Consider the following 72,089-nt stretch of genomic DNA (forward strand, 5'->3'; position numbering starts at 1 on the left):
TTCTCCTCCTTTCTTCCCCTGTCTGACTTGGAAGCCCCTCCTACTCCTCATCCAAAGACTGGTCCTCTGAAATCTTTATTCAACATGGGAAGGACATTGCCACAAAGTATCACTTAAACTGATGTCCCCCTCTCCCTCTCCCTCTCCTGCCCCTACTCTGTGTGTGTGTGTGTGTGTGTGTGTGCGCGCGCGCGCCTTGATTCAAGGGTCACTTTTTCATAGGAGTTCACATATGATAAAAGGCATACTGTATTTGTCTATACCCTGTAAGTTTGGCCAACTACATTGTGATTTAATAATCCAATTTAAAACTGGATCTACAAGCCAGACAATTGTTCTGACTCATCAGACAGGAAAGTAAGGAAGTACTTGTTATTCTTTGGCAATTTTTTTCCTATGCAGTTTGAAGCAGGGTCTTGCTGCAGACACTGTCCTTTTAAACACTCGGAAACCTCTGCCACTTCCTGAGGTTGGTGGCTTCTTCCTGTGAGGGAGCAGGTCCTAGGATACAATATGCAAAAGTAGGAGTGACAGCTCTCTTGTCCTTGGTGCCAATGGACTTCCTTTCCCCTTGAGTCATTGACCTTAAACAATACCAGGCTGTGCAGATATGCAACAGAGGCCAAGAATATTTGTGTGTGTGTGTGTGTGTGTGTGTGTGTGTGTGTGTGTGTGTGTGACATGTACAAGACTCCAGGTGCCTAGACAGTTATTTGCCAACTGGTAAAATATTGGAGCCTTTAATATTTTGAGACCTTGATGAAGAATGGTTTTGGCTTTTGGTAGTCAGCACTTTAAAGGTAGGATATTGCTTATGTCCCTACATGTTGCTTATGTTCTTTAATGTTCCTTCTACATAGAAGCCTTCATTAGTTTTTACTGTCAATTTGACACAACTTAGAGTCACCTGCAAAAATGGAAACTCAATTCAAGGGATGCCCAGATTAATTTGGCCTGTCCCTGCCTTGAAGAATTGTCTTGATTGCTGATTGATGTAGGTGCTCCTGGCCCATTGTGGGTGGCACCATCCCTAGGCAGTCATTATGGGGATCTATAAGAAAGCTTAGTAAACACAAATCAAATAGTGAGACAGAGAGTGAACCAGGAAGCAGCATTTCTCCGTGGTTTCTGCCTCAAGATCTTATCTTTAACTTCCTGCCTTCAAGTCCTGCCCCATTTATTTTTTTCTCCTCTAATTGCTTTTGGTTATTGTGTTCATTGCAGTAACAGAAAAGGAAACCAAAAATGATAAGAAATACTAATGTTATCACATAACGTTTCTTTTTTCTTTCTTTCTTTTTAAAAAACATTTTCTTTAATCTTCTTTTGCAGTTCACTCGTATGCCCCTTTCAGTCCGCCCTTCGACAGTTCCTCATTCCATTCCTCTCTTCCCCCAACTCCCCACCCCTGTCTCCAAGAGATTGTTCCCTCCCCTACCCCCACCAGGCCTCAAGTCTCTCAAGGGTTAGGTGTGTCTTCTTTCACTGAGGCTAGACCAGGCAGTCGTCTGCTGTATATTTGTTGGGGACCTCATACCAGTTAATGTATGCTGCCTGGTTGGTGGCTCAGTGTCAGCGATACCAGGGGTCCAGGTTAGTTGAGACCGCTGGTCTACCTATGGGGTCACCCTCTTCCTTAACTTCATCCATCCTTTCCTTCATTCAACCATAGGGGTTCCGACTTCAGTCCATTGGTTGGGTGTAAATATCTACATCGCTCTCAGTCACCTGCTTGTTGGGCCTCTCAGAGGGCAGCCATGCTAGGCTTCTGTCATGCATGTCCTATACGGTCTGAGTTACTTCGCTCAGAACAATATTTTCTAGTTCCATTCATTTGCCTGCAAAACTCACGATGTCCTCATTCTTCATAGCTGAATAATATTCCATTGTGTAAATGTACCACATTTTCTGTATCCATTCTTCCATTGTGGGATATCTGGGTTGTTTCCAGCTTCTGGCTATCACAAATGAGGCTATTCTGAACATAGTGGGACACGTGCCCTTGTGGCATGGTGATGCACTTTTTGGGTATATGCCCAAGAGTGGTATAGATGGTCTTCAGGTAGAGCTATTTCCAATTTTCTGAGGAACCTCCATATTGATTCCCAGAGTGGTTGTATTAGTTTGCAATCCCATCAGCAATGGAGGGGGGTTTGTTTCTCTTCCTCCACATTCTCAACAACATGTGCTGTCACCTGAAACAGTGACATTTCCCAGATTTGCCCCCTTTTACTATATCATTCCAGCTCAACTTATTACAATGTCCTCTTCAGTCTCTGCTCTTTCAGGTTCAGTCTTGGCTCCTTTTGTGCTCTCTTCTAGTCCAGGCTTACTGGTCTCTACTTAAAATGTCCTTTTAATCACAGGGATTTTTGTCAACTGACTTGAAATGCTACAGCTGTTCCTTCCCATCTCTTCTGTAGTGCTTACTGTATATAGCATTCAATGAGCTGTTAACTGCCCTGCTCTGTGAAGCCACCTCAGTGGTAACTATAGCCTGGACTACCATTTGACAGGCTTTCTCCTGGCAGAACCATTACCCTCACAGCAGCAAAATTCCTCAAGCCATTTCGATTTTGTTTTGAGAGAAATAGTTTCAGATTCTTTTTTAGCATGTTCACTCAGTCACATGTAGCTTTGTTTGAAATAAAAATGCTAAGGTTCAGGTGGACATGTAGGGACAGCCATATAGTTAGTAAATTGGGGTGGCTTAGGCAGCATGGTGGCTGGTTTGAAGGCAGCCTGGGTTCTATAATGAGTTCCAGGCTATCCTAAGCTACATAGTGAGGCAATGTCGAGAGAGAGAGAGAGAGAGAGAGAGAGAGAGAGAGAGAGAGAGAGAGAGAGAGAGAGAGAGAGATTTAATTCATTGAATGAACTTTAACTCATGGTTGAATCACAACCTCCATTTTATCAAACACCTAAATCAAACAGGCCTTATAAAGGTGAGTGTGTAGGCAAGAAAGGCCTGGAAGAAGTCTTTATTAAAGGGTGAGTATAGCTTGTTGTGGTGGTAGGATTTGCTGAAGGAGGCAGAGGTAGGAGGCTAGTGAGTTCAAGGCTAGCCTGGGCTACACATTTTCCCCCTTATCTCCACTGCCTTATTAAAAAGAAAAACAAAAGGGGTGGGTGGGGTAATGCCAACATCTGGAAGGAGGTGTATAGCATGAGAGTTAAGAAGAGAAGAAGTTCCATGGTGAGAAGAACTCCCACAGAGGGAAGAAGTGTCCTGGCTATCTTTTAATGGTTTGCAGACTTTCCCCTTGATAGCTAAATTACTCCTTGATAACTAAATTACTCCTTGTGGAGGACTGTTTTTTACCAGGGCATGTGGGGAAAAAATACACATTTATTTCCACTCTAACTTTCCCTGGGCTTTGTTTATTTCCTGTTTTGCTTTTCTGTCATGTGCTGACCTAACTACAGGGCCCATTGAAGTTTTCTCACTAGCAAGGTGTTTCTAAATGTTACATATAGTGAAGCAGGGGCTGGGGAGAGGGCTCAGTGGGGAAAATACCTGCTTGCAAGCATGAGGACCTGGGCTCTGGTTTTAGCACTCACTGACAAAGCTGGGCAGGGCCTGCTATAGTGCCAATGCTTATAAGGGAAGTGGCAGAGACAGGCTGATCTCCAGGCTTGCTGGCCTCTATAGCTCTAGATTCTGTGGGAGACCTTGTCTCAAGAGACTGAGAGAGATACTGAGCAGGTCAATCACAGTCCTTTTCATCCATTTTGTGCATGTTGTGGGTGAGTAAAATCAAACATTCCAAAATGGTGAGCTCTGAGGTCTGAGGTCATAGGAGGAAAACGTCACCACTTGCAAAGGGTAGTAATTATCTTCTCATTGTGGGATGCTAGGACTGTAGTTTTAAGGGGTGGAGAGGCTCTGTAATAAGTAGAAATGGCTGAGTAATTATAGTCCCCAAGTCAGTTTGCCTCAAATGTGCCACTTTGTTTTCCATTGACTTATTATGTAAATGGAGTAGCTTTTATGGTAAAGGTCTTCTTGTTTGTATTATTTAGGTCAATTCTTTTCCCTCGTAGGAGTTCCCTTATTTAATGGCTTCAATGCATCATTTTATTGCTGTAAGGAGAAGGGAATTGTACTGTGGAAAAGCTATCATCAAGCTGCTTTTCAGGTTTCCTGGGGTCACGTGCCAAAAGTAAACAAAGACAGATTAGTTGTAATATGTTTTTGTGTTTATTATTAATAACATAGTATGGGCTTTCTGATGGATATTATCATCATAGTTATATGCTGTAATTTGATAAACTCAGAGCCTTTGCTGTTGTCAGGGACTTGTAAGTACAATGGTTTTAGTTTTTGCAACTCTTTAGGGAAGGTTTTAGTGCTCCTTTATGGATGGGGCAGCCTAGATTCGGAGATGTGCAAAGCTTGCTGAAGTTATTTATTAATAGCAAGAACATGGCACAATTAGCACTTCAACGTGTGTGTGTGTGTGTGTGTGTGTGTGTGTGTGTGTGTGTGTGTGTGTGTGCTTTGCAAGTCTCTGAACCAACCATCCAAACAGTGGCAGGGCTGTGTTCTGAACTCTGTGCTGAGAACTGTGATAGGATCAGGGAAGGAACATGCCTTTGGGTCTGGAATGTCTTAGAAAGTTCTGTGGAGGAGTGAGCATTTGAGGGAGTGCTTGGAGGATGGGGCAGGAGGTTCCTGCAATGACTGACGGAGAAAACCATTCCAGTCATAGGCAGCTTGTGTGCAGAAGCCCAGAGACCTGAGAGATGTGCTGTTGCAGAAGAGTTCTGAAATGTGTAGTGAGAGAGAGGCAAGCTGCAGGAGGTGAGGATGCAAAGGTGTGGGAAGGAAAAAGTTAGGCATTGCCAGTCTCTTCCGAGCTTGCGTTCACTGCAGCCTCTTAGACAGCAGTTGGCAGAACATATCCCCTATTTGCTGATCCTACCCTCATTCATTATGCATTCTCTTTGAACAGAAGTTCCTACACAGGCTTCTCTCCCCCTTCCCTCTCCCACCCCGATCTGCCCCCTCCTTCTTCCTCCTATGATTATTTTGTTCCCTCTTCTAAGTGGGCTTTCCTTCTTGTTTAACTTCTTTTGATCTGTGGGTTGTATCATGGGTATTCTGTACTTTTTGGCTAATCACTTATCAATGAGTACGAAGGAAAGGCCATCCAGTGACCAGCCTAGCATGGCTGTCCTCTATCAGCAGCTGACTGAGACAGAAACAGATACTTACAGCCAACCACTGAGGTTGGGGACGTATGGAAGAGTTAGGGGAAGGATTAAAGGAGCTGAAGGGGATGGCAGCCCAACAGAAGGACCAACATTATCAATTAACCAGGACCCTGTGGGTGTGGCCCTTCCACTTTAATAATTAATTAAGAAAATGCCCTATAGACTTGCCTACAGGCCAATCTTGTGAAGACATTTTTTTTCAATTAAGATTCCCTCTTCCCAGATATGTCTAAGTTTGTCAAATTAACAAAAGCCAACCAGTACAGGGCTCCTGGGTCATCCATGACCAACAACACAGGGGGAAGCATTGAAGTTTTTGCTTTTTGTTTGTTAACCTATGGCTTCTGGGATTAAGATTATTTCCTTTGTAAAGAAACTCCAATTAAACACTCTCTTCTGCCCTCTTACATGCACACACACACACACACACACACACACACACACACCCATGAAATTTATAAAATAGATTTCCAATTATCTTTAGTGTTAGTTCTTCATTTCACCCCCTTCTTTGACCTATGTTCCCATCCCTTTCCCCACCTACACATGACTCATATTCTCTTTCCTCTTTATATTCACTGAGTTCTACTATCCCTGCTCCCTTATGGTCTTTTTCGTCCCTCCCCCCATGAATGGTCCTTTTCTAGATCCCTGTTTCTAGAGGTACTACAAGTTAAACATACAAATCTAAGGATTTAACACTAAGATCGATCTACATATGAGTGAGAACATAGATGCTTACCTTTCTGTGTCTGTGTTACCTCACTGGGTACAATGTTTTTCATCTCTATCCATTTACCTGCAAGTTTTGTTGTTCTTTATAGCTTAATATAATTCCATTATGTAGGCACTATGTTCTCACCATCCGTTCTTCAAGTCATGCACACCTAACTGTTTTCATGTCCTATATACTGTGAACAGAGCAGCTATGAACACGGTCGATCATGTTGTCTCTGTTGTCGGAAATAGAGGCTTTTGGATATATGCCCAGGAGTAGTATAGCTGGGACATATGGCAGATCTGTTTCTAGTTATCCAAGGAACTGCAACACTGATTGACATATTGACTGTACCAATTGCAGCCCCATTAATTACACAAAGACCCCAAAACTCCACAAGGAAACTCCAAGAGCTGGTAAAGTGACAGGATACAAAATTAACATATGAAAATCTGTAGCCTTCCTATGTACTAAAAACAGTCAGACCGAGGGGGTCAGAGGAAGAAACCAGAGAAACAGTCCCATTTACAATAGCCTAAAAAATACGTTTTATTTCAATAAACTTAATCAAGGAAGTGAAAGACCTATACAACAAAAATTTTAAAATTCTGGAGAAAGAAACTGAAGATGATACTACAAGCTGTGGAGACTTCCCATGCACATGGATTGGTAGAGTTAATATTGTCGAAATGGCCATCCTACCAAAGCAATCTGCAGATTCAATGCCTGCAATCTCCATCAAAATGCCAACAAATTCTTCCAGGAAATTATTTAAAAAAATCTTAAAATTCATGTGGAAGCAGAAAATAAGTGTTTCCACACATTTTAAATTTATATAACGGTCTTTCAGTCTCAGATTTCATAACTGTTTAGCTGTTACAAGACTTGTGCTTGTGGGTAACCACAGTACAAGATACATACAAACAGCTCTGCGATGGAGCAGAGATTGACATCGGAGCATGAAGAATGCAGACCTTCTGCACGTAGCAAGTGACCTTGAGTGGAGGGAGGGGAGACTGTGCTCATATGAATTGTGTAAGAAAAGAATAAAAGTTTAGTTTTCCATACAGGAAATCCAGGACTCAATGAGAAGATCAAACCTAAGGGTAACAGGTATAGAAAAGAGTGAAGACTTCCAGCCCAAAGGACCAGTAAATACCTTCAACAAAATCATAGAAGAAAACTTCCCTAACCTAAAGAAAGAGATGCCCATAAGCATACAAGAAGCCTACAGAACTCCAAATAGATTGGACCCAAAAAGAAACTCCTCCCGTCACATAATAGTCAAAACACCAAATGCACAAAATAAAGAAAGAATATTAAAAGCAGTAAGGGAAAAGGTCAAGTAACATATAAAGGCAGACCTATCAGAATCACACCAGACTTCTCGCCAGAGACTATGAAAGCCAGAGGATCCTGGACAGATGGCATACAGACCCTAAGAGAACACAAATGCCAGTCCAGTTTACTGTATCCTGCAAAACTCTCAATTAACATAGATGGAGAAACCAAGATATTCCATGACAAAACCAAATTTACACAATATCTTTCTACAAATCCAGTGCTACAAAGGATAATAAATAGTAAAGCCCAACATAAGGAGGCAAGCTACACCCTAGAAAAAGCAAGAAACTAATCGTTTTGGCAACAAAACAAAGAGAAGAAAAGCACACAAACACAACCTCACATCCAAATATGAATATAACAGGAAGCAATAATCACTATTCATTAATTAATTAATTAATACCTCTCAACATCAATAGCCTCAACTCTCCAATAAAAAGACATAGATTAACAAACTGGATATGCAATTTCTGTAGGCCTGCATTCTGCTCCCTACAGAAAACACACCTCAGAGACAAACACAGACACTACCTCAGAGTGAAAGGCTGGAAAACAACTTTCCAAGCAAATGGTCAGAAGAAGCAAGCTGAAGTAGCCATTCTAATATCAAATAAAATCAATTTTCAACTAAAAGTCATCAAAAAAGATAAGGAAGGACACTTCATATTCATCAAAGGAAAAATCCACCAAGATGAACTCTCAATCCTAAATATCTATGCCCCAAATACAAGGGCACCAACATACATAAAAGAAACCTTACTAAAGCTCAAAACACACATTGCACCTCACACAATAATAGTAGGAGATTTCAACACCCCACTCTCATCAATGGACAGATCATGGAAACAGAAATTAGACAGAGACGTAGACAGACTAAGAGAAGTCATGAATCAAATGGTCTTAACAGATATTTATAGAACATTCTATCCTAAAGCAAAAGGATATACCTTCTTCTCAGCACCTCATGGTACTTTCTCCAAAATTGACCATATAATTGGTCAAAAAACAGGCCTCAACAGATACAGAAAGATAGAAATAATCCCATGCGTCCTATCAGACCACGACGGGCTAAAGCTGGTCTTCAATAAAAATAAGGGAACAATGCTCTCCTCAACGATAACCTGGTCAAGGAAAAAATAAAGAAAGAAATTAAAGACTTCTTAGAATTTAATGAAAATGAAGGTACAACATACCCAAACTTAAGGGACACAATGAAAGCTGTGCTAAGAGGAAAACTCATAGCTCTGAGTTCCTGCAGAAAGAAACAGGAGAGAGCATATGTCACCAGTTTGACAACACACCTAAAAGCTCTAGAAAAAAAAGAAGCAAATACACCCAGAAGGAATAGAAGGCAGGAAATAAACTCAGAGCTGAAATCAACCAAGTAGAAACAAAAAGGACCATACAAAGAATCAACAGAATCAAAAGTTGGTTCTTTGAGAAAATCAACAAGATAGATAAACCCTTAGCCAGACTAACCAGAGGATACAGAGAGTCTGTTCAAATGAACAAAATCAGAAATGAAAAGGGAGACATAACTACATAATCAAAGGAAATTAAACAAATCATCAGATCCTACTACAAAAGCCTATATTCAGCAAAACTTGAAAATCTGCAGGAAATGGACAATTTCCTAGACAGATACCAGGTACCGTAGTTAAATCAGGAACAGATAAACCATTTATACAACCCCATAACTCCTAGCGAAATAGAAGCAGTCATTAAAGGTCTCCCAACCAAAAAGAGCCCAGGTCCAGACGGGTTTAGTGCAGAATTCTATCAAACCTTCATAGAAGACCTCATATCAATATTAGCCAAACTATTCCACAAAATTGAAACAGATGGATCACTACCGAATTCCTTCTATGAAGCCACAATTACTCATACCTAAACCACACAAAGACCCAACAAAGAAAGAGAGCTTCAGACCAATTTCCCTTATGAATATCGACGCAAATATACTCAATAAAATTCTGGCAAACCAAATCTAAGAACACATCAAAACAATAATCCACCATGATCAACTAGGCTTCATCCCAGACATGCAGGGATGGTTTAATATACGGAAAACCATCAACGTGATCCATTATATAAACAAACTGAAAGAACAAAACCACATGATCATTTCATTAGATGCTGAGAAAGCATTTGACAAAATTCAACATCCCTTCATGATAAAAGTCCTGGAAAGAATAGGAATCCAAGGCCCATACCTAAACATAGTAAAAGCCATATACAGCAAACCAGTTGCTAACATTAAACTAAATAGAGAGAAACTTGAAGCAATCCCACTAAAATCAGGGACTAGACAAGGCTGCCCACTCTCTCCCTACTTATTCAATATAGTTCTTGAAGTTCTAGCCAGAGCAATCAGACAACAAAAGGAGATCAAGGGGATACAGATTGGAAAAGAAGAAGTCAAAATATCACTATGTGCAGATGATATGATAGTTTATTTAAGTGATCCCAAAAGTTCCACGAGAGAACTACTAAACCTGATAAACAATCTCAGCAAAGGGGCTGGGTATAAAATTAACTCAAATAAATCAGTAGCCTTCCTCTATACAAAAGAGAAACAAGCCGAGAAAGAAATTAGGGAAACGACACCCTTCACAATAATCCCAAATAATATAAAATGCCTCGGTGTGACTTTAACCAAGCAAGGAAAAGATCTGTACAATAAGAACTTCAAGACTCTGAAGAAAGAAATTGAAGAAGATCTCAGAAGATGGAAAGATCTCCCATGCTCATGGATTGGAAAAATTAATATAGTAAAAATGGCCATTTATCGAAAGTGATCTACAGATTCAATGCAATCCCCATCAAAATACCAATCCAATTCTTCAAAGAGTTAGACAGAACAATTTGCAAATTCATCTGGAATAACAAAAAACCCAGGATAGCCAAAACTATCCTCAACAATAAAAGGACTTCAGGGGGAATCACTATCCCTGAACTCAAGCAGTATTACAGAGCAATAGTGATAGAAACTGCATGGATTGGTACAGAGACAGACAGATAGACCAATGGAATAGAATTGAAGACCCAGAAATGAACCCACATACCTATGGTCACTTGATTTTTGACAAAGGAGCCAAAACCATCAAATGGAAAAAGGATAGCATTTTCAGCAAATGGTGCTGGTTCAACTGGAGGTCAACATGTAGAAGAATGCAGATCGATCCATGCTTATCACCCTGTACAAAGCTTAAGTCCAAGTGGATCAAGGACCTCCACATCAAACCAGATACACTCAAACTAATAGAAGGAAAAGTGGGGAAGAATCTCGAACCCATGGGCACTGGAGAAAATTTCCTGAACAAAACACCAATGGCTTATGCTCTAAGATCAAGAATCGACAAATGGGATCTCATAAAACTGCAAAGCTTCTGTAAGGCAAAGGACACTGTGGTTAGGACAAAACGGCAACCAACAGATTGGGAAAAGATCTTTACCAATCCTACAACAGATAGAGACCTTATATCCAAAATATACAAAGAACTCAAGAAGTTAGACCGCAGGGAAACAAATAACCCTATTAAAAAATGGGGTTCAGAGCTAAGCAAAGAATTCACAGCTGAGGAATGCCGAATGGCTGAGAAACACCTAAAGAAATGTTCAACATCTTTAGTCATAAGGGAAATGCAAATCAAAACAACCCTGAGATTTCACCTCATGCCAGTGAGAATGGCTAAGATCAAAAACTCAGGTGACAGCAGATGCTGGCGAGGATGTGGAGAAAGAGGAGCACTCCTCATTGTTGGTGGGATTGCAGACTGGTACAACCATTCTGGAAATCAGTCTGGAGGTTCCTCAGAAAATTGGACATTGAACTACCTGAGGACCAAGCTATATCTCTCTTGGGATATACCCAAAAGATGCCCCAACATATAAAAAAGACACGTGCTCCACTATGTTCATCGCGGCCTTATTTATAATAGCCAGAAGCTGGAAAGAACCCAGATGCCCTTCAACAGAGGAATGGATACAGAAAATGTGGTACATCTACACAATGGAATATTACTCAGCATTTTTACAACGAGTTTATGAAGTTCATAGGCAAATAGAGGGAACTGGAAAATATCATCCTGAGTGAGCTAACCCAATCACAGAAAAACACACATGGTATGCACTCATTGATAAGTGGCTATTAGGCCAAATGCTTGAATTACCCTAGATGCACAGAACATATGAAACTCAAGACGGATGATCAAAATGTGAGTGCTACACTCCTTCTTTAAAAGGGGAACAAGAATACCCTTGGCAGGGAATAGGGAGACAAAGATAAAAACAGAGGCAGAAGGAACACCCATTCAGAGCCTGCCCCACATGTGGCCCATACATATACAGCCACCCAATTAGACAAGATGGATGAAGCAAAGAAGTGCAGACCGACAGGAACCGGATGTAGATCTCTCCTGAGAGACACAGCCAGAATACAGCAAATACAGAGGCGAATGCCAGCAGCAAACCACTGAACTGAGAATAGCACCCCCGTTGAAGGAATCAGAGAAAGAACTGGAAGAGCTTGAAGGGGCTCGAGACCCCATATGTACAACAATGCCAAGCAACCAGAGCTTCCAGGGACTAAGCCACTACCTAAAGACTATACATGGACTGACCCTGGACTCTGACCCCATAGGTAGCAATGAATATCCTAGTAAGAGCACCAGTGGAAGGGGAAGCCCTGGGTCCTGCTAAGACTGAACCCCCAGTGAACTAGACTATGGGGGGAGGGCGGCAATGGGGGGAGGGTGGGGAGGGGAACACCCATAGAGAAGGGGAGGGGGAGGAGTTAGGGGGATGTTGGCCGGGAAAACGGGAAAGGGAATAACACTCGAAATGTAAATAAGAAATACTCAAGTTAATAAAGAAAAAACGGAAACAAAAAGTTTAGTTTTCCGTTGCTTCCTGTAAGAAAAAATCTCTTCTGCAATCATTCTATCAAAATTAGTCCTGCTCCTGTAACGCCCACCAGAATGAAACCCAGACAGTGGTAATTTGGTGAGTTTGTTTCTTTGTTGTCTGTCACTCTATCCTGAGTCCTGCAAAAGCAATGACCATACATATGTAGCTTGCTCGTTCTTGCACCTTTCCCACTGGTCCCGCAGTGCTTACCCATGAAATGTATAGCCAGCGAAGCCATGAGACCACTGACTGTCATTTGTTGGTGCATCCTATTAGCTTCAGGTGGTTCTTATTGAAGACGTTGATGTGGTGCCAAAAGCAGCTAAAAACAATCCCAGGAAACCACTTGGCTGCTTGTTTGAACTTGTTGTTATTGTTCAGCTTTGGTTTCAGCTGAGGCCGTCCTTTCCCTTACTAATGTGTTTAATGTACAGGGCCTCAAACAATGCATGGTCTGTAGATTCTAAGATAATATGAAATCCCTGGGGGCCACTTTGCAGTATACTCAGTATGGAAAATTTGATGCTGGAGATCCCAAGGGGGACAACTTAGGTTTTACTTTCCTCAGTTGCTTCCTTTTGTGGGTTATACTAATATGGACGCTCTGTAAAGTGTACTTTTTACAGGCAGAGTGTTTAAAAATTGTTCTTCGGTGCAATAAAAACCAGTATGTGGTTTTGTATAAAAAATATCTATGTGTATATGTGTGTGCTTGGGTGAGAAGGAAGACATTCATGGAGGTCAGAGGACAGCATGTGCATGTAGGAGCCTACGGAGGCCAGAAAGACACGTTGGATCCCTTGGAAATGGACCTATAGGTGGCTGTGAGCCACCATGTGAGTGCTGGGAAGAGAAGCAGGGTTCTCTGAAAGAGTACGAGGTGCTCCTAACTACGAAGCCATCCCTTTGGAAATCAATGTGCTTTAAAGCGACCTCTGAGACCACCATAGATTTCTATTTCAGAGGTCACAGAAGATCTGCCTTGGGTGAGAAAGACTTGCATTTTAACATTAATGATATAGTGTTGGCTTGTATTTACTACTCTTTAACAATAGTTTTAAAGTAGCATGCACAGCGTGAATTGCCTTCTGGTACTTTTCACACATATTTCATCTTACTTTCCTGATTCATCAACAGCCTCATTGCTCTCCTCTGCCCCACTACTTTCTGTTCCACATCCTCTTCCTGCCTCATCTTTCTGCCTTCATTTCACATGTATTTCACATCAGTTGGTTCTTGTTCTGTCGGTGAAGAAAGCCAATTGCTGGGCAGACGATATAGGCAGGACTTCTGAGTTCTGGGAGGCAGGTAGGGAGGCATAAGGGAGGAGAAGAGGGTTCGCCATGCTTTGGAGAGAGTAGAACTGGGCAACTATGTGAGATATCAAAACAGAGGGGCCACACAGGCTGTTCTTACAGGCAGTTGGTTAAGGAGCAACTGAGGAATAGGGCAGATATGAGAGATGGAGGTAGAACATTGGTAAGGGCACACTTTTCCAGGCGGGAGATAGTAGCGCGAAGCAATTGTGCCAAAGAGGCAAGCTGAAACCGAACAACTGCATGTCTGTGCCTTTTATGAGAGGATTCAAGGGAAGCTGGGAGGGGGCTGGTAGTGAGATCACCTTCCGGAGTAAAGGTGAGTAGAGTATAAAACTAATGCAAAACCCCAGAAAAACCCTGAAAGACATTTAATACTCACAAAAATCACAAGCTAGAAACACAAAAAAAGTGAAGAAAAGCCAATAGGACACTTCCAAATGATCACAATTTCTGAATATTCAAAAGAAAACAAAAGTTTTGTTTTTGTTTGATTTTTTTTGTTTGCTTTTTAATTTGAAACCGTGCTTTTAGAATGGTCCACAACTTTGCAGAGGACTTATGCTGCTGAATGAAATAAGGAAATTCCCCACTGAAGTTAAGTCAAGAATGGATGACAAAGTCAGCAACATTGGCAACATTGGTGAGATATTAAACAGCATGTCAGAAAATTCTTCAAGAGATTGGGATTCTTGAATGAATGAATAAATAAATGAATGAACGAACAAGCAAGGGATTTGAAATAAAAAACACAATGAAATGCATCACCATTAGACCAGGTCAAACATAAGAAAGGGTTATTAGAATGTAAATCAAGGCTGAAAGGAAATAGTACATTCATACTGCAATAAAAACAAACAACCAAGCATCTTAGTCTCCAAGGAAACGTACATGAAGACTGCATTGAGATTCCATCTCATTTCAACAAGACTGCTACCACCAAGAAAACAAACAAATGTCAGCAAGGGCTCACAAGGATTAGGGTGGGGCTCTACAATTCTGCGAGGATGTGAATTAGTACAGGTACTATGGAAAATATATAGAGGTCCCTAGAGTAAGTAAATAAGGAGCTACTGTGTGATGTAGCCATACTATTTCTGGGAACTTATCCAAAGAACCATAAATTGACTTGCTACAGAGATTCCTGTGTAGCCTGTTCATTGTAGCAGTGCTCAAAGTAGCCAAGTTATGCCATCAGTCTACTTGGTTATCAACAGATAAATCTATGAGGAAATGTGTTATACATCCACGATGGAGCTTTTATTCAGGAATAAAGAAGTGCAATACTATGTCATTTTCTGGTAAGTGGCTGGAACTGGAACTCACCATGTTAAGTTAAACAAGCCAGACTGAGAAAGACAAATACCACGAGATTTCCAAATTATGTGGAGCCTAGATATAGACAATATTTACAAGGAGAGTGGGGTTATTTAGGGAAAGGACTAGGAGGAACAGGAGGAGGTGGTGGAAAAGTGTGAATATAGTCAAAATGTCACATGAAATCCACCTGTCTTGCTTTATTTTCCATAACTGTGATAAGGACCATGACCAAAAGAAACTTGAGGGGGATTGGGTTTATTTGATTTGCTATTCCAGATTACTGTCCATTAAGGAAGCCATGGAAGGAACCTGGAGGCAGGAACTGAAGCAGAAACCTTGGAGGAACAATGCTTACTAGCATGCTCTCCATTGTTTGTTCTGCCTGCTTTCTTATACCATCCAGGACTGACTGCCCAGGAGTGGCACTGCCCACAATGTGGCAGGCTCTCTTACATCAATCATTAATCAAAAAAATGGTTGATAGATTTGCCTACAGGCAATCTGATGGAGTATTTTCTCAATCAAATTTTCTCTCCCCGGCTAACTCTCTAGACTGTATCTAGTTCGTTCTCTCTCTCTCTCTCTCTCTCTCTCTCTCTCTCTCTCTCTCTCATTCTCTCTCTCTCTCTCTCCCCTATCTCTCATACCATCAGTTTATATAATGTATGTATGCTAATAAAAATTTAAAACATAAAGTATACTGGAAAATTTTATGATTCATAAATTTAAAAAAAGCAAACCAAACTTAATCGGTGTAGTCAGTGTTCTCACTTTACAATTTATACAACAGTGCCCTCTGATGGTATAAAAGTTGCCATTTATGTATTTGCTCATAGCCAAGGTTACTTCAGAGTTGCAATGGTTCAAACTTTTTGAAGTCATGGAATTCATTGATTACCTGAGTTATTTAGCAAACTGAAATGCTAGAATCTTCTGATGAAACTGTTAACTGCTGTGTGACCAAATACACTATTTTTGGCTGCTGCAATGTCTTAGGTGTTGCAAGGGTAGGCAACTCTGTTTAATTAGCAGAACAATTAGAACAATTTTCCTTCACAGAATTCTGTCAACTTAGAATGGAACTCTGGGGTTCCAGTCTTTAGTCATAGGGAAGCTCTGTGCACTTCAATAACATGAGAGTTATAGAAGAGTGTTCAAATCCACTACCCAGCAGTTTTGTCAAGTGTGCTACTATTGAATTCACAACCCCATCTCTAGTTTTCCTGGTCATTAGTTGCTAAATTACAGCATATTTATGAACACAGGAGAAGTTTAATATTAATGAGGACCACATTAATGAAAGGTGAAGGAAACAGCCTGTTGGAATGTGTTCATTTTATGTTTATTAATACAGTATCTGTCTTATGTGGGCATTATGGTAGCTCTTTTTATCCTGCCTTTCAAGCTACTTATTTATTATGTAGGATGATGGATCACCACACTTTTTTCAATAGTAGAGTCTCCTATTCTTATTTTCTAAAAATTTACTTATTCATTGATTATCATTTTATTAATTATTATTGTTGTTGTTGTACAAATGCTCTGCTTTAGTGCATGAATACAGCTGCACACCAGAAGAGGGCATCAGATCTCCTTGTAGTTGGTCTTAAGCCACCATGTGGTTGCTGGGAATTGAACTCAGGACCTCAGCAAGAGCAGCCAGTGCTCCTGACCGCTGAACCATCTCTCCAGCCCTTTTCCTATTCTTACATTTATTTTCTTCCTCATTTTGTCAATTTCTCTTTCACAAGTGTTTCTTTGAGTCTCCTCAGATCAGGGACAGGAGAAAGAGAGTACTAGTCTGTATCCTGATGAATCAGGGAGAAAGGATGTGTGAAAAAATAAGGAATCATGACAGGAAGAGATGATTTCAGTTGGAGGGTAACTGAGAAGTGTCCACCTCCCTTGCCCAAGTAGACAAGGGTGTGCAACTTATCACAGAGTTTAGGATCATCATGTTTGAGGTCCTGAGTTCACGTCTCAAAATGCAAACATAATGAAGGCAGCAAGTAAGCAGAGGAAACTAGATTTCTGGGGTTGCTGGTGAAGAGAAGGGAAGGGTGGTTCCTGCTTCTTGGAGACATTTTCCTTTTGTAGCGTTTTGTTATTTCCCCATCACCACCACATGATCATCTTGGGGGTGGTGATTCCTCTGTGGTTGTTTGATCCCTAAAGCTCTCGCATCCATTTAGTATGGGAGAACAAAGGTAAAGGAAGCAAGTTCTTAAAAGGCTTTATAGTAGAAATAAGTGAGAAGCCACATCTCATTGCTTTCTGGTCCTGTTCTAGCTTTGGGGACACCAAAGTATCAATTCTGACTGGAGATGGCCAGGTGTTGGACAGCACTGAGCCGGTGCTCTGTGTTCTTTCTCATCCTCAATGCCCCAAATTGTCACCCACTGTGCTTAATAGATTTTATATTATTTCTGGATGTATACTTCATTCTTGAGCAGTTACAAAATGCACTTATTTATACAACACCATTGTAGATTTTATTTAGAGGATGGTGAAGCAGGAAGCATCTTTTTAATATCTCCCTCCCTCCCTCCCTTCCTCCCTCCGCCCCTCCTTCCCTCCCTGCTCCTCCCTCTCTCTGTGTTCTTCTGTATTTTAGAAAGAACTGCTGTGCATGACCAGAGCGTGCTTTTCTTTTTATCTTCAGGCCATGCCTGTGAGGCTTTGACGACACTATTACCGACTTTAGTTATTTCACTAAGTCAAATTATAGAAATTATTAGAAGTTCCTCCTCTGTAGACCCTGGCCAAGGCATCTGGGACCTTGTGTTCAGCTTGCTTAGAGTAAGCAGATGGCTTCTGTAGCCCTGTCCTGCTGTGATTTCTACACTTGCCACAGGCCTCGGAAAGTGACTTGTGTGTCTCAGTCTGGACAGCAGAGGGCGCACTGTCCCTTGTGTGTCTGACCACTGGGTACTGCAAACTCAGTTCTGTAGCTGGAGTTGATGCTCCAGATGATGGGGCAGAGACAGGAGGATGATGGGAATTCATGTGGTGCAAAGGATATTTCACGGCGCATCTCTAGCTCATTAATACGCAGGTGCTTTAGAGTGTAGGAGCCTTTGATGCTGTGAGAACAACTCCCAAAATTCTCTGAAGAATTCTGTATGAATGCACATTTGTTGAGCGCTTAACATAATCAGGAACTCGATGTTTTCAGTTCACTTTCTCTGTTCTCCAGTGATTCTTTGCATGCCATGCTGTCATCCTAATTCTACATAGGAAGGAAGACACTGGTCTTAAGGGGTTAAGGGACACAGATGGTCTTACGCCAGCAGACATTCAAGTTCATGGCAGGTACTTCAAGCCTCACTTGCTTTCCTTCTAGCAAAGGCACATTTCTTCCTCTTTCCTCTCAAAGTCTCAACAGTTAAGTGTTAATGGTCAGAAGCTGGAGTACTTGGGTGTGGAGAATTTGTTTGTCTACCTGTGGGATTCTAGGTGGGAGATTTTCCTCTGGCAAGAACTTTCCCTGACTTGTATTTATTGTGGCATATAACCACCCCGGCTTTCACATTCGATGCCAGGTAACAGCATCCCCTGTCTCTGGGTGTCCTGCTTCATCCTCAGTCAGCACCTTGATGATTTGGGAGAAGTGCTGGATGAAATTCTGCACTGGTCCCCATTCACTCTGATAGAGGAGCTAAATGCTCCGTGCTGCAACACGGATTCTCCCTGGGTGTTGCATTAACTTTTTAATAAAAATCTCAGCACTTGGCCTAGACAGTTCAGTGCATGCTTGTTGAATGATTGGTTAGGTAAATTAACACACGCAACAGGAAGGTTATCTGTATAGGCATGCATATCATTATTATTGGCGTAGTTTTTGTAAACCCTTATTCTTCTGAGAAGTAGGTAGTTGTTTTCAGAGTGCATGAAGATTGTGTAGAAACCAGGAAGAACGTATAGAGTTGGATGAGAACTAGATGTGTTTGGAATGACCTAAACTGATCTGACCTAGTTTAGATCCTGGGTGGTTTATGTAGCAATGTCAGCTTTCTGAAGTGCTTGACTTTCAGATATGTGCCATTATGTGGGACTTTAAAGCATTTTCTTATTCAGCCAAAATAGTATATGTGTTTAAGGACATTGAATACTCTGTCCACTTTAACACTACTTCAACCCTCTCTAGTTTGTCACTCAAATCTTATCTGTTTAAATGAGGGGCCAGCCCTAAATCATGAATTGCATGTAATTAACGTGTTCTTTAAAATTCATTTAATCTTAAGTAGTTCTTCCCTCATGATAAACTTTTGTCCTGGCTTTGTAAGATACCCCAATTTCACAGTGCATTCAACTCATCCTATATTCTATGTACTTTCTGGAACCTTGCATTAGTTTTAAAGTCTGGATAAGTTAAAAAAAACAATTTTTGCTTTATTAAACTTTTTCATATATTACATACTGACCACAGTTTTTCCTCTCTCCATGCTTCCCAATCCTTCCCAACTTCCCTTTCCCCCAGATCCACTCTTCCTCCATTTCCCATCAGAAAAGGAGACCTCCCAGGGATGTCAACCAAACATGGCATAACAAGCTACAATAAGACTAGGCACATACCTCATATCAGGGCTAGATAAGGCCACCTAGTGGGAGGAAAAGGGTCCCAATAGTGGGCAAAAGAGCCAGTGACGCTTTATTGGTAATTCCCAATTTCAAAGTAAGGGATTGATTTAATAGGTACTTTAAAAATAATCTTGTGCCTTAATGTATTTTCATTAACTTAATATTTAAATCAACTACAATTTATATTGCCTTTATGTTTTACTTGTTTTATGTTCATATTATTAAAATTTTCATCACTGGTAGTTTCTTGTAATTTATTTTTATATCCATTAATGCAAGTTTACTAATTTTTGAGTAGGATTTGCTTCTTTGACAACAATATTTGTAGGCTAATCTTGTAATTTTTGTCCGAGATGGGACAACTGACTTCACTAACAAGTTTTTGTTTCTCTTATTGAGTCTTCTTTTGAGGGGAATAGTATTCGGCATGAAAATCTTGCCACTTAGAATGTCTGTTTGTGGTACAGAGGCAAGGTAATAAGCTAATAAACCTTTTCAATAGTTTATTAGTTCTTGATTTTGACACTGAAAATTTAGGCCATGAAAATTCAGACAGTAGAGGATATCTTCACTTTGAAAACCACTGGTATTTATTCAGAACTGCAAAGAGAATAGATCCTAAGTGTTCTCACCAGGAAAAGTACCGAGTATGTACGGCAATGCTTATGTAATTGGGTCAGTTTGCTAGTCCATAGTGTGAACACATTTCAAAAGGTGCTGTGCATTATAAGTATATAGAAATAATTACTATGATAGTTACTAGGGAGAATAAAACCAAATGATGTTTAAAGTTTCTTTTATTATTATTTTATGATCCAGGTTGATTGCTTTCTTTGAAATATGTCTTGTCTGTTTTGTTTTTTTTTTTAATGTAGGTTGATCATTTTGGATTTTATAATACAAAAACATCTAGTGGCACCTAGTAGCTGATAGGTACTGGAAGACATACAATGATGTGATACTGTTCGACATGGACAATGAAGGGGCCATTACCTGGTTTTCTAATCGTAGAGTATGTGCGCATTTATGATTCTTTCCTTAAACTATTGAACTTTTACTATTATGAGTTGGAGGATCTGTTTTCTGATATAGACCACTAAACTTATTTATTTACTTTTTTGTGGCACCAGGAATAGAACCCAGGGCCATGCATGTGCAGCAGGAAATGCTCTACCCACAAGCTGCATCCTAAGGCTCTTCTCATTTTCAACCTTGAGGTGTGGTCTGACTGAGCCACCCAGGCTTGCTTTGGCCTCACTGTAATCCAGGTGGCACATTAATTTGCAACCCTCTTACCTCAGCCCCACAAGTAGCTGGGCTGAGAGGCCTGCACTACTGGGTCACAGTTATAGTTATAAAGCTATTAAATAGAAAATAGAAAGATCAACTTACTGATAACTCAAAACCTAAGAAATCTACACAAATAGACAACCCTACAAAGAATGAGTTTAGATAGTCTGGGTGACTCCATATTCCGCTAATGTAAGTATAAGTCAAAAGAACAAAATTCTATTTTCAGAAAACTGAATTTTTTAAATTATTACACACACACACACACACACACACACACACACACACACACACACACACTGTAGCTGTCTTTAGACACACCAGAAGAGGGCATCAGATTTCATAACAGATGGTTGTGAGCCACCATGTGGGTGCTGGGATTTGAACTCAGGACCTCTGGAAGAGCAGTCAGTGCTCTTAACTGCCAAGCTATCTCTCCAGCTCATAGAAAACCGAATTTTAAGATAAAAAAAAAATCTTGATTTATTTCTACAGTGAAGAAAAAGGAAGCAGGTGTGGAAATGTTATTGCTTATAGAGTTTTTTTCTTTTTTTGTAATGGGGACTTAAGACAAGGTTAAGACAAGGTCTCTGTACATGGACCTGGCTGTCCTGGAACTCAGTATTTAGAACAGTATGACCTAGGACTCACAGCAATCCACCTGCCTCTGCTTCAGGGAGGTTGGGATAAAAGGCACGCTCAGCACAAAGCACTGTGAATTTTGATTATGGACTTTAGGAGGTCCATATACGGGCAGGACTTATCACAAGCTTTTCAGCATTGTGCATTGGAGTCTGTATTACATTAAGCATGTAGGTGCCCAATGTCTATTAAAGGAACGGATGAAACAAAAGCAAAAGCAATGTAAATATATGTCAGAAAATACAAGCTCCCTGCCGGAGCAGAGGAAGTGAAGCTGTAGATGTATTTTAGTTAATCCCCTTGTTTCATCTCCTCTCTCACACTCATAGGCATTACCATAGTAAGACCCTCAGCTTGCTTCCCTGCCTGTTTCCTGTCACCTTTTATTGTACTTAAAGTCCATTAATAAAATTTAAGTTAGTGAGTGTGGAAAGATGGCATTCTTCTTGGAGTGTCAAGACTGTAAGTAGAAAATGTAAAATTTCTGTAAAAATGCAGGCTGAATTTTGGTAAAGTAGAGAATACGATAGTATTTAGAATGGGAGCATCTGTCATGGTGCCTGGTATTCAGGAGTCTTCAGAAAATGCTTCCTCTGCGAGCTCAGTAGAAATGAGAGATGTGAATTCACTTATCGTTTCTGTATTTCCCATGGTGATTTCTCTTCCTCTTTAGAACTATTAAGAGTCTAAATGTGGAAAGTGAAAGAAAGGAGAACCTGGGCATGGGTCAGTGACAAGTGGGCTCCAGACTCCCTTTCCACAAGATTCCTGCTGTTACTCTGTGAGAAACCGGAACTGCTATGTCTCTTTTCTCTTCTTTAGATGTGACTTCCCTTTTGTTCAGGAGCCACAGGGTAACTTCTCCTGCCTACCTCCTGCTCTTTAATCTAGCAGAGGGTCCATCCTGCCTCCAGCAGACCCTGCTGCTGTATGGGCTCTGCAGTGGGAGTAAAGGCTTGTGGGACAAACTCTGTCCTTAGAATGACAGAAGTAGAAAGACAGTGTGGGAACAGTTCCCAGAATATTGACCAGAGGAGATGCTGGAAGGGCAGATCCTAACCCTCCCAGGCTCTAAACAGCTTCCGATGCAATTAAAATATGATTGTGCGTTCACCTCTGTGCTCAGATTTCCTGGGAGATAGTTTAATAAGATGTTAGCCAGAGGCAGAAGCTTTCAGTTCTTACTTTTGTTACTTGAATGTTTAAGACTGGGTAAACTTTTAACTCTACACTTTAGTCTTCTTATCTGTCAAATGGGTACAAATAAAAATATTTATTTCTTAGTGTTTTGGAAACTACATACAATCTACCTTGTAGAAATATAGTGTTAATAGATGTTGACACATTACTTGGTCCTCTTTTAAAAGCTAAAATTACCCTTGAAATGGATGTAGCAAATAATCACTAATTGTACCACTTATGGGTTCAGTGAAGCTGCTTCCTGTCAAAGCCTGAAATCCAATCCATAGAGCTCTGTCCCTTCTCTTAAGACATTGCAGTCTGATCTCTCCTGAGAGACACATCCAGAGCATGTCCAATACAGAGGTCAATGCTAGCAGCAAACTACTGAACTGAGAACAAGACCCCCTTGGTGGGGGGGAGGTTAGAGGAAGGATTGAAAGAGGTGAAGGAGCTTGCAACCCCATAAAAACAACAATGCCAACCAATCAGAGCTTCCAGGGACTAAACCACTACAGAAAGTCTATACATGGACTGACCCAGGGCTCCAACTGCATATGTAGCAGAGAATAACCTTGTTGGGGCACCAGTGGAAGGGGAAGCCCTTAGTCCTGCCGAGGTTGGACCCCCCAGTGCAGGAGAATATGAGGGGGCAGTAAGGGGGATGTATAGGGGGAATACCTGCGTTGGGGAGGGAGAAGAGGAGGGGGAGGGGAGGGAATTGGGGCTTATGGACAGGAAACCGGGAAGGGGAATAACATTCGAAATGTAAGTAAAGAAATATATCTAATAAAAATTTAAAAAAAAAGACATTGCAGTCTGGTGGTGTAAGGCATACGTCTGAGTTCCTGCTGTAGTAAGTGCAAGAGTTCTTTGCGGCACTCTGGTGTTGAGGGGAGAGCTACAGCTCTGCTGGGCTGGGGTACGCAGGGTAGGGTTATGTGAGCTGGGTGTGGCTGGATCTGGAATATGTGGCAAGAGTGAGCATCTCTCTGAAAGAGAAGGTGGGGTCTTAGAAACCACAGGAGTCAGGGTAACATATCCATTATCCCTTCAGGTAGCTCCTATAATTCCTTATAGATGGGTCAACACAACCAAAGCAATTCCAAGTTCCTATGCCTTGTTAGGGAATAGTAGCTTATTAACACCAACAGCATTCATGAGGCTTTTAATCCATGCTAAGCCGACTGACCAATTAATGCTGTCTGCCTTGGATGCTTTCATAGGAAGGATTCAGAGGGCACCGCCCAGTCAAAGGGAAAGAGACAGCAAATGGTTAGTGAGGAGCCAGCAGTGCGGAGTAAGGAAACCTAGTGGCCTTGGTGACTGAGCCTTGGGTCTCAGTGTCCTTGCCTGTAAAACCACAGTGCCCGATTCTTGTTTATTGTGCTAATTAAGTCAATTATTACATGTGCAATTAGAACAGTATCTGACACTTTGCAAGCAGTAATTAATAACAGCTGCTGTTAGCTACTGTTGATTTCCCAATATATAAGATTAAAATTCCAAGGGGGTTTAGTGTGGGTATCAGAAGAAGAGGTGATATCTCTGTGTATGGACAACCAAAGGCTAGTTTTTACCTTTTGTTTCTTTTTTTGAGACAGGCTTATAGTCCTCAGCTCAGCCTGGTCTGGAGTTACTATGTTGTACAGGTTGTACCAGAGTCTGGGTGAGCCTTCTCTCTCTGTCTCTCTCCTGTAGAGGGTACAGATGCTGCCACCATACCTGCGTACAGAACCCATTTACATTTTTTGCACTTAAGATCCTGTGATGGGATGTTTGAAAGTGGAACAAGGATCACATATCTGTGGAAGACACATAAATTGTACAATATTTCAGAGAACTCTTCTTGGTCTAGCTTAATATCTAGTTCATATGCTCTGCAAATGTTCAATGTTTTTTCATTCTAGTTTTACTTGTGGATTTGTTAATCCTTCCTAGGGGTTCATGTGAGATGTGGCTGAGAAGCTGAAAGCTTTGCTGGTGTTTGCTGAACATCGATACTACGGGTGTCCTTCCTTTTGGTTGGGCCCCATTTAACGTACACAATTTTCTTCAAGGCTGTCCCTTTAGGGAGCATAGGGCAGGGTCTCATGTATCCCAGGGTGTCCCATCTTCACCTTGGAGTGCTAAGATTACTGGTGTGCAGCAGACATCGTGTGTGGTTACACGTGGTTCTGGGATGGAAACCAGGGCTTCATACTTCATAGGCAACCTCTCTTCCAACAGAGCTATATCCCTACCACTGTTCCTTCCTTCCTTCCTTCCTTCCTTCCTTCCTTCCTTCCTTCCTTCCTTCCTTCCTTCCTTCCTTCCTCCCTCCCTCCCTTCCTTCCTTCCTTCCTTCTTCCCTCTCTCCCTCCACCTCTCTCTCTCTTTCTCTCTCTCTCCTCCTCCTCCTCCTTTTTATTGCTTTTGAGATGAGAGTAGGATTAACATAGCTCATTCTAGTCATAAACTCACGATTCTTCTCTGTTAGTCTCCTAAGTACTGGAATTACAGGTGTGCGCAACTGATACCTGTCACAGGGGGTTCTTTTGCTCATCTGGATGGTATTTATGGGTGGGGTAAGAAGGCTGGTTTCTAGAAGATTATATATTTATTTTCCTTCAGTGTCTGAGAGCAGTAAGTTATGCCAGTAGCCAGACAGAAGCTATAGCAAGTAGCAACTGCTATTATGACAGAACCTGGCTGGCTTTGGGTTTTGGTACCCTTAGCTCCATGAACCATAGTCCCCATACAGACCTTGCGTACTGGGATCCTTGGATTTTGGCAGCAGTTGGTATAGAAGCTCCCATTCTAGAGTCTAAGACCATTGGCCTGGGAGATGTGACAGTTGTGTGAATGCTTCAGATGACCCGGTCCTGTAACTCTAGGGTAAAGGGGATGGAGAAGGGGAGGGCACACGCCAATCAGTGTCCCATGTATTCTCTTCTCTTTGGATCCCTGTGGCTTCCTTAGCTCAGGAGCTTCCTCAGCTATGCTGCCAGCTCACAACCTCCTCTCTGCTGTGTTTGTCCGACAGCCTAGAACTCCAAAGTCCTTTCAGGCCACTTCCCCCATTCTGCCTCAGTGTCAACAGATCTTGGAGGTTGGCAATTGTTTTTAGTTCCCTTTTCTTTTTTAAGGTGTGTGTGTGTGTGTGTGTGTGTGTGTGTGTGTGTGTGTGTGTAAGTGGTGAAGAAAAAGAGGCTCTGTAATGTAGAATTGGTGACCACCAGGCAAGGAGGAGAGTTACATTTTCAGGATCAGAGAGACATGGCAGCAATTTTAAAAACTGTCTCAGACACACCACAGTGACCATTCTTTTATAACATCTTTATTTCAGAAACAAAGTTGCCCTTCAAACCTTATAAACCCACAAAACAAGACCTATGCTTACAAGTTGCAGGCTTGGGAAGGCTACCTGCAAGGGACACTTGGGTGCTTGTGTTTTTTCACTGCAGGCCAACACTGTATGCTAAGGGACACAGAATATATGATGGCAAGACCACTGCCATGTAGGCAAGCAGACAAAGAACTTTGGTTTGACAATTCTCTTTGGTGCTCATCAGAAATTTCTGCATATCTCACTCAGCCAGAGGTTTTACTAAATGCACACTGTAGGGCAAGTGGGCCCTGCCACCAGACAGAAGAACTGGTAAGGTTGAGTGAGCTCAGACCCTGGGAATCTCAGAGACTTGAGATTGGCAGGAGTTAAGCTTCTCCCTACCCATTTCTTTACTTGATCTTTGACACAAAACCATTGACATCCCACTGAGAGGACTATGGACTGTCAGTCAGGTATTGTAAGACCCGGTGTCCTTCCATGCAAATAGGACATCACTAACATCAAAAACTGAGCCAATAGAAAACAGCTACCCCTAAATCCCACTCCACCCTTCAATGTTTATAAAGTCCCTGTCTGCATGGAGTTAAGCACACAAATTATTTCATTGAGGATCATATGAGGATGTTCTTTCCTGAGTTGTTAACACTTGGGGAAGAGTTCTCTCTCGAAGCATTCATCGCTGGACCTTGGACCTTTCTGGCTGACAAGGCTCATGCTGCCTCTGCCTCGGACATTGTCATTGCCCTTGCTCAAGGGACCTTGGCTACCTGCCAGGAGCCCAAAACCTCTTCGCTTCTCTTCGAAGAACAGTAACACTTTCAGCATTCCCGGCATGATCAGATCCCCACGGAACCTATTATCCTTGGCTCTGCTTCACCTACTGGGAGGACACTAAATGGCAATGCACCTCAATTGTTCTGTGTTTGTGACAAAGAAAATGAAGGCAGCATAAAGTTTAAAATAAAAATTATAAACCACACCAAATAGTTGCTTAAATTTCTTGACAAAATCAGAACTGTGGCACCAGAGTTCATGAGGTAAAAATTCTTAAATAGGTCAAGTTATGTCTACTGGTGGAAACGTGTGTTTAGAGATGTGCCTGGTATTGTTTTTGTATTGCATTCTTCAGAAAACTGGGGGACACACACACACACACACACACACACACACACACACACAGAGAGAGAGAGAGAGAGAGAGAGAGAGAGAGAGAGAGAGAGAGAGAGAGAGGAACATTCAATACAAAATGTATTATGTTCTACAAACTTAAATCACTTTTTGTGAGTTGTCCTTTGAGTGAGCACTTTTTACTCAATTTCCTGGAAATTCCATTTGGAAGAAAGCACACGAGACTCAAGTTCTGTTGTGAACATAAGTTGTGTCTAAGCTTTGATGGTGTGAGCATTTCCACCTGTCTTCACCATCTCATTGTGAGCATTTACACTGTTTTCAACCTCCCGGATTCTGAGCATTTGAACTTCCTGACATCAGAACAAGCACTGGCTGATTTTACAGAGTTAATCAGACATCTGAAGAGATCAATTCCAGGAACTGATGATCAATCTGTCATTGCCATTGGGGGCTCTTATGGTGGTTGGCTTGCAGCTTGGTTCAGGATGAAATATCCTCATTTGTTAGTTGGGTAGGTGCATTTACACTGGACACGAGCATGAGCATGCTCCAAACAAACTCAGGGATTTGTTCAGAGTAAAAAGCATGTTTCCTGCTGTTATATAGATGTTTCTGGATTCTCGTTAACAGCTGTAGTATTTTCCCAATCATCTTGTTGAGGCTCAGTTTCCATTTTCTTTTTCTTTTTTTTTTTTTTTAAATTTTTTTTTTTTATTAACTTGAGTATTTCTTATATACATTTCGAGTGTTATTCCCTTTCCCGGTTTCCGGGCAAACATCCCCCTCCCCCCTCCCCTTCCTTATGGGTGTTCCCTTCCCAACCCTCCCCCCATTGCCGCCCTCTCCCCATAGACTAGTTCACTGGGGGTTCAGTCTTAGCAGGACCCAGGGCTTCCCCTTCCACTGGTGCTCTTACTAGGATATTCATTGCTACCTATGGGGTCAGAGTCCAGGGTCAGTCCATGTATAGTCTTTAGGTAGTGGCTTAGTCCCTGGAAGCTCTGGTTGCTTGGCATTGTTGTACTTTTGGGGTCTCGAGCCCCTTCAAGCTCTTCCAGTTCTTTCTCTGATTCCTTCAATAGGGGACCTATTCTCAGTTCAGTAGTTTGCTGCTGGCATTCGCCTCTATATTTGCTGTATTCTGGCTGTGTCTCTCAGGAGCGATCTACATCCGGCTCCTGTCGGTCTGCACTTCTTTGCTTCATCCATCTTGTCTAATTGGGTGGCTGTATATGTATGGGCCACATGTGGGGCAGGCTCTGAATGGGTGTTCCTTCAGTCTCTGTTTTAATCTTTGCCTCTCCCTTCCCTGCCAAGGGTATTCTTTTTCCTCATTTAAAGAAGGAGTGAAGCATTCACATTTTGATCATCCGTCTTGAGTTTCGTTTGTTCTAGGGATCTAGGGTAATTCAAGCATTTGGGCTAATAGCCACTTATCAATGAGTGCATACCATGTATGTCTTTCTGTGATTGGGTTAGCTCACTCAGGATGATATTTTCCAGTTCCAACCATTTGCCTACGAATTTCATAAACTCGTTGTTTTTGATAGCTGAGTAATATTCCATTGTGTAGATGTACCACATTTTCTGTATCCATTCCTCTGTTGAAGGGCATCTGGGTTCTTTCCATTTTCTGGCTATTATAAATAAGGCTGCGATGAACATAGTGGAGCACGTGTCTCTTTTATATGTTGAGGCATCTTTTGGGTATATGCCCAAGAGAGGTATAGCTGGATCCTCAGGCAGTTCAATGTCCAATTTTCTGAGGAACCTCCAGACTGATTTCCAGAATGGTTTTACCAGTCTGCAATCCCACCAACAATGGAGGAGTGTTCCTCTTTCTCCACATCCTCGCCAGCATCTGCTGTCACCTGAGTTTTTGATCTTAGCCAATCGCACTGGTGTGAGGTGAAATCTCAGGGTTGTTTTGATTTGCATTTCCCTTATGACTAAAGATGTTGAACATTTCTTTAGGTGTTTCTCAGCCATTCGGCATTCCTCAGCTGTGAATTCTTTGTTTAGCTCTGAACCCCATTTTTTAATAGGGTTATTTGTTTCCCTGCGGTCTAACTTCTTGAGTTCTTTGTATATTTTGGATATAAGGCCTCTATCTGTTGTAGGATTGGTAAAGATCTTTTCCCAATCTGTTGGTTGCCGTTTTGTCCTAACCACAGTGTCCTTTGCCTTACAGAAGCTTTGCAGTTTTATGAGATCCCATTTGTCGATTCTTGATCTTAGAGCATAAGCCATTGGTGTTTTGTTCAGGAAATTTTTTCCAGTGCCCATGTGTTCCAGATGCTTCCCTAGTTTTTCTTCTATTAGTTTGAGTGTGTCTGGTTTGATGTGGAGGTCCTTGATCCACTTGGACTTAAGCTTTGTACAGGGTGATAGGCATGGATCGATCTGCATTCTTCTACATGTTGCCCTCCAGTTGAACCAGCACCATTTGCTGAAAATGCTATCTTTTTTCCATTTCATGGTTTTGGCTCCTTTGTCAGAAATCAAGTGACCATAGGTGTGTGGGTTCATTTCTGGGTCTTCAATTCTATTCCATTGGTCTATCTGTCTGTCTCTGTACCAATACCATGCAGTTTTTATCACTATTGCTCTGTAATACTGCTTGAGTTCAGGGATAGTGATTCCCCCTGAAGTCCTTTTATTGTTGAGGATAGCTTTAGCTATCCTGGGTTTTTTGTTATTCCAGATGAATTTGCAAATTGTTCTGTCTAACTCTTTGAAGAATTGGATTGGTATTTTGATGGGGATTGCATTGAATCTGTAGATTGCTTTTGGTAAAATGGCCATTTTTACTATATTAATCCTGCCAATCCATGAGCATGGGAGATCTTTCCATCTTCTGAGGTCTTCTTCAATTTCTTTCCTCAGTGTCTTGAAGTTCTTATTGTACAGATCTTTTACTTGCTTGGTTAAAGTCACACCGAGGTACTTTATATTGTTTGGGTCTATTATGAAGGGTGTCGTTTCCCTAATTTCTTTCTCGGCTTGTTTCTCTTTTGTATAGAGGAAGGCAACTGATTTATTTGAGTTAATTTTATACCCAGCCACTTTGCTGAAGTTGTTTATCAGCTTTAGTAGTTCTCTGGTGGAACTTTTGGGATCACTTAAATATACTATCATGTCATCTGCAAATAGTGATATTTTGACCTCTTCTTGTCCGATCTGTATCCCTTTGATCTCCTTTTGTTGTCTGATTGCTCTGGGTAGAACTTCAAGAACTATATTGAATAAGTAGGGAGAGAGTGGGCAGCCTTGTCTAGTCCCTGATTTTAGTGGGATTGCTTCAAGTTTCTCTCCATTTAGATTAATGTTAGCAACTGGTTTGCTGTATATGGCTTTTACTATGTTTAGGTATGGGCCTTGAATTCCTATTCTTTCCAGGACTTTTATCATGAAGGGGTGTTGAATTTTGTCAAATGCTTTCTCAGCATCTAATGAAATGATCATGTGGTTCTGTTCTTTCAGTTTGTTTATATAATGGATCACGTTGATGGTTTTCCGTATATTAAACCATCCCTGCATGCCTGGGATGAAGCCTACTTGATCATGGTGGATGATTGTTTTGATGTGCTCTTGAATTCGGTTTGCCAGAATTTTATTGAGTATTTTTGCGTCGATATTCATAAGGGAAATTGGTCTGAAGTTCTCTTTCTTTGTTGTGTCTTTGTGTGGTTTAGGTATAAGAGTAATTGTGGCTTCGTAGAAGGAATTCGGTAGGGCTCCATCTGTTTCAATTTTGTGGAATAGTTTGGATAATATTGGTATGAGGTCTTCTATGAAGGTTTGATAGAATTCTGCACTAAACCCGTCTGGACCTGGGCTCTTTTTGGTTGGGAGACCTTTAATGACTGCTTCTATTTCCTTAGGAGTTATGGGGTTGTTTAACTGGTTTATCTGTTCCTGATTTAACTTCGATACCTGGTATCTGTCTAGGAAATTGTCCATTTCCTGAAGATTTTCAAATTTTGTTGAATATAGGTTTTTATAGTAAGATCTGATGATTTTTTGAATTTCCTCCGAATCTGTAGTTATGTCTCCCTTTTCATTTCTGATTTTGTTAATTTGGACACACTCTCTGTGTCCTCTCGTTAGTCTGGCTAAGGGTTTATCTATCTTGTTGATTTTCTCAAAGAACCAACTTTTGGTTCTGTTGATTCTTTCTATGGCCCTTTTTGTTTCTACTTGGTTGATTTCAGCTCTGAGTTTGATTATTTCCTGCCTTCTACTCCTCCTGGGTGTATTTGCTTCTTTTTGTTCTAGAGCTTTTAGGTGTGCTGTCAAGCTGCTGACATATGCTCTTTCCTGTTTCTTTCTGCAGGCACTGAGCGCTATGAGTTTTCCTCTTAGCACAGCTTTCATTGTGTCCCATAAGTTTGAGTATGTTGTATCTTCATTTTCATTAAATTCTAAAAAGTTTTTAATTTCTTTCTTTATTTCTTCCTTGACCAGGTTATCATTGAGTAGAGCATTGTTCAATTTCCACGTATATGTGGGCATTCTTCCCTTATTGTTATTGAAGACCAGTTTTAGGCCGTGGTGGTCCGATAGCACGCATGGGATTATTTCTATCTTTCTGTACCTGTTGAGGCCCGTTTTTTGACCAATTATATGGTCAATTTTGGAGAAAGTACCATGAGGAGCTGAGAAGAAGGTATATCCTTTTGCTTTAGGATAGAATGTTCTATAAATATCCGTTAAGTCCATTTGGCTCATGACTTCTCTTAGTCTGTCTACATCACTGTTTAATTTCTGTTTCCATGATCTGTCCATTGATGAGAGTGGGGTGTTGAAATCTCCCACTATTATTGTGTGAGGTGCAATGTGTGTTTTGAGCTTTAGTAAGGTTTCTTTTACGTATGTAGGTGCCCTTGTATTTGGGGCATAGATATTTAGGATTGAGAGTTCATCTTGGTTGATTTTTCCTTTGATGAATATGAAGTGTCCTTCCTTATCTTTTTTGATGACTTTTAGTTGGAAATTGATTTTATTTGATATTAGAATGGCTACTCCAGCTTGCTTCTTCTGACCATTTGCTTGGAAAGTTGTTTTCCAGCCTTTCACTCTGAGGTAGTGTCTGTCTTTGTCTCTGAGGTGTGTTTCCTGTAGGCAGCAGAAAGCAGGGTCCTCGTTGCGTATCCAGTTTGTTAATCTATGTCTTTTTATTGGGGAGTTGAGGCCATTGATATTGAGAGATATTAAGCAATAGTGATTATTGCTTCCCGTTATATTCATATTTGGATGTGAGGTCATGTTTGTGTGCTTTCATTCTCTTTGTTTTGTTGCCAAGACGATTAGTTTCTTGCTTCTTCTAGGGTATAGCTTGCCTCCTTATGTTGGGCTTTACCATTTATTATCCTTTGTAGCGCTGGATTTGTAGAAAGATATTGTGTAAATTTGGTTTTGTCATGGAATATCTTGGTTTCTCCATCAATGTTAATTGAGAGTTTTGCTGGATACAGTAACCTGGGCTGGCATTTGTGTTCTCTTAGGGTCTGTATAACATCAGTCCAGGATCTTCTGGCCTTCATAGTTTCTGGCGAGAAGTCTGGTGTGATTCTGATAGGTCTCCCTTTATATGTTACTTGACCTTTTTCCCTTACTGCTTTTAATATTCTTTCTTTATTTTGTGCGTTTGGTGTTTTGACAATTATGTGACGGGAGGTGTTTCTTTTCTGGTCCAATCTATTTGGAGTTCTGTAGGCTTCTTGTATGTCTATGGGTATCTCTTTTTTTAGGTTAGGGAAGTTTTCTTCTATGATTTTGTTGAAGATATTTACTGGTCCTTTGAGCTGGGAGTCTTCACTCTCTTCTATACCTATTATCCTTAGGTTTGATCTTCTCATTGAGTCCTGGATTTCCTGTATGTTTTGGACCAGTAGCTTTTTCCGCTTTACATTATCTTTGACAGTTGAGTCAATGATATCTATGGAATCTTCTGCTCCTGAGATTCTCTCTTCCATCTCTTGTATTCTGTTGGTGAAGCTTGTATCTACAGCTCCTTGTCTCTTCTTTTGGTTTTCTATATCCAGGGTTGTTTCCATGTGTTCTTTCTTGATTGCTTCTATTTCCATTTTTAATTCCTTCAACTGTTTGATTGTGTTTTCCTGGAATTCTTTCAGGGATTTTTGCGATTCCTCTCTGTAGGCTTTTACTTGTTTATTAATGTTTTCCTGTGCTTCCCTAAGTGTGTTCATGTCTTTCTTGAAGTCCTCCAGCATCATGATCAAATATGATTTTGAAACTAGATCTTGCTTTTCTGGTGTGTTTGGATATTCCATGTTTGTTTTGGTGGGAGAATTGGGCTCCGATGATGGCATATAGTCTTGGTTTCTGTTGCTTGGGTTCCTGCGCTTGCCTCTCGCCATCAGATTATCTCTAGTGTTACTTTGTTCTGCTATTTCTGACAGTGGCTAGACTGTCCTATAAGCCTGTGTGTCAGGAGTGCTGTATACCTGTTTTCCTCTCTTTCAGTCAGTTATGGGGACAGAGTGTTCTGCTTTCGGGTGTGTAGTTTTTCCTCTCTACAGGTCTTCAGCTGTTCCTGTGGGCCTGTGTCTTGAGTTCACCAGGCAGCTTTCTTGCAGCAGAAAATTTGGTCTTACCTGTGGTCCCGAGGCTCAGGTTTGCTCGTGGGGTGCTGCCCAGGGGCTCTCTGCAGCGGCAGCAACCAGGAAGACCTGTGCCGCCCCTTCCGGGAGCTTCAGTGCACCAGGGTTCCAGATGGTCTTTGGCTTTTTCCTCTGGCGTCCGAGATGTGTGTGCAGGGAGCAGTCTCTTCTGGTTTCCCAGGCTTGTCTGCCTCTCTGAAGGTTTAGCTCTCCCTCCCACGGGATTTGGGTGCAGAGAACTGTTTATTCGGTCTGTTTCTTTCAGGTTCCAGCGGTGTCTCTGGCAGGGGTCCTGCCGCTCCTGGGCCCTCCCCCACGGGAGCCCAGAGGCCTTATACAGTTTCCTCTTGGGCCAGGGATGTGGGCAGGGGTGAGCAGTGTTGGTGGTCTCTTCCGCTCTGCAGCCTCAGGAGTGCCCACCTGACCAGGCCGTTGGGTCTCTCTCTCACCGGGTCTGGGAGCAGAGAGCTGCTGCGGGCCGGGATCCGCGGGTGTGGGACTTCCGGTAAACACAGAACGTGCCCGGTCCTAGAGAAATTCTGCTTCCGTGTGTCCCAAGCTCACCAGGCAGCTTTCTTGCAGCAGAAAATTTGGTCTTACATGTGGTCCCGAGGCTCAGGTTTGTTCGTGGGGTGCTGCCCAGGGCTCTCTGCAGCGGCAGCAACCAGGAAGACCTGTGCCGCCCCTCCCATTTTATTTTTCAAAACTATTTTTAATGTGTATTTTATTTGCTTTTTTGTAGTTTTTTATTAATCCTTGTCATTTTGTTGTTGGATCTTTTGTAAAATGTGTTTTTGATATTTTCACCCTTCTCTCCCAACTCCTCCCAAATTCATGCCTTCTTCCTCACTTACAAAATGTTATGTTTCCTCTTCTACCTCTTCCTGCTCTTCCTCCTCCTCCCCCACACCCATCAAGTTCAATTTCTGCTGCCCAAATACTCTTAGATATGTGACTGTCTACTGGAGTGCGGTTGACCTACCACTGGCCACACTACTGAAAACAACAGGAGTTAATGATAGGACCTCATGCCACACTCCCATCTCTATGCTAGGATTTTATTTTATTTTGCCTATTCTGAGCTTGTTGTGTTAAAACTTAGGTGAGTTATAGTTTCTTCCTTTCCCCTTTCATTTCCCTGACCATTTAGAGTTCTGGCAGCTTCTGCTCCTACTTGAAGAAGAGTTGATTCTCTGTGCTGTGTTTATAAAGATTATAACTGAAGATTTTAGGAAAAGCAGTGTAAAATGTTCAGAGAACATCCCCAGGTCTTGGGTGCCATTTACTGAATTTCAAATACAGGTAAGTTTTACCTAAAAGAATGGTTTTCCATATATTTTTAAAAGATTTATTTATTATATATAAGTACACTGTAATTATCTCCAGACACACCAGAAGAGGGCATCAGATGGTTGTGAGCCACCATGTGGTTGCTGGGATTTGAACCCAGGACCTCTGGAAGAGCAGTCAGTGCTCTTAACCACTGAGCCATCTCTCCAGCCTGGTTATCCATTTTTAATTGAATTTCATTTATTCAATACTTTCAGTTAATTAACGAAGTCTTTTAAGTGTATGGGTATTCTGCCTGCATGCATATTCTGGCACCATGTGTGTGTGTGATGTTCACAGAGGAGGGTGTTTGATTCCCTGGAACTGGAGTTACAAATTGTTGTGAGGTACCATGGGACTCGAACCTGTGTCCTCTGATGAGCATCCACTGCTCTTAACTGTTAAGTCATCTTTCCAGCCCTGCCCTCACTTCTGTAAGCACATATTTTATTAAAGCATAATATAAATATTGAGGGGCTGGGGATTTAGCTCAGTGGTAGAGCGCTTGCCTAGGAAGCGCAAGGCCCTGGGTTCGGTCCCCAGCTCCGAAAAAAAGAACCAAAAAAAAAAAAAAAAGAAAATAATATAGATATTGAAAATAAGAGAAATTAAAATGCATGGGCTGATGAGTTGCTTGATGTAATTATCATCCAGATCAACAGAGAACATTATCAGGCTCTTGGAAAAAAAAATATATAAAATATGTGGGTATTTTGCCTAGTATTTTTGTTCATTGTTCTATGTTAGTTTTAATTGGTTACTTATTTATTCACATTGTTCTATGGTGTTCTTATTTATTTCAAATTAAATAAATATTAAATATTTTAAATTAAAATGAAACATAATAAAGAACACTAATTTTGGTAAGTCCCACAACAAAGTCCACTTGTCTGTCATGGAATTATCAAATTTCATTAAAGCATTTTGTTGAGTGGTGCAAGAATTCTTGGTGAAGTGGCATAGAAACTTGTATTTTCTGTAATGCAAAGTGAAGAAGAAGGAGAGCTCTGTTGAGGCTTCTTTGGTTAGTATTTTTCAGGTACCAGTCATGTCATTCTGTCTACAGGAAGTGATCTACCATGGCTTACCAGAGTCTTTCATCTGCGCACCTCCCTAAACTCTGAGGACATCCAACGTCTGAAAGACTGGGTCTTGGAGACCTGGGTGAACCTGGCCATGGTGAACTACCCACATTTGGCTAAGTTTTTAAGGCATTTGCCTTCTTAGCCTATCAAGGTAACAGCACAATGTCCTGTCCTCATTTACAAATCACCTTTTGGCTTTTATCAGAAGGAAGACACACTAATGATTAGGGGCTCTGTGGAGCTGGCAGTTCTGGGCTGGTACCCTCTGGTTATGTCGCCTTGGCTATTTTAGCTATCCTTCCTTAGCCTTAGCTCCCTCTTCTGAAAATTGGGGATAGAAAACATTGATTATTGCATAAGAGTGATGGTTGCTGTTAATAGAATAGTTGCTGTGGGCTGTACTTTGTTTATGTGGTTTATCCAATTTTGTGATATATGTATCATGCCTAAATATATGTAACATATGGAAGAAACTTGATAAGTGACCATTTTATCACAGTGCTATAGATATTCAGTGAGGTGTTAAACATTGTAAATGCTGTTTGCCTGAAGGGTGATCGATATATGCTGAGCAGCAGATTGGGAAAGAGTATCTTGTAGGCATCACTGGGAGGGTGTGGCCCCAAGCTGCCACTCATTCCTCAGCATCCTGGATGAGGGGGCTACCTCCTTGGACTGCCCCATTTTTGTTCCATATGCCTCAGACAAACAGACATCAATAGTTGCAAATCCTTACACTAAGATCGTGAGAACTTATGCTCCTGAGAAGTATAAAGACATTGATTTTTAGGTTCTACAGATGCGTGGACCTTTTGTAAACTTGTTATTTTTATAATTTTAAAGATTCTTTTGCTGTTCACATCATTTATGCTCTGGGTTCTTTTTAACTATTCTCCTGTTAATAATAAGAGTTTTTAAAAGTGGGCTGGAAAGATGGTTCAGTGGTTAAGAGCACTGACTGCTCTTCCAGAAGTCTTGAGTTCAAATCCCAGTAACCACATGGTGGCTCACAACCATCTGTAATGAGAGCTGATGCCCTCTTCTGGTGTGTCTGAAGACAGCTACAGTGTACTTATATATAATAAATAAATCTTTAAAAAAATTTTAAAAAATAAAATAAAACAAAAGAGTTTTTAAAAGCAAAGGACAGCAATGTTCTGAGGATCTTTTTGACTCCACAGCTAGAGTGAGTGCTAGAAATGAAAATTTCATTGGTTAGACGAAAGCCAAATTTCAAAAGCTCTTTCAACTGTACCACTGAACTACTACACCCTACTTAAAAATTTTTTAATTAAAACAAGTCCACTTGTTCTCACAGTTTTTTCCTTCATGTACAAAGTAAACATCTTGCACAGAACAGGCTGGAAACCAACATGCATTGAATTAAACTGGACGTTGATAATACAAAGTTATTATTTTTGGAGCTCACTTCATAGCTTAGCGTGGTCTAGAACTGTCCACCCTACACAAAAACCAGTTTTCTTGCCTTTGGGTCGACCAGTTTCTCCTCTTTCCACAGTTAGCTAAACATTTATTTTTCACTGATTCTGTCTCACTGTGCCTCGCTCCTGCACTCAGCTCCAGTTCTCTCTGCTCTCTGCTCATTCTGTTTCTCCTTTCGTGACCCTATCTGTCCTCACAGCCCACTAATCCCTGGAACACTGCCCAGCTGGGGACCGCTCTTTCACATGGATGGTTCCATTTAGCCAGAACTCCTCCCCTCTCTGATGCACTTCCTTCTCTGTAAGGAGCTGACAATCAGCAGACCTTTTCTGAGTCGGTAACTCAGGCTTAGCGCGGTGAGATAACAGTTGAGTTGTGAGAGAAAATCGGCTATTTCCAATTCGGTCTGTACCGCGTACATCTCTAGAGTATCGTTGGGCAGTGACTAAATGCCGTTTTCCACGTCAATTCAGCTAGCATTCTCTCTAATTTGTCTTTGCACATTGTCTCTGTTTGCTTTTGTTTACTGTTAACAGAAGCTGCAACAGTCATGCAGAAATAATCACGGACTTGGCCCGCAGAACACAGGGAGGAAGAGAAAGGAGAAATAGAAAACCTCTGTCATTTGACAGTTCAGGCCACATGAAAAACCACAACGCCTCTTTGTAGCTTAAAAGACACTTTTTAAAGAGGGCCGCAGTTCCTTAAATTGTGTAGTCTTTTAGTTGATGGCAAGTTAAATATTTTCATATTTCTAGCTTCGTTTCAGAGCATGCGAATACACTCGGTGAAATACTAAGACATAAAAGGGAAAACCTCTTCCGTTTGTCTTGGCTTTTGATAATGTATGCACCCTCTCTGGGTGGTTTAAGCGGTTTAGATGCATTCTATGAAAAGAGAGCTTTTACTGACAAAACTAATGTGATTATCTGAGGCAGTGTGAGAGGGATGTTGGAGCCTTAAAGAAAGAGAATCTGGTCTAAAAGCTCAATGTATCAGTTTAATCCTTCTTCTAATGGAGGGATGGAGAGACGGCACTCTGGAGAGAAGATTGGCCTTTTTGTTTTCTAAGACTGTCTTCTTCCCTTTTAAGAATTGTGTCTTTGCCCTACCTTCCTTTTATTCAAACACTTATCCTTCTAGTCACAGGCACCTAAGACTTTCAGGATAAGTAAGGATAAACTGTTATCCTTACTTTTTTGCCAACATTTGGCAGAAAGGGCAGACACAATGGGGTGCAGACCTGATCAGTCTAACATTGCACGAGTGTTTTACTTCCTACACCTCTTTATTTTGGCAATGAAGTAGCTTTGTAGCCCAAGCTAGCCTGGAACTTGTGATCCTTTGGTTTGTCCTCCCCAGAACTGAGGCTTGTCGGAACACACCTGGCTTTTACACTATCTTTGTACTTTTTAAGACATTAAATGTGCATTGGTGCTTATGCTGCATGTATGTTTGTATGAGGGAGTTGGATCCAATGGAAGTTGAGTTACAGACATTTGTGAGCTGCCATGTGGGTACTGGGAATTGAACCTGGGTCCTTTGGAAGAGCAGCTAATGTTCTTAACCACTGGGTGATCTCTCCGGCCCCTATTTCTGTACCTTTAAAAACTAGAACTATTAAAATGGACTTCTAGTGTTTTAAAATTTTTTCTCTTAGATTTATTTTTATGTGTGTGGTTTTTGTTTTTGTTTGTTTGTTTGTTTTGCTTGCACATGTGTATGTGCACTGGGTGCAAACCTGATGTCCAAGGAATTCAGAACAGAGCATCAGATCTTCAAAAACTGGAGTTAGGGACAGTTGTGAGTCAGTACATGAGCGTTAGAAAACAAACCTAGGTTCTCTGCATGAGCAGCAAATGCTTTTAATGCTAAGCCACCTTTCTAGTCTCTCTTTCTCGCTCTTCAAGTGAGTGCTTGCCTATACTAGGAAACAGAAAGTAAATTAACTCTGAGTCAAATGACTAGTACTGAGTCTGCTGTTAATCTATTTTAGTTTCCTTTAAAGTATTGCAAAGGTATTTAAATTTATACTGCAATAAAATGACTCTCAAGTTAAATTTTTCTTATAAACAAACTCAAAATATATAAAGATAAGCAAACAATTAAAAACATATTTTTATGATGATAATTGGGGAAGCTGGCCATGGTGACACAGGCTTGGAATCCTTGAGAGACTGAAGCAAGAAAACTACAAGTTTGAAGGTAGCTTGGGCAATTTGGTGAACGATTCTCTCTCTGTCTCTGTGTCTCTGTGTCTGTCTGTCTGTCTGTCTGTCTGTCTGTCTGTCTGTCTCTCTCTCTCTCTCTCTCACACACACATACACACACACACACACACTCATAGGCACAAACATTCCAAACAAAGCTAACAACTCACAAATTAAGGAGCACGATGAAGGGAATATCTGTGTGTTAAGTCCTTTGAGAAGTGTTTGTTGTGTTGTTTTAGAGGCTCTTACTGCTTGCTTTCTCATTAAATCACACTCCTCCCCCCTGCCCTTGGAAGTAATTAACAGTGACCGATTCCTTGGCTAATATTTTGCAGGCTATCAAGATTAAGTTGAAGTATCACGTGAGATTGTATCAAAGTGACTTACAAATGTGACAGTTTCCTATGGCTTACCTTTGACTTGGTACTTACGTGCTTTAGGCACATCACACATCTGATTACAGAGTGTGTGCTACTTCTGCTGGAACCACCGTACTCTTGATTAATCAAACAGTGCAGAGATTGTGCGTCCCCTTATCACAGCCATGCTTTCTGAAGCTTTGGGTATTCTAAGTAGAACATAAAGAGACTGTAGATTTGCACTTCCTTTATAAAAAGGAAGCTTGACAGGATCTAGTGAGAAGGCCTTACAATGTTTGTTTCCTATGAACCAGTAATTCCTGCAAGAAGTCATCTTGAAGTTATTAAGAATAAAGATTTAGCTATAGAGATATACAGGTGTGATGATAAAAGATTACCATGTTTCAGATGACTGACCTTACAGTTTTATCTGGTTCTCAGCTCTCCAGCCTGGCTGTTCCTCTGTGAGTTGCTTTACACTGGGAGTGCCCTTCTGAAAGGTTGCTGGTCAGAACCGAACCCTGTTCTCCCAGGAGCATCTGCCTTCAAAAGGGCAGTGACTCCATCAGCAGAGGCCAAGTCTCTGCCTGTGATGTTCCAGGGCTACAGAAACCTATGTATTGTTATCTGGTGCCAGCTTCCAGCCATGCTTGTGTCTTTTAAGAGACAATAACTGCTCTTTGTAGAGACGGGCTATTCATGGGGACTTCTTTTCTTTCCTCAACAGAGGCCCAGTGTTCCTGCCATAAGAAGGGCATCTAATGCCAGTGTGTGAGTCACACCCACTTGCCTGTGTTTTAGGTACTTGTACATCCGCTCCTTTTTTCTCTTGCCGAGCTTCATCATCCGCTGGCCTCACCCACCACACTGCTTGAAAAGAAGTCTTTCTTCTGCATCTACTCTGTAATTCCCTGCTGACCGGGGAAGAGATAAGTCTGCTGAAGGGGACTCGATTTAGAAAGGGGTGAGGGTCAGTTGTTGGTGATGGGTGGTCCAGTACATTCCATGGTTGGCTCTTAGCCTCTCTACTGCTTGGTTATTTGTAACTGCTGTACATCTTAGGGATGCTTTCTGAGAAAACTTCTGTTTTAAATGTTATGTGGCTTGAGTTCCCGTGAACAATTAAAGAATTTTCAGCGTAATAAATCACGGTTTTGATTTGGACCTTTCTTCAGCTGGCTTTTCCGATGGCTTTAGGTGCGACAGGTTTGTACTTTCAGTTTAGCTCAGATCCGTTTCATTATGTACACCTGGAGCATGGGCACAGTGTGTACTTATGACCTCACGGGTATTTTTTCTTTAAAATTTTTACATTTACTTATTTACAACTTATTTCTGTTTGTGTATGTGTGCATGCTCATGCATGTGAGCATGTGTGTGCATGAAAGCATGTATGTTTATGTATGCACTCGGGCACATTTAATCATGTGTGTGTGTGAGTGTGTGCATGGGTGTGTATGGTGTCTGTGGGTGTGCATGCTATGGCATGATTCTGAAAAGTCAACTTGTGGGAGTTGCTTCTCTCTTCTATTTTGTGGGTCCTTCAGATCTTCAGGTTTTATAGCTAGCTTCGCCCACTGTTTTTTTTTTTTTTTTTTTGACCTCATAGTTTTGTTGTTTGTCATTGTTGTTTGGTTTGTTTTCTTTTTTAAAGTCAAGGTCTCACTGTGTAGCTCTGGCTGTCTTGGAACTTACTATGTAGCCGAGGCTGGCCTCAAACTGTTGGGTCCTTCTGCCTCTGCCTCCTTAGTGCTGGGATTAAAGCTGTGTATCATATCCAGCTCTCACAGTTTTTTTGGATATTGTATTTTGTGATTTTTTTCTCACATCCAGGATTTCTAAAACTATAAGTCATCTTAGCGGACAGTCCTTGAATCAGGCTGATTACCCGGACAGGCTGAATTAGTGAGATCTGGGTACAATTGTGAAACTCTGCCTCAATGAATTAGATGAAGAGGGACTTAGGAAGACTCTTGATGTCAACCTTCAGCCTTTACATGTACCTACACAAATGTGCTTGCATATCCAACATAGATGTGTGCATCACACATGCGAATACACACACATACAACTGGAAAGAAAAGGCAATTCTCCATATTTGCTAACACACGACTTCTTAAAGTTGATTGTCCAAGAACACAAAGTACCAATTAATAGTCCATAGAAAAATTGTCTTGAATCGGCTGAGAGAATGATTCATTTGGCAAAGTGAATTTTTTATAAGCATGAAGACCCAAGTTTGATACCCAGAAACCATGTAAAAATCCTGGGTTTGTGCTTATAATCCCAGGGGCAGGGGAAGCAGAGGCAGGGTGAGATCTAGGATAGTCTTGCTTAACTGATGAGCTCCAGAACAATAGGACCCTCCCTATCTTACAGAAAGTGAACAGTGTTCTTGAGTATGAAACCTTTGGAATACATGAGAATGTGCAAACACACACACACACACACACACACACACACACGGGGTGGGCAGGGGAGAGAGAGAGAGAGAGAGAGAGAGAGAGAGAGAGAGAGAGAGAGAGAGAGAGAGAGAGAAACAGATTTTTCCCTACAATTTATTTCTTTTCTGTTTGGAATTTTCTTACCTTTTTCAGAAAAGTGATATTGCTGGATGATAGTCCGAGGCAGCATGGTGAGGGGGAGGGATACTTCCTTTCTCATTGCCTTTTTTCTTGACAGGAATGTGTCTCTAGCCCAGCCTTGGACCTCCAACAGGTCCTCTCTTTGAGGCAGAAGAATGGGAGTTCTTCCTTCCAGCCTTTTTCTCTTGACTAGTTTCTTTTTTTGATCTGATTTGCCCATTTTCAATATTTTTTCATATGCAGTGGGAAATCTCTTCAAAGTGTTAACAGGGTATGATGCAGAAAGAGTGGCTTTGTCATTGGAATTGTTCATAGTTTCACAAGGAGGCACTTTCCTACGAGTATAGCACAGTGGGTAGCATGTCTCTTTCGGAAGTAGAGATACATAGGAATAAATTTTGGTTTTACCCTTTGCTAGCTGGTGAACTGGAACAAAAGCAATTGAGTGTCTTCTAGGCAAAGAAGTATATAATAATCTGTCTGGTAGGGTAAGTGCTTTTGAGAATGAGATGATGTATTGGTTATAAACTCAAGGCATAATAATCAGTAGGCTTGGTAATGATTTAGTTATAATTCTATTTGTGAATTTTCTCTACCATTTTATTGCAAAATATTTCAAATATCTAAAAAAAGTTGAATAACATTGGGTATTGAACACCCATAAACATAACTTGAACATGTTAAAGAAAGACTCTATCACTGAACTACATCTCTGGGCCCTTACCTCCCAAATTTTATAAATAATTTTTAAGTATATTTGACTTATGACAAGCATATTCACTTAGAAATCTTTTTATTCTTCTTAATGTAATACATTTCAAGGTAAATCATAGACATCTCCCCCTAAATAATTAAAGTTTTGTATTTTCAACTAGAGTTCAATATTAGCTTATGATAGTTATTATTATCATTATTATTATTACCAAAATTATTATTACTGTTATTTTAGAGGCAGGTTATCAATATGTAGTCCTAGCTGTCCTGGAGCTCACTATGTAGACCAAGGCTGGCCTCAAACTCACAGAGATACACCTGCCTCTGCCTCTGCTGGGAATAAAAGTGTGCACTACTACACATGAGCCTAGTTCATGATGTGTTTTAAATAATTTAATTTAAAATATAGACTACTAGACTTTGTTTTGACAGTATTCATGCATGCCTCATTTTGGTTGCTCTCTCCCCCTCTCTTTCCCTATATCTCTCTGTCTTCCATCCCTGCTTGTTCCCTTCTGCTCTCAGTGTTCCTCCTTACAGTTATATATCACGATTCTTTTCTGAGGGGAACAGAAATCTACATATAGCAGAATCCACAGATTTTGCAGTAGTGTTATGTAAGTCAGTCTTCCAAGAAGATATGAAATATTTCTATACCTTGGAAAGTTTCCCATCTGTCCTCTGGGCTGTCTCCATTTTGACTTCTAACACAGAGTATTGCCCATGATTTTCATAAGTAGAATCTAGAGACTTATTATAGACTGATGACAGGAGTGTTTGTGAGCTGTGTGGTGCATGACATGTCTCTGATCATACCACAGATGTTGGAACTAGGAGCTGTGTTTCTTCCACAATAAATTTTTGTAAAAGTATAGCCCTTCCATAAAAATGAAAAGGAATGTATGGGCACAAAAGAATAGCAGTGGTGAGGAGCCAAATTTTGTTTGACCAAAACGAAACCTAATACTTAGTATACTAATTAAAAAAAACCAGTCCTTTATTCAGCAGACATTTAGCTATCTGAGACCGTCCTAAACACTGTGGCAGACATTGTAGAATCAAATGAATACAGATAGTATTATAGGGGTTGTGATAAAAATAGAGAGTATGGTACAGCACCAAGGAGGGCACAGTTTGGCTCTTTCAACCTTGGAAACAGATAAGGAAGATCTCAGAGAGGAGGGGATATTTGAGCTGGGTATTATAAAGACCAAGATGGCCAGCCTTCATATAATTAAAGAGTAAGAACAGAGATTTGAAGATGAGCAGAGGAGTGAAGGAGTGTTGTGGGGAATAGTTTTTCTAAACTAGAAAGGCTATATAGATTAAGCTCAAGTGAAAAGTATGTAGGGCTTTACACAACATGTGAATGTTTGCATTATTTCTGCAGTGCAGGGAGAATTTAAAAGATTTATTTGTTTATGATGTTTGCTTAGGAATACTATACTCAAGAGACTGAAAAACTTAAAGAAATAAGAGAGATTTGCTTTTGGTTGTTCTGGAAGTCACTGTAGAGCCTAGCCTAGCTTCATACCATACTTGTGTCTCTGCCTCTAGTGTTTTGATGTTACAGGCATATGTAGCCATATCTAATTTTAGTTAGATGTTTAAGAGTGCCTTATGATCAACTTATAAGCACATTTCTTCTTTGTGTTATTGAACTATAATTTTATATTATCTGACTCTTCCTCTGTTTATCTTTCTGATATGACAGGTAGTATGCCAGTATCTGACAAATCCCTATATATCTGACTCCCTGCTTGTTATAAAGCTGTGAATGTATATTATAATTACTCAGGCCAGTCCAGATGCAGTAACATTTCTGAAACAACTGCTGGCAATTTGGGATCCTGGGTTTGGGGCTATCAGGTAATCATGCGTGACTCCTGGGGCAGTCTTTGCCCTTTGCTGGTACAGTTGTGCTACAACAGAGAACAGAAATAGTTTGTCACCTAACTTGCATTCATGTGTAGATGCTGTTGCATTATACCATGAGACTACCAATGAGTTTTTCATTCTCTCACCCATTCAGCAGACACACAGTGAGTACTTATCATTGAGCAAGCTCTCTTTATGCTTCAAATCTAAAGTCATACACAACATGACTCACCAGCAAATAGAGAAAAAGATAAATACATTAGTACTATAGTAGACTTTCCCAAGTCCTGGAAAGGAGGCATTATATGGATATGTGGAAGAAGTAAAATCTCACTGGACTCTCTCTGTGTCAGAATTCTTTTACCTGCACAGTAAGATTAATAATGGTGATGGTGGTGTTGGTGGTGGTGTTGATGATGATGTTTTTCTTCTACGGTTGTCTTGCAGATTGAGAGTTCTTCCTTGGCATGCAAGCCTACACACCCATTTGTTGTCCTTTGTCAGTGCTTCCAAGATGTAACACATTTGATACAGAGTTAACCAAGTCCGCATCAGAGTTGGCTCTATGTACATCTGACTCTGATATCACATTTTTCATGTCTCCCTAGGTTGTCAACTATTCAGCTGGCAACCAGTTAATTAAAACATTCACCAAGGGCTGGGAACATAACTCAGTAGTAAAAGTGCTTGTCTGTTATGCAAGAGGCTGTGTTTCATGCCTAGTACTGGGAAAATAGTTCTGGAAATCTGTGAATGCCAACACATACATCTTCATTAGTGCTGTGGTGGAATTCTTTGTATTCTCTCTCTCAAACAAGAGTCAGATTGGGCTCTCTATACTCACACCCAGTGGTGCTGAAGATTGCTGCCAGCCTGGCTTAATTTAAGCCTGTGACTTTAGACTCAATGCTATTTTCAACCCAAAAGATGCCCGTTTCCAAGTAAAAGGTGAGACCTTTGGACAGAAAACAGATTATCTTCTACTGGTTTAATTTTTTAAAACTGTGTTTCTCATTTTCAGTTGGACTCTTCAAAACTATACTATTTTGTTCAGCTGTGTAAAGTGGTTGTTGGAAGCTAGAAACATTGGAAGGGCATTGAACACTGAGAAGGTCTCTGGACTAGCTACTGGGTCTGACTTCATCATTAGTTCTGCTGTCACAAAATATCCAAGACTGGGCAATTTACAAACAGTGTAAACTTATTTATCACAGTTGTGTCAGTGGAAATCTAAAATGAAGGTTCTGACAGGTCCTGTATCTAGTAAAGGCGTGGTCTCAGTTTCTAAGATGGCACTTGGCTGGCCTGGCACTCACAATGTAGACCAGGCTATCTTCTAACTCATAGAGATCTGCCTGCTTCTGTATCCCAAGTGCTGGGACTAAAGGAGTTTATCAGCACATCTGTTTTTTTCAGCCTTTTGATGATATTGCCAACGTAAGTCAATTACTTCCCCAAAGGAGCCACTTCTTGTTACTACTAATCTATTACTGGTGGAGGTGGAGTGCTCACACAGGTATGCCAAGCACTGAGACTCTAGGCTCATCTCTATTCTACCAGAGGAGGAAGAACTTTGCCAGTTTAATTTCACTCCTGGAGGTTATCTTTAGGGACAATTTATATGTTTCTTTTAACATCCAAGACTTTAAACTTATAACCTTATAAAAAGCCAAAGATTAAATGTAACTAAATGGAATCTTTATCCTTTGTCTGAATGTTTAATATATGAATTTTGGTCAAATACAATCTCCTTTCGTACTGGATTCAACTACTGCAGATAATTCTTTTAGTCACTTGTTCACCTGCTTATACTATTTAAAACTGTCATGAGCTTCATCTTCGTTTCTGAGAAGTGGGGGGCAGAGTCTGCGAAAGACATTTCAGAACTAGAGCAGAACTCAGTGGGCCTTCATAGCTATAAAGAGTGGTGAAAGAACCCCAAAATTTGGGGAGACTCTCGCTCCAGTCTCAGGATGGCGGCGTGCCCCAGGACACTCGAGAAGCCGATCTTGATGTAATAACAAGAGGCAGCTTTATTAACGAGATCTCGGACTGACACCGAGGTCTTGGGCCGACAAGCATCTCACGCAGGAGATAGAGGAGCCGACCACGAGCCTCTTCAGGCAGGGGTTTATATAGGGGAAGCCAGGGGATTTCTCGAGGTTACACAGGATTGGCTAATTCAAAGAACTCACAGTTATTTTTGGCGCGGGATTACATCAGCAAAGAGTACAGTGCTATCTAGCTGCTCAGCAGTGTGGGTAGGGTGACTCATCTCACTCAGCAGGGGGATGACCCATCCTCAGGGAGTGAAGGAAGGGGAGGAGGTGACTCCAGCCGGTGAGCCCTATCTCAAATTCTCTCAGGCGTGTTCGGACTTTGTTTTGAAAAGAAAATTATACGAATTCTAGGTTTAAAAATATAAAATTAAAAGAGTTAGCCCCAAAAGCCACAAACTCAGGGCTAAGCCCTGCCGCCAGGAATAGCAGGCCATAAAGATAAAGGAGCACAGGAAACACTGTCCAGGCAGGACTGACAAGCCATAAAGAAAAGGAATGCAGGAACCAGCCTGAGTTAATGGGACTGATTCATGGGACGTCTGACAGAAAGACATCTCCCCCCAGCTCACTCAGGGCCATCCTCCAGACCCTGATAAGCCCCTGACTTCTAACACGTACTCTTTCTGCTTTGTTCTCACTGCTATGTTTGAATGAGCCAATTGTATGTAACCACGCCAAAACCCCCTAGCCTTCTCTATATAACCCTCTGACTTTTGAGTTTCGGGGCCGACACCTCTGTCTCCTGCGAGGGATACGTGTCGGCCCGGAGATCTCTGTAATAGGTCTCTGTAATAAACCTCGCCTTTGCTTATTACATCCAAAATGGTCTCTCTGTGTCTGGGGTCCGCGATTTCCCAAGACTTGAGTAAGGGTCTCTCTGCGTGGGATCTTTCAGTTTGTGACTAACTTTGAAATTTAACTCTTCAGTGGCTTTCGTGGAGAATTGCACAAAAGGAGCTTGTCTCAAATGAAATGACGTATGTCAGCTGATGCTCAGTTTTGTCATATGAAAAGCAGTAACACCTCAGAGCTGTTGTCATGTTTAAATGAACTAATGGAAGCTAGACCCAGTAGTACAGGCCTTCGAGTCCCTGCCACCCAGGGGGTTTAGGCAGCAGGTTTGTCTACTTAGCAACTTATCGAGACCCCATTTCAGAAAAAAATAAAGCTAAATAAAAGTTAACCCAGAAAATTATTAACCACTCAGACTCAAACCTGGAAAATACATGTGTGTAAAAAGTAAAATGAAGTCTACTGTCTCCCAAGAGCTTCATATCTGTATGGTGATCCTATCCAACCCAGAACAGACCCACAGACCCACAAACACTCTCACAGACACACTCAGACACACACACACACACACACACACAGACATTCACAAATACATAAGAGACACATACATAGACACACATAGACTCACTTAAACACAGACACAAAGACACACACACAGATGTAGACACATACAGACACACAGACACAAATACAGACAGACACACACAGACACATATGAACACACACACAAAGATGCAGTCACACACACACATACATATACACACACATACACATACCGACAGACAGACAGACAGACAGACAGACAGACAGACAGACACACACACACACACACACACACACACACACACACACACACAAAAGTCTGGTGGCTGCCTTGACCAAAAGTTCAATATGAAATTGTTGGATTGGAGATTTTCCAGTTAAGATTTGCAGTTAAAGGGCCAGGTGCAGCTTGGGTATCTTTTTCTTCTTGCCATAATTAAATGCATGGCCTTGGGTGCTAATGTATGGAACTGAGAAATAATAGTGACTATCTAACATAGTTATTTAAATTATAAATAGATTGCCATGGAAGTAACTGCCATGAGGACCGAGGTTTGATCTGTACTGTTGTCTGCTGAACCTGTTCTGCTGATGAGCTCGACATGAGGTAGGTGGTCATAATCATTAGCTGGGGAGCGGGTCTTAGTAGTAAATAGAGCTTTTACAGCCCTACTTTAGCGATTCCTCTCATAGCATGGTGGTTTCCTTTGGAGGATTCGTGTTTTCTAAAACTCACAGGTTATTTCACCAATGGTGATTCTTGGTTATTTACATAGAGATTTAGAAGGGACCCTGTGAAGAATTAACATCATTTCTCAGGCAAGAAATTATTAACAGTGATTAAGGGAGACTGGTTGTTGGGGATTTTACCCAGGTATCTGGAGTCTTTCAGGAAAACAGTACTTTATTTTTGGATTTCCCGTCGGCTGGCATAGCTTTCACACGTCTGAACTGAGAAAGTCAAGTCCAGGCACATGCTAGGTCTCTCAGCAGCTGCAAACACGGTTGCTAAGTCAGCAGGTGCTTCAGAAGACCTTTTAAATCAGAAGCACTTTGCTCTTCTCTGCAGCAGGGACTTTTTTGTTTTGCAAATAATGGAGCATTTCCTGTCTGCTTTAAGTCTGTCAAAGTGCAGCAAAGATAAAGACTATTTGTTCTTTCAAGAAAAACCAACCTTTATTTTTAACAAAACCAGTAAAGTGTGCTTTGGGAGTAACTGTTTTACCCCCAAGAATGATGTTATTAAGTTACAGCGAAGCCTCCCCCAACCTCCGCCACCTCCCTTAAGAGAAGCATGTGACGGAAAGGGAATTTAAAGTTGTATTTCAAATACTTACCATGCCTGAATGCTTATTTTCTAATTCAGTTTGTAAGTGAGTGTATCTAGAAAAGGCTGACAATTAGTATTCTGATTAGATGTTTATGAGAAGCAGTTTTGAATCCGTTTTCATGATTTGCCCACCTCGTGAAGGCATTACCCCACCCATGTTTACAGTAGATGGTAATAATGGGAAGGCAGGACATTTGTGTGCCATGTTACAGGCCGTGTGCCCTTTTGCATGTGTGTTACTCAGCTTCGTCCTCTTAACACTGTGTGAGAGAACTTTTTAAATAATTTCTTTTGTATGGTATGCACAGGAATTAAGGTTCCCGTAAGACAGGTAGCTTAGTAAGCTTATAGTGATTTAAACTTATAGTGATGTTCTTCCTACTACTGCGTCCAGCAGAAAACCCGGGAGTGCATTTACATTAGTCTTTATGTGGACTCTGATCTGTGTTAGCAAGCTCTGAAGAGCTCTTGTGTTCATGAACCTACAAACATTTACTCAGAGACCCCATGGGGAATGTCTGCTGTGAGACAACAGATAATTTGATACTTAATTTCTATAAATATTAGTTTGGTACCTACTATGAGCCACATCTGGTTCTTGAAAGAAGAGACAGAACAGAAAAACCTCAAATCCTCAATCTTGTAGGACCCTGATTTAACAGGTAATAAAACAGGGCAGTATCTATCAATAATGTTTGTGCGTATTACAGGGATACTTTTATTTATCTGATAATGTGATTTTGAAATTTTGCATTTCAGATTTTGTTAAAATACCAGAAATATGGAGTACACATTAAACAAAAGTTAGAACACACACACACACACACACACACACACACACACACACACTCACACACACATTTCACACAGTAGGTAACGATCTTCCAAGAGGTGAAAATAAAGGGGGACACTGGAACGAGTGAGACGGCTCAGCAAGTCCAGACACATGCTGGCAGACCTGATGTCTGGGGACCTGAGTTCAATTCCTGGAACCCATGTGGTGAAAGGAGAAAACCAAGGCCTGCAAACTGTCTTCTGACCTCTATATTCACACATGTGCCCTGTGGTAGGCGTGAGTCCCCACACCTATGCATGCTTAAATAAATATTATTTTGAAAATCTCTTAAAGAGCAATGTGATCTGATGCTTACAACGAGGTATTTCAGTGTAAATTTTTGTCTTAGATTTCTGAGTTTTTATGTCTCAACCCAAAATTGTAAAGTTACCTGAAGCATTTAAGTATCATGAAGGGTGTGTGTGTGTGTGTGTGTGAGAGGGGGGGGGGAAGAGAGGGAGGGAGAGAGAGAGAGAGAGAGAGAGAGAGAGAGAGAGAGAGAGAGAAAGAGAGAGAGAGAATTTTTTTCTGGTTGACACAAACTTCCTCATCTGAGAAGAGGTAACCACAGCAGAGGAATTGCTTTGATCAGATTAGCCTGTAGGTATATGTGAGCCACATATTATTGATTGCTAATTGATTGCTAATTGATATGGGAAGAGGACTGGGCATTTTAAAGAAGTTACAACTAAAGTGGATGCTATGGTTTCCAAGTACCAAGCTGTTTGTGTGGTAGCACATTTAACGTCAAAGCTTCAGAATCATTTTTTCTGATGTTGAGTTTATTAATGTACAAATTACTAAATGGAAATTGAAATTATAGCAAACTCAAATTAAGGGAAACATTTCTTTGTGTTTCTACACTCTTGCAAAAACAGTGTCTCACGAACTGCAAAAAGTTGTTTTGACTTCTAGGTCGTTTTGACACAAAAATTTGAAAACAGATTTCAAAGTTTCTGGAAAAAGTACTATGACTCAGTTTTCAGTCCACATAGACATATTTCCTGTCAACTTTCAGACGGTGCATGGATCTGTAGGCTGACACTCAGTTAAGGAACATCCCACCGTGTGTTTATGAGACTTTCGGGGTACTATTGCCCACCCTCCACTGTCACCCTTGATTGCCTTGTGTTAGCACATTCAGTCTTCTTTGGTTCTGGGTTTGGGTGGAAATACTATGAGACTGGCACATCAAGAAACTTCTTATGTGACAAAATAGATACAGCTTTCCAAACTGTTTCTTTCTTTCTTTTTTTTTTTTTTTTTCGGAGCTGGGGACCGAACCCAGGGCCTTGCGCTTGCTAGGCAAGCGCTCTATCACTGAGCTAAATCCCCAACCCTTCCAAACTGTTTCAATGTTCAGCTTTATGCATGAAGAATATCTCTCATATTTTCTTTGAGTACAGTCATAAAGAACTGACAACCTTACTTTTTCTTGTCTCCCTCCCTCACAGCAATGGTGACCTAGACCCGTGGTCAGGAGATAGAGTTACTGAAGATCTCTCTGATACTCTGGTGGCAGTCAGCATCCCAGAGAGGGTCCGTTATTTAGATCTGCGATCCAGCACCCACATAGATCCGCCATCCTTGCAGATAGCTCGCTCGGTGGAAGTCAGACACATGAAGCAATGAATCTCAACTTTCTATGGCAACTACAGAAGGCATCCCTGAGCAACTTTTAAATATCACCATTTTTACTCTCCTTTTTTGTTCCCTCCACCTACGTACCCGTATTCACTTTTATTTTTTTAATATGTAATTACTTTCTCTCATTTTATTTGTTGGGTCAAGGTTGAGACACAAAAGAGTGACAGGGTAGGCATAGCCATCCCACCTAGGTGACTCCTCTGGTTTCACTGTCTTTGTGTCATCATGGCAGCTCACAGGCCATCAGAACTGGCATGGTTCCTCACTGCCTTTCACCAGAGGGAGAACCCTTCTCTCACCAGCGGGGACGCCTCCTTGGTTTTGAAGCTGAAGTCTCTCTGGCCCATTGTAAGCCCCCATTCGTGCACAAAAGGGAAGGCAGAAGCTCGATTCAAAACGCTGCAGCTGCCTCTGGTAGGATGTGGGATGCCAGTCCAGGAAACAGGGCAGCTTCCTTTGAGCCCAGAGTGACTCTGAACTGGGCGGCCATAAAGAGCCAGGCAGACCTACCTGTGAGTTGCTCCAGTCTCCCTCCAGCTGTTGGGAGGTCAGTGTGCCTGGGCTGGCTGCTTTTGGAAAGTCCTTTATCTCTTTCCCACTTGGCAGCTCTCCTTAGTTCTGGGATATTTGCCACCGGTAGTACTGCCAGGAAGGAATCAGGCCTTCTCCTGTTCCATTTCTCTTTGTTTCAAGGTCAGTTTTGTGGTAATTTACTTAAAATATGCCAACTTAGGAAAATCGCTGTTTGGTCTTTCACTTTAGATGGGAACAGGCTCGACGTTGTGGATAGTTCAGTAGAAAAGACCTTTAAATTAGATGAGTAAGCTATTCAAAGATCAGAATGTAGTGCCGGTTGTCTTTAAAAAATATTTTGTCTTCTGATGATCGTTGCTACCAGAATCATTAAAGCCTTAAGCATCAGGATACCAAACAACTGGTGAGGTGGGGACTTTCTTGTATGGCTTTCAGAAGACAGAGTAACTCATGCCGGCAGCATATTTGACATTAATAAATGGCAGAGCCTTCCCATTTCCCAGGAGTTGGGACTTTCACTGAGACTTTTCTTTCAAGAGGCTTTTCTAGGATGGGAAATAAGGTCGAATTCAAGCATTTCAGAGGCACACAGAGACAGTTTCTTTTCTGCCGAATAAGGTTTTTTCCCCCAATTTCTTTTTTATTTCCTCAGTAAATTTCTTTTCCCCTGTCTTTGGGAACATATAATGCCTTTTTAAAAAGGATACTTGGGCTTGGTCATTTCAAAACCAAAATCTCAGTTAGGAGATTGCTGTTTCCCTTCCCTGGCATCCAGAAAAATCCGGGTCTTGGTTTGGAAGCCTTTAGTTCTCACTCTAATGAGCTGACCTTAGAAACAATTTGAGTAGTACTTTGTCTCAGCATCTGAGAACTGTCTTTTGGGGTAGATATTCAAGTTAAGACAATACTAGCATTTGTCTACTAAGAAGTTATATAGAACACCAATGAGGCTTTAATACAGGGCATTCTTAATTTTTATTTGAGACTTTTAGCCCATTTCTTTTTACTTATTTAGAATCCTTAAAAAACTTTTGAAATGTCATTTAGTATCAATTGTTCGGAGGCATATTTTTCTGAAGAAATAAGTTTTAAAACAAGAAGGCTTTTTGATTTTATATTGTACTATATAAAGTTAGCCTAAGTGTATTGTATTAAATTTTTATTTAAGTTGAAAAGCAATACATATCAAGTCTTATTAAAAATGGCTGGGCATGAACATGCCATCTCAGCGCTTAAGATGCAGAGACAAGAGAACGTGCTTGCAAATTCAAGGTCACCCTTGCCTATGTAGTGACTTCCAGGCCAGCCAAAAAGCAAAGTTGACTCAAAACAGACAAACACTAAATCTAAAACACCAAACAATAGCCAACATCCCAGCCCCCAAAAGGTTCTTTTTGCAGTGTTTAGTATGTTTCTTTAGTCTTTTTATTGTAAAAAGTTCTTAAACCATATACTAATCATAGTGGGTTATGATGTTGTGATATTTCTCCCAATGTTCTCTTTTCTTCTTCATCCCATTCCTGCCTATCGGGTTTCACTGGGGCTTCTCACAAGAGCATAAGCAAGAGGATTAGTTTGTTTCTTTAACAAGAGCATAGGCAATGCCTCTCCCTCTCCCAGCTACCATTTAATTGTCTATGGATCTTCTGGGAAGGGTAGAGTCTCATGAACCTCTTCGCCAACCAAGTCAGAATGTTGATGGGCCCAGTCTTGTGCATGACTGGTGCGGGCAATCGCAGCTGCTGAGAGTTCAAGAGTATAACTGTCATGCAATACTTGCGAAACAGCATTGTGCATCACTCCACTCCTGGCTCTGATGTGAAGGGATGATACAGATGTCGCACTTACAGGTGAACACTGAGCTGCTGTTTATGCTCAACACATAGATAAGTTCTGAGTCTGTACAATAACTGCTGTCTCCTGTAGAAAGAAAGTTTTCTTGCCAAAGTGCTTAAATCAGCACTAGTTTATAGGAATAAACAGAAACATCTAGAAAGCAATTTTATGGACATATAATGTCACTTTATCAAAATAGCAGTGTCAGCTCCCCGCTAAGACCAGTGTTCTCCCCAATCATGGACCTTCTACCAAGTTTACAGTTGCAAATCCACTCCTGTTGAGCAGGCCTCAATCTCAATAAGAAAATGGCTGGTTATGCTCCAAATAGTCATGCTACTACTAAACTTGTTGGCATGTCTGACAGCTTACTGATACAGTGATGTGCACCTGCAGCCCTGGGTTCAAGGACAGCCTGGCAACAAACTGATAATCTTTGTAAGGAAAAGGAGAAAGCTTGTTTAAAGAGTTTGTCCACATTTTCTGTATCTATTCCTCTGTTGAGGGACATCTGGGTTTTTTCCAGTTTCTGATTATTATAAATAAGGCTGCTATGAACATAGTGGAGTGAACATAGTCCTTGTTATATGTTGGAGCATATTTTGGGTATATGCCCAGGAGTGGTATAGCTGGGTCCTCAGGTAGTACTATATCCAATATTCTGAGGAACCTCCAGACTGATTTCCAGAGTGGTTGTACCAGCTTGTGGTACAATTTACACAATGGAGTACTACTCAGCCATTAAAAACAATGACTTCATGAAATTCACAGTCAAATGGATGGAACTAGAAAATATCATCCTGAGTGAGGTAACCTGGTCACAAAAGAACACACATGGTATGTGCTCACTGATAAGTGGATATTTAAAAAAAAGCTCAGTGCCCATATGAAGCTCAAGAAGAAGGAAGCCCAAAGTATGGATGCTTCAATCCTTCTAAGAAGGGGGAACAAAATAATCATAGGAGGTAGAGGGAGAGAAGGACTTGAGAGGGAGAGAGGAAGAAGATGGAAAAAGAAGGGCAAGACCAGGTATGGAAGGAGATGGGGGAGATGTACAGAGGTTCAGGAAATTGAACAAGGGTGTGTAGTAGTGGGGGATGGGGAACTGGGGGCAGCCACTAGAAAGTCCCAGATGCCAGGAAAGCAAGAGGCTCCCAGGATGCAACAAGGATAACAATAGCTGAAATACCCAACAAAGGGGAGAGAGAACCTGTAAAGACCATGTACAGAGGTTAGGCATGGCCCAAATTAAGAAATGGGACCACCCACCTATCTCAAAAATATTAACCCAGAATTGCTCCTGTCTAAAGGAAATACAGAGACAAAGAGTGAAACAGAAACTGAAGGAAAGGTCATCCAGAGATTGCCCTACATGAGGATCCATCCCATATGTACACACCAAACCCAGTCACTATTGCTGATGCCAAGAAGTGCTTGCTGGCAGGAGCCTGATATTGTCTCCTGAGAGGCTTTCCCAGAGCCTGACCAATGCAGATGGGGATGCTTGCAGCCAACCATTGAACTGAGCATGGGGACTCCAATGGAGGAGTTAGGAGAAGGACTGAAGGATCTGAACGCCATAGGAAGAACAGCAATATCAACCAACTAGACCCCACAGAGCACTCAAGGACTAATCTACCAACCAAGGAGTACACATGGAGGGACCCATGGCTCCAGCTACATATGAAGCAGAGGATGGCCTTATTTGGCATCAGTGGGACGGGAGGCCCTTGGTCCTGTTGGAATTCATTGCCCCAGTGTAGGGGAATGCTAGGGTGTTGAGGCAGGAGTGGGTGGGTGGGTAGGAGAGTACCCTCATAGAAGCACAGGGAGGGGAGATGGGATAGGGTATTTTTCAGAGGGGAAACTGGGAAGGGTGATAACATTTGAAATGTAAATCAATAGAATAATCAATAAAAAGAAATTAATAAAAGGAGGGCTTCCACAAGATCACCTCTGAATTCATGAGACAGGAAAGACAGACACAGAATATGAGTAAGTTTTGTTTGTTTCTTCTTTAGTTATCTTAGAGGTAATGAGTACACTAAAGAAAATTTTAAGGTGCTAAAGTTCTTTTCAGCAATTAAGGGTACTTGGCTTTCTTTTCTTTCTTTCTTTCTTTCTTCCTTCCTTCCTTCCTTTCTTTCTTTCTTTCTTTCTTTCTTTCTTTCTTTCTTTCTTTCTTTCTTTCTTTCTTTCTTTCTTTCTTTCTTTCTTTCTTTCTTTCTTCTTTTAGAGAGAGTTCTTTCCATCATTTGTGTCAGGCATCTCACAATCCTGTAACTCCAGCTTTAGGGGATCAGAATCAGATGCCCTCTTCTGGTCTCCATAAGAACCTGCTCATGCTCGTACTCTTGTACACACACACACACACACACACACACACACACACACACACACACACACACAAGCATTCACCCCCACTCACACACACAAATAGGCACATACACACAAGAAACACACACACACACATACACACACACACAGAAACTTCTTTAACATCTGTAGAGTGAATGGATTATCCAAAGCAGCCAGATTCCAACATGTTAAGAGAATGAGCAGACCTCAGGAATCCAGCCCAAGCATCAACCTTGCTGGTCAGGGCTTATCTACAACCTTGCAACTCATTCTTTGGCATAACTTAAAGTTGATTCCAAATTTATTATGCTTCACTTTACTGCTATAGCTTAGTCTTTGAACTTAAGTGTCAAAGTCTCACTAAACCATCATTTGAAACAAAGGGGGAATTTATTGAAACCATACAAAAGTCTCTCCCAAGGCTGTGGTCACTGAGGAAATAGTTCTGATTTCTGCCAAGTCTGTAAGTCAAGGTGGCACATTCTCTGTCTCTGGCTTTCAATCATGACAACTAGGTAGCAGCCTGAGAGGGTCAGCTTTGTTTCTGAGTTTTACCATAGAACTGAATTTTCCAAAGATTGTAAAAGTATCAATGCTGAGCCCTTTCCCAGAGTTTGTAGACTGTCCTGGGGTAAATCTCAGGAAGCTGTCTAACTGCTTGCCAAATGATTCTAGGACATCATGCCTTGACAACCACTATTGAAAAGTGTTCTGAATTTGAGTCTCTTTAGACAGGGGATGACCTTCTGTTCATCTTCACTTGAGTTTGTGCCTGACTTGTCTGAGGTTGGGAGCCCTGTTTCAGTCTGCGAGTCTTCGAGTCTGACAATGGCCAGCTTTCTCTTTTGCTCACAACCAGCCTAGAATGACTTCCCAGAGTGGCATCCCCAATGCCTTACAGCTTCTCATATTTCAGGTGTCTAAGGAAGGGCAGAGTCTTGAAAATATAGTAGGGTAGAGGAGAAACAGGTTAGACACCTCAATCTCATGATGTATGCCTGGAAGACAGGTGTCTGACAAAATGCCAGTATCATGTATAGTAAAAAGAGCCACAGGACTACATACCTTAGTAAAGATTTAAATACACACTGTGATTGTATAAAATGGTGACCATAAGTAGTTTTCCTTTCCTTTCCTTTTTCTCTCAACTTCAGGGTGAGACTCAGCTCTGGAGTGTCTTGAGAGCACTCGAGAAGGTTCTCCATGATTGAGCATCTCCTAGCTTTCCGCCATCTATCAGAGAATCTAACGGGCATAAAACATTGGTCTAGAGTTTAGAAACTACAGAGATGACAAAGGAAACACGGTATCTGTTCTAATTTTACATTCTAGTGGGATAAAGACACAAGCTGGCAAGCTCTGTCATATGGTGGTACGTAGGGTTGCTGGCCATGCTGCCAGGGTGGGTGCTGTGCTATAGGAAGTGCACCTTTCCCAGGGTAAGAAAGTGCAGTCTGAGATGTGGGAAAACCAGAGCTGGTTTGGAGGTCCCTGAGCTTGTGACAGGGCCATGGCCATGGGGTTCTAAGGCTCTTGGAGATCCAGGCACCACGGGGAGTTGCGGAAGAGCTGAGAACAGAGTTGGGCCAGCGGGATGTGTCTAACTTGGGGTGGGGGGAAAAGGGAGTTCTTTTTTTTCCTTATTTTTTTATGAAATTATTTTATTTACTCACATTCCATATTTTGCCCCCTTCCTGGTGGCCCCTCCCAGAGTTCTCAATTCTACCCCACCTCTCTTTTCCTCAGAAAAAGTACTCCCAACCCACCTACCCCCACCTCATACCCTGAATCCCCCTTTCCTGTAGCATCAAGTCTTTACAGCGTTAGGTGCAACCTCTCCCACTGCGGCTAGACTATCTATGTGCTGGGGGCTCCAGACCAGTCCATTTATGCTCTTTGGTTTGTGGCTTAGTCTCTGGAAAGTCTGAGGTATCTGGGTTAGCTGTTACAGGTATACTTCCTGTGAGATTACCATCCTGTTCAGTTCCTTCAATCCTTCTCCAAATTCTTCCATAGGGGTCTCCAACCTCAGTCCGATGTGTCTGTATCTGTCTAAGGCAGTTGCCGGTAGAGCTATTCAAAGGACAGCCATGCTAGGCTGCTCTTGTCTGCAAGTACAACATGGCATCAGTAATAGTGTGGTTTGGTGCCTATGCATCGGATTGATCCCAATTTGGGCCAGTAACTTGATGGTTTTTCCTTCAGACTCTGCTCCATTATTGTCCTCGTATTTCCTTTCGACAGGAACAACATTGGGTCAAATATTTTAAAAATGGGTAGGGGCCCTGTGTATCTACTGGAGGTGGTTTCTTCAGGTTCCAACTCCCCACTGTTGGGAAATTTCAGCTACAGCACACCAAACAGATTGGTCCAGAAAAGAACATCATCCAGCCAGATAATACTAAAGGCCGTGATTCTTTAACCTACTTGAACAGCATTAGCAACTGGACTCCAAGTATTCTTTTTTTTTTTTTTTTATTAACTTGAGTATTTCTTATATACATTTCGAGTGTTATTCCCTTTCCCGGTTTCCGGGCAAACATCCCCCTAATCCCTCCCCCTCCCCTTCTTTATGGGTGTTCCCCTCCCCATCCTCCCCCCCATTGCCGCCCTCCCCCCAACAATCTAGTTCACTGGGGGTTCAGTCTTAGCCGGACCCAGGGCTTCCCCTTACACTGATGATCTTACTAGGATATTCATTGCTACCTATGAGGTCAGAGTCCAGGGTCAGTCCATGTATAGTCTTTAGATAGTGGCTTAGTCCCTGGAAGCTCTGGTTGCTTGGCATTGTTGTACATATGGGGTCTCGAGCCCCTTCAAGCTCTTCCAATTCTTTCTCTGATTCCTTCAACGGGGGTCCTATTCTCAGTTCAGTGGTTTGCTGCTGCCTCTGTATTTGCTGTATTCTGGCTGTGTCTCTCAGGAGCGATCTACATCCGGCTCCTGTCGGCCTACACTTCTTTTCTTCATCTATCTTGTCTAATTGGATGGCTGTATATGTGTGGGCCACATGTGGGGCAGGCTCTGAATGGGTGTTCCTTCAGTCTCTGTTTTAATCTTTGCCTCTCTATTCCCTGCCACGGGTATTCTTATTCCCCTTTTAAAGAAGGAGTGAAGAATTCACATTTTGATCATCCGTCTTGAGTTTCATTTGTTCTAGGCATCTAGGGTAATTCAAGCATTTGGGCTAGTAGCCACTTATCAATGAGTGCATACCATGTGTGTTTTTCTGTGATTGGGTTACCGCACTTAGGATGATATTTTCCAGTTCCAACCATTTGCTTACGAATTTCATAAAGTCATTGTTTTTGATAGCTGAGTAATATTCCATTGTGTAGATGTACCACATTTTCTGTATCCATTCCTCTGTTGAAGGGCATCTGGGTTCTTTCCAGCTTCTGGCTATTATAAATAAGGCTGCGATGAACATAGTGGAGCACGTGTCTTTTTTATATGTTGGGGCATCTTTTGGGTATATGCCCAAGAGAGGTATAGCTGGATCCTCAGGCAGTTCAATTGTCTTTTCTGAGGAACCTCCAGACTGATTTCCAGAATGGTTGTACCAGTCTGCAATCCCACCAACAATGGAGGAGTGTTCCTCTTTCTCCACATCCTCGCCAGCATCTGCTGTCACCTGAGTTTTTGATCTTAGCCATTCTCACTGGGGTGAGGTGAAATCTCAGGGTTGTTTTGATTTGCATTTCCCTTATGACTAAAGATGCTGAACATTTCTTTAGGTGTTTCTCAGCCATTCGGCATTCCTCAGCTGTGAATTCTTTGTTTAGCTCTGAACCCCATTTTTTAATAGGGTTATTTGTCTCCCTGCAGTCTAACTTCTTGAGTCCTTTGTATATTTTGGATATAAGGCTTCTATCTGTTGTAGGATTGGTAAAGATCTTTTCCCAATCTGTTGGTTGCCGTTTTGTCCTAACCACAGTGTCCTTTGCCTTACAGAAGCTTTGCAGTTTTATGAGATTCCATTTGTTGATTCTTGATCTTAGAGCATAAGCCATTGGTGTTTTGTTCAGGAAATTTTTTCCAGTTCCCATGTGTTCCAGATGCTTCCCTAGTTTTTCTTCTATTAGTTTGAGTGTATCTGGTTTGATGTGGAGGTCCTTGATCCACTTGGACCTAAGCTTTGTACAGGGTGATAAGCATGGATCGATCTGCATTCGAAAAGGGAGTCCTAATTAGTCCCAGTGGAGATAGTCCTTGGCTTGACAGTGGCAACCTCCATCAAGGTGGTTGTGGCTGGGAGTGTAGAGAGGCTTTCTATGGTAGGCTAGTCTGTAGCTTTATAGGCAAAGGCCTTTTCCATGACTCCCCTCTGTGGACCTTGATGACATGAGAAGGTTCCTGGTTCTAAACAGTTTATGTCATGGTGGAAAATGGATTCATAAAACCATACACCACTTTTCAAGGTGGGCCTGAGATTAAATACCATTTGCAATACCAGAGCAGTGTCTGGGGAGGAAAGCTTATTGACTAAGCCTCCAGGCCTTTAGGTACCTCACTAGCATGGAGAACTGTTTTGAGCCTACTTGACTGTGGTCACATTTCTTTTCCTATTGTCTTCTCTGAGATGTTAGAGATATCTCATCTACATGAGAAAGGGGTTGGGGCATTGCTCTTACATGACTGATGGGCACAAATCTCTCTGGGGCGGGGGGCTGTAGCTACATGACATGGTCCTGGTGCCTGGAGTAGGTGAAGCGCCTACCATCCCTTCAGGGTCTCTGAGTCGTCAAGCTTTTAGCCTGACATTAGCAGGCTTCCTCTCATGGTCCATGGACCTGCAGTGGCACATATAAGTGTTGCAAAATGTACTGGCTGTTTGTTCAGGATATTTAGCTAGGAATCTGATTAAAAGCGAGGAGGGTAACAATGCTTCCCAGAGATGTTGTATTTTAGCTGACATCTAAATGAGCTATACCCAGAAAGGGGATGGAGAGAATGCCTTGTGTAACATATTAAATGGAGTGAAAGAAGTTTGCTGCAATGGTACTGCTGGCAACCATGAAGACCATGACCTAAATCATGATGGAAATATGAACCTGGGAAATGCCCTTGCAGACAGATCCTGACAGATATAAAGGATGAGAAACTACAAAGAAGTCTTCACATAGGAATGACAGAAACAAGTTTTCATTAGAAAATATCAACCTAGTTATAGAGTTGGGTATAAATTGTAGGGGGAGCAAACTAATAACATAGACCACTATGCAATTATTCATGGATGATATCTTTGAGTAGTGACAAATATAAATGAGATATGAATGAATTAAGAGGGGTTCAATACAAAAAATTATTGGATGTGGTGAGTTAATAAATGTGCTGGTTACTGCTAGTTATTGGCAGTATTTAGACTTGCCTCTGGGTAAATAAGCCTCTAGGCATACTTGTGGGGGATTATTGGATTAATGTGGGAAGACCTATCTTAATAACTGGGGCTATTCTCTCAATATGAAATTCTGGACTCGGTGGACTGGAAATTGGACTGAGCACTAGTGTGCATATACTCCTTAGTAGCTCTCTATTTGACTATTGATGTGATGTGACTGCCTCCCTCAAGCTCCTGATGCTGTAAGTTCCCCATTATAATGAATTATAAACTGAACTGTGAGTCAGAGCAAACCATTAACCTCTTACATTGCTTTTGCCAGAGTATTTTGTCACAGCAACTTAGAAGAAACTAAGACAATGCAGTTTAGGGGTGGGTTCTGTATGATATAGGCATTGGACAGGTATTAAAGGTAATGATCTCTGCTTTGTGCTACTGACTGGGTGGTGGTGCCATATCTTTGGGAGGGCTGGGAGGGTGCATGAGATATGGACTGGGTTTGACAGAGTGATCATGAGATCAGTATTGTCAAGTTGTGTTTTATGCAATACCGAGATAAACAAGTGGAGTTAGCCTTCAAGTGCTATTGAATATTGAGATCAGAAGCTCAGCCAGGGCTGAAGAACCATGGTAAGTGGACAGTCAGCAAAGTATGGGCTTGAGGAACAAGCGTTTGAGGACCATACTTCAGAGCTGACACTATATCACCCTTTTCATGAAGCTAGAACATTTTCCCAAGCACTCTTTTGACTGCACTGATGTAACCCTTCTCTTGAGATCTAGTATATATTTTTTGTCTAAATCTGGATCTGCTTCTCAGAATTCAGTTCCATCCCTACAGTTTCTCTTCATTTCATGAAGAGTACCCCGTACTTCAGCCATACTGAACTCGTCATCTCAGATAATACTGCTCTTCTACCTACAATTCCTTTTCCAGTATCATTCTTCAGGAGTTCCCCCACAAATTTCTGTGCCTCCCCTTTTTTGTTGCTAGTATTGATTTTTTTTCAGAGTTTTCTTTTTTTTTAAATTTATTTCTTTCTTTATTTATTTATTTATTTTATTAACTTGAGTATTTCTTATATACATTTCGAGTGTTATTAACTTTCCCGGTTTCCGGGCAAACATCCCCCTCCCCCCTCCCCTTCCTTATGGGTGTTCCCCTCCCAACCCTCCCGCCATTGCCGCCCTCCCCCCATAGTCTAGTTCACTGGGGGTTCAGTCTTAGCAGGACCCAAGGCTTCTCCTTCCACTGGTGCTCTTACTAGGATATTCATTGCTACCTATGAGGTCAGAGTCCAGGGTCAGTCCATGTATAGTCTTTAGGTAGTGGCTTAGTCCCTGGAAGCTCTGGTTGCTTGGCATTGTTGTACATATGGGGTCTCGAGCCCCTTCAAGCTCTTCCAGTTCTTTCTCTGATTCCTTCAACGGGGGTCCTATTCTCAGTTCAGTGGTTTGCTGCTGGCATTCGCCTCTGTATTTGCTGTATTCTGGCTGTGTCTCTCAGGAGAGATCTACATCCGGCTCCTGTCGGCCTGCACTTCTTCGCTTCATCCATCTTGTCTAATTGGGTGGCTGTATATGTATGGGCCACCTGTGGGGCAGGCTCTGAATGGGTGTTCCTTCAGTCTCTGTGTTAATCTTTGCCTCTCCCTTCCCTGCCAAGGGTATTCTTTTTCCTCATTTAAAGAAGGAGTGAAGCATTCACATTTTGATCATCCGTCTTCAGTTTCGTTTGTTCTAGGGATCTAGGGTAATTCAAGCATTTGGGCTAATAGCCACTTATCAATGAGTGCATACCATGTATGTCTTTCTGTGATTGGGTTAGCTCACTCAGGATGATATTTTCCAGTTCCAACCATTTGCCTGCGAATTTCATAAACTCGGTGTTTTTGATAGCTGAGTAATATTCCATTGTGTAGATGTACCACATTTTCTGTATCCATTCCTCTGTTGAAGGGGATCTGGGTTCTTTCCAGTTTCTGGCTATTATAAATAAGGCTGCGATGAACATAGTGGAGCACGTGTCTCTTTTATATGTTGAGGCATCTTTTGGGTATATGCCCAAGAGAGGTATAGCTGGATCCTCAGGCAGTTCAATGTCCAATTTTCTGAGGAACCTCCAGACTGATTTCCAGAATGGTTTTACCAGTCTGCAATCCCACCAACAATGGAGGAGTGTTCCTCTTTCTCCACATCCTCGCCAGCATCTGCTGTCACCTGAGTTTTTGATCTTAGCCATTCTCACTGGGGTGAGGTGAAATCTCAGGGTTGTTTTGATTTGCATTTCCCTTATGACTAAAGATGTTGAACATTTTTTTAGGTGTTTCTCAGCCATTCGGCATTCCTCAGCTGTGAATTCTTTGTTTAGCTCTGAACCCCATTTTTTAATAGGGTTATTTGTTTCCCTGCAGTCTAACTTCTTGAGTTCTTTGTAGATTTTGGATATAAGGCCTCTATCTGTTGTAGGATTGGTAAAGATCTTTTCCCAATCTGTTGGTTGCCGTTTTGTCCTAACCACAGTGTCCTTTGCCTTACAGAAGCTTTGCAGTTTTATGAGATCCCATTTGTTGATTCTTGATCTTAGAGCATAAGCCATTGGTGTTTTGTTCAGGAAATTTTTTCCAGTGCCCATGTGTTCCAGATGCTTCCCTAGTTTTTCTTCTATTAGTTTGAGTGTGTCTGGTTTGATGTGGAGGTCCTTGATCCACTTGGACTTAAGCTTTGTACAGGGTGATAAGCATGGATTGATCTGCATTCTTCTACATGTTGACCTCCAGTTGAACCAGCACCATTTGCTGAAAATGCTATCTTTTTACCATTGGATGGTTTTGACTCCTTTGTCAAAAATCAAGTGACCATAGGTGTGTGGGTTCATTTCTGGGTCTTCAATTCTATTCCATTGGTCTATCTGTCTGTCTCTGTACCAATACCATGCAGTTTTTATCACTATTGTTCTGTAATACTGCTTGAGTTCAGGGATAGTGATTCCCCCAGAAGTCCTTTTGTTGTTGAGGATAGCTTTAGCTATCCTGGGTTTTTTTGTTATTCCAGATGAATTTGCAAATTGTTCTGTCTAACTCTTTGAAGAATTGGATTGGTATTTTGATGGGGATTGCATTGAATCTGTAGATTGCTTTTGGTAAAATGGCCATTTTTACTATATTAATCTTGCCAATCCATGAGCAAGGGAGATCTTTCCATCTTCTGAGGTCTTCTTCAATTTCTTTCCTCAGTGTCTTGAAGTTCTTATTGTACAGATCTTTTACTTGCTTGGTTAAAGTCACACCGAGGTACTTTATATTATTTGGGTCTATTATGAAGGGTGTCGTTTCCCTAATTTCTTTCTCGGCTTGTTTCTCTTTTGTATAGAGGAAGGCAACTGATTTATTTGAGTTAATTTTATACCTAGACACTTTGCTGAAGTTGTTTATCAGCTTTAGTAGTTCTCTGGTGGAACTTTTGGGATCACTTAAATATACTATCATATCACCTGCAAATAGTGATATTTTGACCTCTTCTTTTCCTATCTGTATCCCCTTGATCTCCTTTTGTTGTCTGATTGCTCTGGCTAGAACTTCAAGAACTATATTGAATAAGTAGGGAGAGAGTGGGCAGCCTTGTCTAGTCCCTGATTTTAGTGGGATTGCTTCAAGTTTCTCTCCATTTAGTTTAATGTTAGCAACTGGTTTGCTGTATATGGCTTTTACTATGTTTAGGTATGGGCCTTGAATTCCTATTCTTTCCAGGACTTTTATCATGAAGGGGTGTTGAATTTTGTCAAATGCTTTCTCAGCATCTAATGAAATGATCATGTGGTTTTGTTCTTTCAGTTTGTTTACATAATGGATCACGTTGATGGTTTTCCGTATATTAAACAATCCCTGCATGCCTGGGATGAAGCCTACTTGATCATGGTGGATGATTGTTTTGATGTGCTCTGGAATTCGGTTTGCCAGAATTTTGTTGAGTATTTTTGCGTCGATATTCATAAGGGAAATTGGTCTGAAGTTCTCTTTCTTTGTTGTGTCTTTGTGTGGTTTAGGTATTAGAGTAATTGTGGCTTCGTAGAAGGTATTCGGTAGTGATCCATCTGTTTCAATTTTGTGGAATAGTTTGGATAATATTGGTATGAGGTCTTCTATGAAGGTTTGATAGAATTCTGCACTAAACCCGTCTGGACCTGGGTTCTTTTTGGTTGGGAGACCTTTAATGACTGCTTCTATGTCCTTAGGAGTTATGGGGTTGTTTAACTGGTTCATCTGTTCCTGATCTAACTTCGGTACCTGGTATCTGTCTAGGAAATTGTCCATTTCCTGAAGATTTTCAAGTTTTGTTGAATATAGGTTTTTATAGTAAGATCTGATGATTTTTTGAATTTCCTCTGAATCTGTAGTTATGTCTCCCTTTTCATTTCTGATTTTGTTAATTTGGACGCACTCTCTGTGTCGTCTCGTTAGTCTGGGTAAGGGTTTATCTATCTTGTTGATTTTCTCAAAGAACCAACTTTTGGTTCTGTTGATTCTTTGTATGGTCCTTTTTGTTTCTACTTGGTTGATTTCAGCTCTGAGTTTGATTATTTCCTGCCTTCTACTCCTCCTGGGTGTATTTGCTTCTTTTTGTTCTAGAGCTTTTAGGTGTGCTGTCAAGCTGCTGACATATGCTCTTTCCTGTTTCTTTCTGCAGGCACTCAGCGCTATGAGTTTTACTCTTAGCACAGCTTTCATTGTGTCCCATAAGTTTGGGTATGTTGTACCTTCATTTTCATTAAATTCTAAAAAGTTTTTAATTTCTTTCTTTATTTCTTCCTTGACCAGGTTATCATTGAGTAGAGCATTGTTCAATTTCCACGTATATGTGGGCATTCTTCCCTTATTGTTATTGATGACCAGTTTTAGGCCGTGGTGGTCCGATAGCACGCATGGGATTATTTCTATCTTTCTGTACCTGTTGAGGCCCGTTTTTTGACCAATTATATGGTCAATTTTGGAGAAAGTACTATGAGGAGCTGAGAAGAAGGTATATCCTCTTGCTTTAGGATAGAATGTTCTATAAATATCCGTTAAGTCCATTTGGCTCATGACTTCTCTTAGTCTGTCTACATCTCTGTTTAATTTCTGTTTCCATGATCTGTCCTTTGATGAGAGTGGGGTGTTGAAATCTCCCACTATTATTGTGTGAGGTGCAATGTGTGTTTTGAGCTTTAGTAAGGTTTATTTTACGTATGTAGGTGCCCTTGTACTTGGGGCATACATATTTAGGATTGAGAGTTCATCTTGGTGGATTTTTCCTTTGATGAATATGAAGTGTCCTTCCTTATCTTTTTTGATGATTTTTAGTCGAAAATTGATTTTATTTGATATTAGCATGGCTACTCCAGCTTGCTTCTTCTGACCATTTGCTTGGAAAGTTGTTTTCCAGCCTTTCACTCTGAGGTAGTGTCTGTCTTTGTCTCTGAGGTGTGTTTCCTGTAGGCAGCAGAATGCAGGGTCCTCGTTGCGTATCCAGTTTGTTAATCTATTTCTTTTTATTGGGGAATTGAGGCCATTGATGTTGAGAGATATTAAGGAATAGTGATTATTGCTTCCCGTTATATTCATATTTGGATGTGAGGTTATGTTTGTGTGCTTTCTTTCTCTTTGTTTTGTTGCCAAGATGATTAGTTTCTTGCTTCTTCTAGGGCATAGCTTGCCTCCTTATGTTGGGCTTTACCATTTATTATCCTTTGTAGTGCTGGATTTGTAGAAAGATATTGTGTAAATTTGGTTTTGTCATGGAATATCTTGGTTTCTCCATCAATGTTAATTGAGAGTTTTGCAGGTTACAGTAACCTGGGCTGGCATTTGTGTTCTCTTAGGGTCTGTATGACATCAGTCCAGGATCTTCTGGCCTTCATAGTTTCTGGCAAGAAGTCTGGTGTGATTCTGATAGGTCTCCCTTTATATGTTACTTGACATTTTTCCCTTACTGCTTTTAATATTCTTTCTTTATTTTGTGCGTTTGGTGTTTTGACAATTATGTGACGGGAGGTGTTTCTTTTCTGGTCCAATCTATTTGGAGTTCTGTAGGCTTCTTCTATGTCTATGGGTATCTCTGTTTTTAGGTTAGGGAAGTTTTCTTCTATGATTTTGTTGAAGATATTTACTGGTCCTTTGAGCTGGGAGTCTTCACTCTCTTCTATACCTATTATCCTTAGGTTTGACCTTCTCATTGAGTCCTGGATTTCCTGTATGTTTTGGACCAGGAGCTTTTTCTGCTTTACATTATCTTTGACAGTTGAGTCAATGATTTCTATGGAATCTTCTGCTCCTGAGATTCTCTCTTCCATCTCTTGTATTCTGTTGGTGAAGCTTGTATCTACAGCTCCTTGTCTCTTCTTTTGGTTTTCTATATCCAGGGTTGTTTCCATGTGTTCTTTCTTGATTGCTTCTATTTCCATTTTTAATTCCTTCAACTGTTTGATTGTGTTTTCCTGGAATTCTTTCAGGGATTTTTGTGACTCCTCTCTATGGGCTTCTACTTGTTTATTTATGATTTCCTGGAATTCTTTCAGGCATTTTTGCGATTCCTCTCTGTAGGCTTCTACTTGTTCTCTAAGGGAGTTCTTCATGTATTTCTTGAAGTCCTCCAGCATCATGATCAAATATGATTTCGAAACTAGATCTTGCCTTTCTGGTGTGTTTGGATATTCCATGTTTGTTTTGGTGGGAGAATTGGGCTCCGATGATGCCATGTAGTCTTGGTTTTTGTTGCTTGGGTTCCTGGGATTGCCTCTCATCATCAGATTATCTCTAGTGTTACTTTGTTATGCTATTTCTGACAGTGGCTAGACTGTCCTATAAGCCTGTGTGTCAGGAGTGCTGTAGACCTGTTTTCCTGTTTTCTTTCAGCCAGTTATGGGGACAGAGTGTTCTGCTTTCGGGCATGTAGTTTTTCCTCTCTACAGGTCTTCAGCTGTTCCTGTGGGCATGTGTCTTGAGTTCACCAGGCAGGTCACTTGCAGCAGAAAAGTTGGTCTTACCTGTGGTCCTGAGGCTCAAGTTCGCTCACGGGGTGCTGCCCTCGGGCTCTCTGTGGCGACAGCAACCAGGAAGATATGTGCCGCCCCTTCCGGGAGCTTCAGTGCATCAGGGTTCCAGATGGCCTTTGGTCTTTTCCTCTGGTGTCTGAGATGTGTGTGCAGAGAGCAGTCTCTTCTGGTTTCCCAGGCTTGTCTGCCTCTCTTAAGGTTTAGCTCTCCCTCCCACGGGATTTGGGTGCAGAGAACTGTTTATCTGGTCTGTTTCCTTCAGGTTCCGGCGGTGTCTCAGACAGGGGTCCTGCCGCTCCTGGGCCCTCCCCCACGGGAGCCCAGAGGCCTTATACAGTTTCCTCTTGGGCCAGGGATGTGGGCAGGGGTGGGCAGTGTTGGTGGTCTCTTCCGCTTTGCAGCCTCAGGAGTGCCCACCTCACCAGGCGGTTGGGTCTCTCTCTCACGGGGTCTGGGAGCAGAGAGCTGCTGCAGGCCGGGATCCGCGGGTGTGGGACTTCCGGTCTAGTATTGATTTTAATATTCTTGTTCTTTTGAAAATTTTCAATATTTTCCCCAACAAAATATTTTATTCATTATTTAGGAATTTCATGTAACATACCCTGAGTATACTCATTTCCCTGTCCTCAAGAAGAAGAAGGAGGAAGAGGAAGAAGAGGAGGAGGAAGAAGAGGAGGAGGAGGAGAAGAAAGGAGGAAGAGGAGAAGTAGTATTAGTAGTATTAGTAGTATTAGTATTAGTATTAGTATTAGTAGTAGTAGTAGTAGTAGTAGTAGTGGTGGTGGTAGTGGTAGTAGTATTCAACCAATTTGTGTTGCCCATATATTCACTGGAGAATGGTCAAACTCCCAGTGGCTAACCTCTTAAAGAAAACTGAATCCTTCCCCATATGCATCTTTGACAGAAGCTATCAATTGTGGAGAACACTTCAGCATCCTTATCACAATTTTAAGGGCTCTCTTCAGTGGTTTTCTGTCTAGGCTATTACTTTTTTTCGAGGTGTGGGGTAGGGTGGGTAGAGGTGGTAGGAGTGGTCAGAGAAGCCTTTTATGTCCATCTTTCTCAATTGTCACGTACATCACTACCAAAGTGGTTTCCTTGCTCTTTACAGTCATCAGGAGCACAGATCATGGACTTCCATAGATTTTCTGGTGACAACATGTGCCACTGACCTCTGTGTGGTTTCTAGTCACAGTAATAGACCATAGACCTCAACATGGTCTTCTGGGCAATATGGGCCACTGACACCAATATGATCTCCAGTCTGTGGACATCAACATGGATTCAAGAGGTGGCACAAACCACAGTCATCCACATGACCTTTGACAGTAATATGGGTCACAGACATCACTGTAGGCTTAGATATTTCAAAATTCACTTTAATTATTTTTTTTGAACATTTCAACCTCCCTTCTAGCCCAGTACCCACCAGAGGTAGGGGAAAAGAAAGGTTAATAAGAAACAAGGGTTGTGGACCTGTTTAGAAATAGTTCTTTGTCAGAACTCTTCTTAGAAATCTTCATTGTCAGCAGTCCAGTCCACTAGCAAAACACCAAACATGAATTAGTAGCAGCTGCTTGATCCTGAAGAAACTGTGAAGATCCACTGATTGGCACTTTGAGGCTGTTGGAAGCAGCAAGAAGCAGCCAGAATATCACCAGAAGTTCTTTGGTGAATTTCTCTCTATGAAGTCATGACAAGCAATCAGTGAAGAAAGCAATGGGAACCAATGCAAGAAAGTCATCCACTATGTGTTGGGTTACACTCAAACTCTTTCCAAACATCATGTGTCCTCTCAAGCATCTGCTCCAGCAAAACTTCACATGCCCTTTCAAGAGGCAGCTTCCAGAAAAACACCACGTGTTTGTTCTCAGAAAAACATCTTTTCATGTGTCTGCTTCAGTAAAACATCCTCTCATAAGACAGTTTCCAGAAAAACATCATATGACACAACTGAGTCTCCAATGAAATCAGAAATTCCCATTTTACATAAACATGGCCTCTGTCTTCAGCAGTGCCAACATGGACCCCAACATGGTTCTTGGCAGAAGCCTGGGCCATGGACAACAATGTGGCCTCAGGCAGCATTATAGGCAACTTATATCAACATGGCTTCCTATGGCAACCCAGGCCACAGACATTAATATGGCTTCCTGCAGTAGCACAGATTATAGACATCTACTTGGTCTCCCACAGGTCTCAGGCTTCCAATGGCAAGCCAGATATCCACGTGAACCTAAGGTTGCTTCAACGTGGCCTGGGACATGAGAGTGGGACGCAGGTACTAACATGGCCTCCGGGGCAACACAGACCTTAAAGGTCTTTAGAGTAGGTCCAATCCAGTAAATGACTGGTGGACATCCTGTTGTTGCTCAGAAGCAGAGTGCTTGTACAGCTGGACAGTGTGTTTTGGGGCAAAGTCTGCCCAAGCTCCAGGCTGCTGTATACACCACCCTGTCTACCCTACTCAGCAACCATACCTTCCTCCATCCACCAAAGCCTTCTCTCAACAACAGCCACTGCCTTTGTGTTTCGGTCCATTTCAACCATGCACTTACCACTCTATTCCTTTTT

The 72,089-nt window shown here is 41.4% G+C and overlaps 1 long non-coding RNA gene and 1 pseudogene across 2 annotated transcripts; both read left to right on the forward strand.

Annotated features, from left to right (window-relative positions):
* Positions 1 to 14,112: 14,112 nt before the first annotated feature.
* On the forward strand, positions 14,113 to 46,290 carry LOC148007756 (lysosomal Pro-X carboxypeptidase-like; annotated as a pseudogene).
* Positions 46,291 to 47,597: 1,307 nt separating this feature from the next.
* LOC134485151 (uncharacterized) lies at positions 47,598 to 53,010 on the forward strand. 2 transcript variants are annotated; one of them, XR_015647290.1, is made up of 3 exons: positions 47,598 to 48,134; positions 49,124 to 49,211; positions 52,224 to 53,010. It is a non-coding gene; the product is annotated as an uncharacterized LOC134485151 (long non-coding RNA). The 2 variants fall into 2 exon arrangements; XR_015647291.1 differs by lacking the exon at positions 52,224 to 53,010 and adding an exon at positions 50,694 to 51,023.
* Positions 53,011 to 72,089: the final 19,079 nt, after the last annotated feature.

The sequence above is a fragment of the Rattus norvegicus genome, chromosome 1, assembly GCF_021556685.1.
Source record: "Rattus norvegicus strain SHRSP/BbbUtx chromosome 1, alternate assembly SHRSP_T2T, whole genome shotgun sequence".
Classification (NCBI taxonomy): Eukaryota; Metazoa; Chordata; class Mammalia; order Rodentia; family Muridae; genus Rattus; species Rattus norvegicus.